The sequence below is a fragment of the Channa argus genome, chromosome 20 (assembly GCF_033026475.1).
Source record: "Channa argus isolate prfri chromosome 20, Channa argus male v1.0, whole genome shotgun sequence".
Taxonomy (NCBI): domain Eukaryota; kingdom Metazoa; phylum Chordata; class Actinopteri; order Anabantiformes; family Channidae; genus Channa; species Channa argus.
In genome coordinates, this window is record NC_090216.1 from 10,501,716 (window position 1) to 10,573,804 (window position 72,089).

Below are 72,089 nucleotides of genomic sequence, written 5' to 3' on the forward strand. Positions count from 1 at the left end.
TTCGGTTATAAAATTTATCTGACATCTGGACAATACTTCACTTGAAGATATTATTTTATTACAATGTTAGAAAATTAGTTTTTTTTCACTTTATCAAATTAAGGTTTATAACAACAGAAATTGTACTGTATATATACACTTTCCATTTGAACACAAAACTAAGGTAAGGTAAAGTAATTTCAAACAGGGATAGGTGTTAGTACAGCAGCAATAATTTGCTTCCACCAACAGAATCTAATCATCAAATTAGAACAACAGATAAAAACACAGTCTTACATCAATAAAGTTGTTGAAAAGGTGTTTCTATTGTTTGTTTTTTGGGCAGAAGCCATACGATTAAGTTATGTTGTTATATTAAGCTATATTAATTTTGTAATTTAATGAAAAATGTCCAAACACATTCACAATCAAATCATTAAATGGGGAGTTTGGGCCACAGTGCACTAATGCTCAAGTAATTGTGTCCTGCTCTTTAAAGTGTGTTTACATTAGCCCCGAGCGCACACAGTTCGTTGTGGTGATCTCTCTCTGTCTCTCTCTCTCTCTCTTTCTCTCTCACCTCCCCCCCCCACCCCCCCTTCTCTCTCTCTCTCTCTCTCTCTCTCTCTCTCTCTCTCTCTCTCTCAAACCTTCGCCTGTCTCTTCTCACGACCCGTCCGCTGTGCACCCATAATTCCCCGCGCCAGGACAAGATGGAAGAAAGCAGCGGCCGCCGGAGAACAATGTTTTGGCAATAAACCCCCAAAGAGGCAAATACGGACCAAATATAGGCACGTTTGAAGCAAACTGCGGTCATGTGTAGGTGAGTGGGAGTTTAAATGTGCTTTTATTCGTGGCCAGTGTTTTGGCTTTGCTGAGATTTACGCGTCGGAATTGTCTGGCTCGAGAGATGATCAGAGACCCAGCATCATTGTTTCTTTTGCATGGGCCGTAATGCGGGTTTTCACTCAGGGCAGCTAGCACTTAGCTAACTAGCTAGCTCGTGGCAGGTTGATTGTTATAAACACAGCTGCCTCAAAGCAAACACTTTTTTATTTTTTAAGGTTACATATATGTGCCTTAAACGACGAGTAGCGTCTCCAGCTAAATATACGGGTGAGCATTATGCGGTTGTGATTACAGCTAAAGTTAGCTATCAATAAATAGAGCGCCAGCGCTGCTCGAAGCCAGACAGATTTAATTTCACGAGCGTCATCAAAGCTTGGTAATTGGAGAATGAGCAATTCGTGCCGCTGACCTGATTTTTAAAGGAAACGTTTATTTAAACTTTATGGTTTTATTATTTTTTTCCCAACTGAATGCGATCGTTTTGGTTTGATTCACACGCTTTTCCCATTTAACTGGGCAGCATAGACGTTAATAGCGTCAAATCGTGGATCCTGTTTTAGCGTTAGCTAGCTTGGTAGCTACGCTGTGTAACAGGCTAAACGTTACGTTACTTTGGTTATAATGGATAAAATTAGACAAATACGTTCTGTAAATATTTCTTATTGTAAACCACATTACTTTGAATGTCGGTATGACTTAATTTGAAATACCAATTATGGTTTGTAGGGCGTCTTAAAAGATTGTTTTCATTGAGGACGTAAAGATGCGTCGATTGTGTCTCATTGTGACTAGCTAACGAGCTAACTAGCTGGCTAACTATTATGCATCACAAAAGCTCGTCCGCTTTCTGTTGAATTGAGTGTCAAGTAGCCAAATGGTCGGCTGGTCTAAACAATAAATTCTCATCCAGCCAGTCTTCTGTGCTCGTTTGGACTCACGTAGAGTTTAGTCGCCAAACCGAGCTTGCCATAAAGCCTTTGAAATGTCTAGCTGGATTTGACCTAAATATCATTTGTTTTAGGCAAGTGTAGTGGACCGATTAATTTCCCAATAATGCAACCAATGCCCCTAGCTTTTGCATGCCTTTTTAGCTTATTAGCCAAATATAGCAAGTGGTGGTGTTCGACATGCTTCAAAGTGGGAAAACAATAGAGATCAGAAGGTATCAAGCAACAGCACCGATTTTATTTTGGCTACACTCCAAGTCACATGTGGTGCTAAATGTAGCAAGTAGAACAGTGCGGGATGTGGATTAAATATTACAGAGGAAACCCTTTTTTACATAGAGCAAAATTTTCAAAACTTTAAAGTGTTGAAAGGTGTATTGTAATGAAGTGGAAGTATTGCCATATTATTTTCAGCTCATACATCATAGATCATGGATATAGATAATCTGTAACTGTATGTTTGGGGGAACTTTTTTTTAACCATAATTCTTGTTTTGTATTCAGGTTTTGTTAAATAACTGCTTATTTATATAGTAAAAATATGTTATATCTTATGCTTAGGCACGTCGTGGAGTAGTTTTCACATTGGAATTACATTTTCTTTTTTCATTTGGCACTTGATATTAAATTATGATAATAGTTAAGTTTGTTCTCAATATTATTTGCATAAAAATAATTGATTTTACAGTTCAGATAAAATATATTGTGTACTAAATATTTTTTAAGGTTTACACTTACTTTACTCAGTCCTTCTGCTACATAAATTGTACTATAATAAATCAAAATTTGTCATTAATGAGTGACTGAGTATAAATTCTGAGAGCACTTTAATAGAGAAAGTACTCAATGTGAACTTGCAGCTGTGAGTAAAAGGTCAAATGTGATAAAAGTACTTGGCAGTAATTTTGGTTTTTATACTTAAATCTGTAATCATTAAAACTTTTTTCATATCTTTTATCTGTCTGTTTCAGGAAATTCTCCTCCTGCATTGCTCTTTAGATTTCTTCGCCCTCCTTCTCCCCTGCACACAGCAAAACCACCACAATGAGTATTATCCAAGACAAACTAGGCAATGAATTTTTGCGCAACGGTGGCATGGACCCCAATTTTGCACCAGGTATGCTTATGTTCAGCCATCTACCTCCCGTCACCAGCTTCACACGGCTGGCCTCCCAGTCCGTTATGAGCGAGCTTCCCCAGGAGATGATTCTTAAGAAAGAACGTGACTCACCCCCAGAGCACCAGGGGGCCACTGCTACGAATACAGGGGGCTTCCTCCACAGTATGGGCATTAAGCAGGAGCGCCTAAGTGAGCTGGATTACCGTCTGCCCCTCTATGGCGGAGGTGGAGGGATTGGTGTGAACTGTGCTGGAGGGGGCGCGGGGAAGAGTGGTACTGCCAGTGACATGCCAGATATGTCTTTTGGGAATCACCACCAAAATCACCAGAACATGCTTCTACATGACCTCAGCCTCAGCAGTGTTGGCTCCCTTGGCGAACCGGTGAGAAGGGCTTTTGGTTTGAAATATTGTTTTAAATATTGATGCCATTGATACATTTGATGGTGTTGTACACAATTGTTAGCCACATTTTCTAATTAGTTTTTCACCATAGTGCCTAGGCATGAATTGTGATGCCCAGGATGTTATTTATTAACTCGTGATAGTGATGGATGCCTCTGTCTCCCATTTACAGACAGACTTCTAACTCTTGTATTTGTACTTAGATGCCTGGAAGATTGGGTAAAGAGCCAAAAGAGTCCTCAGGTAGAAGAGGACGGAGAAGCAATGGGGATGGTCAGGGAGGCAAAGCCAGAAGAAAACGCAGCGATGGTGCAAAGGTTAAGGATTTGTCTGTTTTTCTTGACAACGAAATGTATTGTTCACCTTAAGATTATCTGCATAAGAATTGTGTTGTGCCTTTTATTGCTTTTAGCTTTTAAAGTGGTTTGAACTGTTTGAACAAAGGTTAGTCGTATATTGCCACTATATTCACGGTTTTATCCCTGTAGGCAATGATGTTAGATGCAGATGGAGCTTGTTTGTCTCCCAACTCAAAACCACATATCTGTGAGCACTGTAATGCTGCTTTTCGAAGCTCCTACCACTTGCGCAGACATGTGCTCATACACACAGGTAAGAGATATTCGCTGCTTCATTTACATTTATTTATTTATTTTTTTTATTCATTCAGTATGCAAGGTAAGTATGTACTTGGACAAATGGCTAAGGGTTGTTTTTTTTTTTTTACCAAAGTTTGAGAAAGGAAATGTACAACAATACTTGCAAATAATAGGTATAACATTCTCAGTACAAAATTGTGTTCAGAGCACAAATATACCACTCTTATTCCTTTTCACCAAGACTACTTGGGATCTCATTTAAAACCAGACAGCCCCCGAAGTCTTGTATGAGTCAATGACTACTCATGTATTTCTGGGCATATTAGTCATTCTCTTTGCGGGAATTCCTCACTGGGCTCTCAGAAGTCATTTATGACTTCGGGGGGGGGGGGGGGTGTCATCTATTTTACATAGTTGTAAATGAAGAATAATACATTTTTGCCTTTATTGTAGCTTTATTGAGTGTCGTAGGTTTTGTTGCGATGTTCACACATGCCAAATGCCTTTTATTGTGATCATACTGCAAATATAGACTGGACATTAATTAATGTGGTGAGCGGATGGTTGTACTCTTGATTGCACAGGTGAGAGGCCTTTCCGGTGCAGTCAGTGTAACATGAGCTTCATTCAGAAATACCTGCTGCAGCGGCATGAGAAAATCCACAGTGGTGAGTTCCCGGAATAGCATAAAATACTGAAGCCTGAACAATATCAGTTTGTAGGAATGACACATTTACACTGTCACTGTTCTTTTTCAGGAGAAAAGCCCTTTAGCTGTGATCAGTGTAACATGCGCTTTATTCAGAAATATCATATGGAGCGGCATAAACGGACACACAGCGGAGAGAAGCCGTATCGCTGTGATACCTGCCAACAAGTAAGCTACTTATAGTCTGTTTGCTAAGCAACTCGAATGTTTACCTTCTATAAATATATTTTTCTTGTTAGCTTTGTACACACTTCAAAAGTTTTGAGTTATTCTTTGACTAATGTGCACAAGTAGCATCCATTATTAATAGCATGTTGGCAGTTGTAAAATCTAAGTTCTGCCTCTTTAAAATGAGTTGTCTGAGTTTAGTGTTATCTAGAGTAGCTTTTTAATGTCTGTAATAAATTTTCTGTTGTCGTAATGGAGAAAAGCCAAGCATACTAATTCACTTTTTATTTTTTTTTCCACCCTGTTGAAATCTTTCTCTTTTAATCTTTACACTTGTAGTTTTTCTCAAGAACAGACCGGTTACTGAAGCACAAACGGACTTGTGGAGAAGCCATAAAGAAGGGCCTAGACCCAAGCATGCTGGAGCTCAGTGAAGCAGAGCTAGGCCAGGGCAGCTATTCACTTACTCAGGGAAACTCTACCACCTCTGGACGTAAAAGAGCAAAGTCCAAAAATGGTGAAGGCGGTGAGCGCAAGAGGAAGAAGAATGCTTCTACAACAGTGGCAGGAGCCTCATCCTCCGCAGAAATGGCCCGTGACCTTGGCCTGCAGGACTTCGGCATGGAGCACCCATCAGGCTCTGGCCCCACCGTGCAGGGACGTACTCCCAAATTGGTCTTTAAAAAAGCCGGCCGCAAGGGCCTGGACAAAGACATGCTCTCTCTGGAAGACAGTGCTGACAGACACAAACTCTTGGGCCAGAAGCCTGGCTCCATGGACCACGTGGAGGGCGCTGGCCTCGACAACATGGGTCTACTTCAGGGAGCTGGGGAAAACAAGCAGGGGCCCACTACCAGCAGCAACTATGATGATGCAATGCAGTTTGTGAAAAAGCGGCGCTACCTCCATGCAGTTAACAGTGACTATGGTGCTGCTGCACTGCACATGGCATCCCAGGGCAGTAGTGTTATCCAGGGCTCCCTGGGGTCCGAGCCCACGCTGGCCATGCTGGACTCATTGCCCTTGGAACTCAAGCATGACAAGTCGGGCATTCCAGATGAGGTGCTGCAAAGCCTGTTAGACCATTACAGCCATAAGCCAGAGGGGACACATCACCATGAAGTGAATTTCGACATATCAGATCACCCACATCATGTAGACCTCCAACCTGCAGCCCCTGTTACTCCAGAGCTAGATGACGAGTCGCCCAATGGTGGTGATAAGACAGCAGTAATGAGTGAGTACTCAAAATTCCTCCTGCAGACCCTGGAGCGCACCAGCCATAGTGGACCCTTCCCCAGCCTTGGTCCAACAGGGCCTTTCACACTCTTGTCCAGCAACTCCAGTCCAACAGGGCCCCTGTTTTCTGATAAACATGTGTACACCACATCCCCACTAGACTGTGGCTACCCGCCCACTGTCTCCTCTCCACTGCCTATTGTTGCTCCTTCATCCTCCTCTTCCTCATCCTCCTCCAAGTCCCACTATGGCATGCTTGTTGGCTCCCCCTCTCAAGCAAGCTACCACCTCAGCTTGGAGTCTACCAGCCACCAGCAGCTGACTCCATCTCAGGAGCTGACCGAACAGTTGGAAAAGCAGGGCCTCACTGCTGCGGCAGAGGGCTCCAAGGGGCAGCAGTCGAAGCCTGGAGCGAGCACTGCACCCACAAATGGCTCGAGCTATCCAGACCTGTCCCCACTGAACACCTCTAAAGAACCCACATACCAGATCGAGAACTTTGCCCAGGCCTTTGGTTCCCAGTTCAAGTCAGGGCGGCGGACCCCTCTGAGCTACGGCAGTGATGCTGGGGCAGAGGTTGACCACCGAATAAGGACTCCAGTGTCAGAATTCTCAGGGTATACCAGTTTGTTAGCTGATGTCAGTGAGCCAGCCAGTACAGGATCAAAAACTCCAACAAGCCAAAGCTTCAGATAAGGGTCAAACGAGGTGAATCCAGCATGGGGCTGCTCTGTTTCTGTCCATACAGTCCCTATACCCATCAATAATTTTTTTTCTTGTAGCAAAGTTTTGTTTTTAAACACTGCCATTAAATGTTAATACAAAAATGACCAGGGAGAGTCTTCCATGGCCTCAAATGCAATTTTTTAAATATTCTCATTTTTATTATGTATTTAGTCTCTTCATTTTTGTTTAGAGTAGTGAATTTTGATATGAACGTACCGTAGATTTATATGTAATTTAAAACAATTAGAGGGTAGCTATGAACTTGCTTGATTTTCTTTTTCAGAACTGTGTTTTACCAATCATTATACCATTGTAAAGTAATAATGTTTGATAATTTCAATAATAACATTTGTGGCAGGGAAAGGCCCAGATTTCAAATGGCAAAAAAGTATATATTGTCTGTTACAAGAAACGTATTAACTCAGGAAAAAAAGCAAAATTGTGTAATAAGACTTTGTATTATGAGATGCAATTAGCACAGTTTTTACAGGTGTATTTGAGACTACAAAGCTTTGATTTTGTTTTTTTTTTGTTTTTTTTTTGTTTGTTTGTTTGTTTTTAACTTGTCAGGACAAACATTTACAATACATGATCACGTTTGGTTTCTGCTACATGTGGCTTTGTGGAGATTATGGTACTGTTGTGTCAATGCGAAAACACATTTCTGTTGAGAGCCACATGTATCATCCAGTAGGATACACTGTAGTGGAGTTGAGGCCATGGTGCGCACACAGCATGCTCTGAAATGAAGAGGAAGTTTAAGCGTTACTGACCTTTTGTCAGTATGCATTGTCTTTTGATGAAGCCTGTCTAACCATGCACTCCTTATTAGACAAAAATCCTACTCGTAGCTGTTATAGTTGTCTCTAAAAGCAATGAACACCAATCTGTGATCTTTTATCATGCTGTTAAGTGTTTTCTTTTTATGAACACGTCACCACTTTTCTACTCCACTCCTTGCTGTTCCCCTTTGTGTCAGTGGAATCAAACAAGCACTTTCTTAAAGAAATCATCATTGGACATAACCTATTCAATTTACATATGTGATACCTGATTATTATGCTAATGAATATTAATATTATTTTAAGAGGAGAAAACTGTGAATGGGGTGGGTGGGGGGGTGGGTCGGGAGAAAGGGAGGGATTGTAGAGGGAGTAAGGGTGGGCGGTGTTGTTTAATTTGGGGTTTGATAGCGGTTGACTAGGCATGACCATGGGCATTTCAATGTATTTTGTTGGGGGGGGGGGTGACGGTTTGTCAGGTGATATTGTAAAAAGATGATTTGCCATAATTTTGTTATACAATATTTTGAGAGTACGTCTTTGTATTTAAGTGTTTAGAGAGATGGGCTGACATGCTGGAACCCTTATCTTAAATCCCATAAGTATGTTGAATACATACTAAAACCTTTTTATTTATTCTCCACTAGCCACAACAAAACTCAGTAGTTAAATATTTTTTTCTTTTTTTGGGCAAGTAATCACCGGACCTACACCACTACCCCCATTTTGTCTCTTTTTTTTTTTTAAATGATTTTTTTTCCGACCCAACTGCTTTAGTAAGTTCAAAATTGCTTCAGTAATACAGTTAAACAGAAAAGTTATTCCCATTTTCCTTTCCCAAAATGTAGCCCTGCACTCACAAGAATAAACAATGGCCTTCTTTGTCTTCCTTGGCTGAAGCCCTTCTATCCTGGCAGCCAGGGTTGATATTTAATTTAGCTGATTTCCTGTGAGCTGATCCCCCCCCTCTTCCTATTCCTATGTCTGTGAGCTTTACAGCCAAGAGACTTTGAAGCTGCTCAGATCACAGGGAACAAAGACTGACTGACCAGCCACTCCACTCCAAACACACACTATGCTTTTAAATGAGAGAAAAAGAGTGGGTAAGACATGGAGAGAAAAAAGATTAAGATTGACCTAAATATACCTCATATCACTAAAGCGTAAGAAAAGCAGGGACACGCATTTCATGTATGTAGTGAAATTATTTGTAGTATAGGTTCAACATATTGTATAATCATTTAACACTGCCTGTGTTTACAATTATAGAGCAAATGAGTTGTCAAAATGCAAATGTATAATAATTTTTTCTGTAAAAACATCCAAGCCAAGCAGTGTTGCATTCTAGATGCCTCATAGAACATTTGATTTTTCTCATGTTATATCCCTTATTTTTGTTACTTGCCATAATGTGTTTTGATATGATCTCTAGAAGGATATTGTTTACAAAAATGTGCAAAAACACTAAAAATGTGTTGTCTTTCTTTTTCTTTTTTTTTCTTTTTTTTTTTTTTTTAGTTTTTCTCGAGTATGCATGACAAAGACATTTTTGTATGGCTTTTTTCTGACTGTCACCTCAATACCAAATTTTGTAGCAGAAGCCTCCCCATTCCTTTGTCTTATTTGTTCTTAGACCCCTTGTGATATGATTTCCCAGGATGTAACTGTTATTGAGATGATGACCGGATTAGAGAAGCCAATAAAAATTTTTGTTACAAAAAGCATGTGTTTTTTGTTCCTTAAAATCACTCAAAATTCCAAATAATTTTACTCTAGATTTATTTGGTGATATGGTGAAAAGGGTAGTAACACATAAATATATAAATAGTGCTGCAGAACAGGGTTCATGCTTTTTATGTGGTTTACACAACAGGAGTGTAACCAAACCTGCCAATATTGAGCATTTAATGTTCAGCATGCCTGTCACTGCCAACAAAGATGTTAATACTTTTAAAAATTAAAAGCCCATATGTAGAATGTGCATATGTAATGATTTTATTTTCTTTGTGTTTTTTAATCCAGGAAAGAGGGAAGGAGACATTGACTTCTTTGACTCCCTGAGGGGGATGGATCAGGTAAACTGGGCCATCCTCCAGTGGGACTGCTACCTGCAAATGCTTGTTAAGACCCAGGCAGAGAACAGAGAGATGAGGTGCAGGGAGTTGGAGTTTCTCCAGTCAATGGCAAGTAGCAGTCGCAGTGATTTTTCAGTTACGACACTACCTGCTCTCCCCTACTCGAGTAATCGTAATTACTTCCTTTTCCAATACCTTGATGGTGCTTATTATAGTTTTAACTGTTTTAACAAACATCAAACTACTTTGTTTATTTATTTATTTTTTTTGAACATTTTTCTCACTCTGTTTCCTTAGAAAACAGGACTACACAGGTAGAATAAACAATGGCGCACATCTACTAGATTCATATGATGTACAGTGGTTGGGGCTTTGCTGCCAGAGGGTGGAGCTGTTTTCCTCCAAGTAACTGAGGATCTTCTGACAGAGATCATCAAGAGGCTTTTTGACAGCTAAATTGATGCTCTGGCAACCTGTTAAAGGTGTAACTCCCCATTAAACACATTGGCGACTGGAATAGGCTCTAGGCCCCATGACTTTTAACAGTATAAGTGGTTTAGATAAGGCATGGATGGACACTGACAGCACAACACAAACAGTTCCCTAAAACATTTTGAATATCCTGTAGGTGGCCCTCTCAGTGGGTTTATTGATTCTCTTTCTTTTTCTTCACGGGGACTGTTGATGGCTGTGAAAACCCTGTTTCCTAGTAACTTTAGAGACACTAATGCGATACCGTTCTCATGGCCATTGCCACTTTATCTTTTCAATGGATCAGATCAGCAGCTTTAACCTTTTTGTGCTGAATAAATTGATTGTCCTTAAATATAAAGGAGGAAACTGTTTTTGTCTGTTTGTTATCAAAATCTAACTAAAGATTACTAAAGTAAAGATTTTTTTTTCTATTCATGTACGTATTACAAGCCTGTAACCATGATCTTTCTTTTGACATTAAAAATGTCTTCATTGACCTTAACACCTGAGTTGATCTGCCACTGCCACAATATTTGCCCATCTGAAACAATAGTTACGACGTACAGGTGTCGTATATTTTTGATTTATAGATGTACAAATATGCGGGGAGAAACAAATCTGATCTTTTCCCGTTTTAGACATAAGCAGTATGATGTCTGAAATGTAAGGGATTCACCCTTAAATGCTTCACATAGGGAGGATTTATACATTTATGCTGCTTGTGAGCTTATTCTTACTGTAGATTTCTTTGCATTACTTACCTCTATATGAAGGAATTCTCCGAACCATTTCCGTAATGTGTCGCCTCTTTTGACTTCAGTCTCTCATTGTCATCTATGCCACCTACATATGTACTTTTTCCTCTAAATTGTAGCAGAGTAGGAGTAAAAGTGAAATATGCAATGTTTTTGACAGTTAAGTGATTGCTTAGTTAGCACTAGTGTGACACTCACTCAGTCCACTCTGCTCAGCCCTACTTCCAGCTCCTCTATACTTATTGACCATCTGCTATACTCCGCCTCGTTCTGCAAACCCCTGCTGCAAACTGTCAATGAGTCAGAATCTTTACAAGAAGAGCTGACAGCAACTTTCACAATAAGTATTGGAACACACAAAGTTTCATACTGTAGCTTTAATGTTGATTTGCCATGAATTTGATTGGATGCATTGATAGCTAGATAACACTGTATCAGCTATTTACCCTTTGCTCTGGAATGACTGGCACTTCCCTCCCCCCACGTCTCTCATGAACATCATGTTCAAACTCTAATGACACTCTTCATTGCCAGGAACAGCAGGTTGGGTGGGGTTAAGGACGACCATAACGGTAAGTGACTTTGGACTCACTGTAAGGATGAGGACACCAAGGCAGTTATTCCTCTATTGACACGTCTCATGGCAACGGACATAAAATCAGGTTGTGAAAAATTTTGTTGAGACTGAAGCTATCTCTCTGTGGCGAAACATATACTCTATAAATGCATGATAATAATCTCAACTGCAAGTATTTGGTGCCATGGCCGGATTATTATAGAACAGGGCACAGATAGATACAAGGCCCCCTACACCTTCTATCGAGTACCTAGAGACCGAAAGAGACACATAATCGTCAGAAATGAGGCTATTAGATTGTCTGTAATCATTTTTTAGATGTAGTCTCTTTTAGGTTTTCGGAACGGAAATTTGGTAATTATTTCTCGGAATACAAAAAATACTGTGATAATAGTTTTCATTTATCATTACTTAAATTCCGTATTTTAAATATTTTATTTGGAAATGATGTCCGTTCATAACCATTTAAAGACTTTTACATTCCGATTATAAAGTATCTTGTGTTTCTTAATTATCGTAATTGATACTATGGCCTATTTTTCCTTTTGAAATCACAAACACAGTTTACAGTTTATTAAACAAACTTTTATGTGTAACAACATGGATGTTTAACATATTATTCTCCAGTACTAATTTCCAATGTTTGTAAAATGCTGGAAATCTTTTTGTCTATTATGTCAGCATACTGTAAATGGAAGCCAAACCATAATACTTTACAAATTAATATATTATTACTTTTGTAAACTTTTATCTTGCACAGCTATTTTTAACTTAAGATCATTTTAATAATTTCTACTGACGCCTATGCTGACGTTAAAGTAAATGTTTAGTCATGTTTTTATTCCCTAATGCAACCGGGATCAAAGTCAACTTGGAGATAAGATCATTTTATGACATGATGGCTCTTTTAAAAGAACGTCCTCTGACTTACAGTGTGTATAGAAAAGAATCACCCTCTTTCAAAACATTCACATTTTGCTGTTTCGCAGCCTTAAATGAAAACACAAAAAGACCTGATCACCTTTTGCTTTAATTATTCTAAGCACATAGATTGACCAATGTTTGCCCACTTTTCATTACCCCGTTTAAGCTCGGTCGAACTGGATGGTTACTGCTGTTGGACTGTAGTTTTCAGGTCTGTCCACAGATTTTCATTAAGATACAAATCTGGGCTTTGACCATGTGAACTTTTGCAACTGTGTGCTATGGGTCACTTGAAAGGTGAACCTCCTTCCCATTTTCTGGCAGAAGACAACAAGTTTTCAAATAGTTGAATTTTGGTCCCATTTGACCATAGCGTCTTTTTCCATTTGCCAAAGCTTAAATTACACTAAATGTGTCCTTTCTTTAGTGTTTTTTGTTTGTTTGTTTTGTGTAACCCTCCCTTACAAGCTAGACTTTGGGAACTTGTGATATTGTTGTCACTTGCACACAGTGACCATTCTTTGCCATAAAGTCCTGTAACTCCTTCAAAGTTGCCACCGGCCTCTCAGTAACTTCTCTAACCTGTTTCCCCCTCGCCCTGCAATCCAGTGTTAGGAATGGTTTGTTTTTTCAAATGACATCACTACAAGTCATTCCAGGTTTTCCACCTGACTGAGGTTACCAGTGCTCCTACAGGAATTGCGCTGTGTCTGTGGGTGTACTGGGGGGGTTACTATCTATTAAAAAACGTTCATGTCTCATTTAATCTTTCAAGGTCTTATCGACAGCTTTTTTTAGCCGGTTATCTGTCTGCACCAGTTATTTTCATATTGTCTGACGTCTTTAAATAGAAGGTCAGTATACATTACCTTTATCCCACCCTGTTTTATTGGCCATTTCTGAATGTTGCAAGTGTCTTTATTCCCTTTCTGATGCAACACTTTTACACTTTTTTACTGCAATAGCATCAGGCTTCACTTGGACAGAGAGTTCTTGAAGATGTTCAGAAAATTGTGGGTCAAATGGGAAGCTCAACACTTGTAGAAGTTGACTCAGGGTCAAGTGACAACTGGTGGAAGTTCCGTACATTCATAAAATGAATGGCTATGAATCCAATCTCTGTTCCCCTAATCTAATCTGTAATTTATAAAGTCAGATACTGAGCTCAACATAAGAAACTGTGCTCTTTGCTATAGTAAAGTGTTAAACATTATTATTAATGACAAAATTTACTAAAATAAGATGAAAATAAATCAATGTATTTCTTGTTGTTCAAATCGTCTAATTTGATTTAACATATTGCCATTTATGGAGATACAATACTTGAGCCAGAAACATATGAACACATATCACCCTGTGGCGATCATCTGTGTGATGTGCTTTATATCAAACCCAGGTAATAACATCAGACAGTAAAGTCTTTTGCTTGCTCATAATTTAATGATCTGGTGTATTTCTGGCTGTCAGCTAGTACAAAGAAAAAGGTCTTGACATTTGGAGTTGATATGGAGGATTTAGAGAACATGTTGTGTTTTTTTCGAGTGGTAAAGATTTTGTCTTTTCAGTATTTAAGGTATTTAGTAGTCTTATTACTAGACAAAATGAGACATTTGAAAATGTCCCCATAAGCTTTGGGGAGATTGGACATCGGGTTTTAAAGAAATGATATTTTATAGGTCAAACAATCAATAGATTAATCTGGCAAATACATTCACCAGCATAATTAAGAACAAAAATAATCAACATTTATTTCCATTCGGTCATTCTTTCTCTCTACCCATAACTAGTCCAGTTTATTTACCTTACAATATATTTGTAATTAGATTTAACAAACCATTAGTTTGTTGACATAATCTCATGTAGCACTATACAATGAAAACATGTAATTTGGAACATGTTTTTTTTCTTTCCAAAATCAATCCAAATCCTCTTATAACCTTATTTAGCCAATGAACGATGTCAGGTTAGAGTTTGAGGTTGGTTTACAAAAACATGATCATTAGGGCACTGAAAATGTTTTGTAATGGTTTCTGAATTTATTTCACACTACATTCTCAAATAAACAGTATGCTCAGCTCTCTTTTTCTTTTATTTGGTGGAAATGAAAATTGTCTTTGTATGGAACCTGTATTGTTGTCCATGTCCGATCCTGGACTGGCCTTCATATGCTATAAGCTCTGAGACACTTCAATTTGGACGTTAACATAAACAAACTCTTACAGACATACACTAGATATCCTGGAATCATTAGTGTGACTCTGAGTCTTCCCTTCTCAGAAGGAAATGTACTTTAGCACCCAGTGCCAAACTGGGAGGAGTGGCTGGAGATTAAGAACACGAGTGGAGGACATCTGAGCTCTTATTACCCAAGGTTTTAGTGCAAGAAAGCCTGTTAGACACAGCTCCGACTGATTTTCGTCTTTCTTCTGTTAAGATTTTGTCACTGGGATCTTTTTCAATGGCTCAAGAATTCAAACTCTTGTATATCCTTTGGCTTGTAGCCTGTCTTGGTAAGTAGGCTGAATTTTTTTTATTAACTATTTATTATAAAAAAGTTTTAAAAACTTCAAAAGGTTTTTGAGTGAGCATTGCCTTTCTAATAAATCAGAGGGGATATTATAGTTTGCATATATTTTACACACTTAGTTTAAATTTGACTTGTAGTGGACCTCACTAAATGAACTACCACACATTGCCTCTAAATCCCTGTCTATAGTGTAAATGTAATGTAATCACCTTGTAATTATGGTTATATCTGTCAGACCATTAAAACTAGTTAATTGCTGTTATTTTGCTACAAAAATAAATATATGATGACTCCTTAATCCTTTTTCAGGTTATTAGTTTAAAATATTGTGCCTATTTTACCAGGCACGGTTTAAGTTGTAATTGTTGCAATAATTAATACATTGTTATCTTCAGGTAAAAGTAAAGCACTGCCTATAAACCCATAAATCATACTAAAGTATCACAAAGCTGCGTATAATTCAGTCACAGCATATCTATTGATCATGGCGTGACTGGCTTTGATTTCTGTCAATGATAATGATAAGACTACAACTTTATTATAAACTAAATTATATTTTTATGTCATGTATTCTGTTTAATTAAGATCTGTCTCTCCACGAAATCTTGCCAGATTTGGGAAAACTAGTAAAATAGCTTATTTTGACTAGATTTTCTTTATTGGCTATTTAGACAGCATTTTAACAAAAGCTGTAGCTGAACATCTCGACCATTTTTTATTATTTATTAACTGCTACATTGTGCTTCTTTAACCTCTACAGGTACAATAACATCAGAGCCAACAGTTAATACAACTTCTCTCAGTACAACCACCAACGAAACACCTACGACTACAACCGAAACTACAACCACCACCGAAACACCTACGACTACAACCACAACCGAAACTACAACCACCACCGAAACACTTACGACTACAACCACAACCGAATCTACAACCACCACCGAAACACCTACGACTACAACCACAACCGAAACTACAACCACCACCGAAACACCTAAGACTACAACCACAACCGAAACTACAACCACCACCGAAACACCTACGACTACAACCGAAACTACAACCACCACCGAAACACCTACGACTATAACCACAATCGAAGCTACAACCATCACCGAAAAACCTACGACTATAACCACAATCGAAGCTACAATCACCACCAAAAAACCTACTACTACAACCACAGCCCAATCCTCTTCAAATACTACAGCAGCCAGAACTACTTTAGATACAACCACAGCACAAACTCCTTTGAAAACTACAGTGTCAAGTCCAACTGCAGCAACAACAAATCCTACAACTACAAAGCCGCTAGGTATTTCTATTAGTGTCCAAAATCTTTATCTAGTCAGTGGATTTTAGAGGCTTCTATAATGCTGTAAATCAATGCTGTGTGTGTGTTTTTGTTTTACTTTCAACTCAAAGGTCCTTGTGACACAAACCCATGTGGCCGTGGGAGCACCTGTGAGGTTCGTGCTAATCAAACCTTTGTATGCCTGTGTTTGGTGGGAGAGATCTACAATGATGAACGAAATAGTTGTGAGACTGGTAAGTAGTTGTTCGCATAATAGTCTTATGAGGTTAGTAAACTGAATTTAAACTATATACATATAATTTATGAAAATACACCTAGTATTTTTATAGTTATATGGAGAGTATGATGTGAAGGTCAATATAACTCACCAGTAAAGATGAACCTAGAACTAGGAGGTGGTTAGCAATGTTAAGGGGAATATAAGAAACACTACCTCTTTCTAAAGGTAACAGAATTTCCCTAGTTTCCCTAAAGTTCATTATTTAACATTCCGTATTTAGTTTATATATCTATAGGTAGAAAAGAAAAAACAAGACCAAGGAGCAGTGATTTCCTGAAACCTTGCAACATGTGGTTGCTGTGGTAGCCCAGAAGATTTTAGGAAAACTTTTTACCTGGTTCTTATCTTAGTCGTAAAATAACCAGCTGCTGGTTGTAGCTTCATAAATATGATGGTGGACAGAGAAGACTCTTCTTGCCAAACGCAATAAAGAAATTAAGCATATTTGCCAGATTGGTGCATATATTTATTCAAATTATTGAATGATTGATTTTGCCCCTATTTTAGCCAAAGTTTTCCCTGGACAACTGAACCTGCCTTCATTGACATATAATGACAATATGAGTAACAAGAAATCAGAAGAATTTAATGAGACCTCGAACATTATTATTAATGAGGTAAGGGAATATTATCTCCTCATATTATGTAGCTTTGTTCACATGTCTGTAAATCGTAGATTTGGAATATAATGCACACAGTATTTGTAGGTTGTTTTTTGTTTGTGGATGGCAGTGATACATGCAATTATCCATGATTGAAATATCCATCAATCCATCAATTTCATGCATGCGCTTGATATAGAAACGGTACCAAGATAAAATAATTTCATACGCAGGACTGCGTATTCCCAGTCACATTATGTTTTAACTGAATTTATTTATTTTTCTCTCCTGTCTCTCAAAATGCAGATGTCAAATATTTACAGCAAGTCTAACGGTTACACTGGGACCATTGTGCTGGAGCTCTTGTAAGTCAAGAGTGACAGTGTTATTACTATCTGTCTTTGTCTTTGAGAATAGACAGATAGAATCTGTCTATTCTCTTACTTGTTACTTACAGTAAAATGGACTTAATACATGCGGTATTTGTAATAATCATCAGTGACTGTGGTATTTATTCATATAGGCCATCTTCAAGCAGCAAAGTTGTATCTGTCTCAAAGGGGGTCAGCGCATCTATAGAGATCGCCTTCAGTGAAAAGTCTGACATCACAACAGAAGAAGTTGAAGAAAATATGAGCCGTGCCCAAAGCTGTGACAACTGTTTATTTGCCAACTCATCTTTTGCTGGTAGGTTCATTACACATGTCAGCATTACATCATATATCAAGTACACATGAGATTTATTCAGTTAATGATGATAATTACAACATAAATAAGATGGGTTTGTTTCCAGGAAGATCATAATAAAAGCGTTATGCAAAACACTGTTTACTGTAGATCAAGAACAGTTTTTGTGTAATTATTACTATAGGTACTACTAGAGGATTCTGGTTTTACATAACATTTAAGATTATATTTGTTAAACATTTCATCACATAGACAGTTAGGTAAGTTAAAGGTTTATTTGGTGTTTAAAAATAAATCTGATGACAAATAAACAACACAAAAAGTTTGAACACTGTGCGAAATGTAGATAAAAACAGAATAAAACAGAAGTCAAGTGTGTAAGAGACACATACAATATACCCACAGTGTCTGAAGGTCAAGTCCCAGCTGGCAGACCTTTGTTGCATGTCTTTCCACCCTGGGTTCCTGCCTCTCTATAGTGTCCATGGTTGAAAAAATTATATATTTTTTAAAAACTTAAATGTATTAATTTGCAAAATAGTACAAACACAACATTCTACAATGTCTTTGTACTATTTTGTAAATCATTGCATTTTGTTAATCACATTTTCACAGCGTCCCAACTTTTTTGTAAGGTCATATTTCTCCGCTGTATGACTGTATACATAGTGATCTTTACAAAGTGGACAGTATCTTTTAGTGAATGACATTTTTCATATTGGTATTCCTTACCTGTTGTTATCATATACAACATTATAATTCAATCTGTAGCTCATGTCATGTTTTTATTTTTGAGTATTTTGTGTATCAATTTTAATTTGCATTTTATTTTACTTCATTTAAAGTTACTGACATGTGTAATAAGGGTCCGTGCGATGGGGACACAACTAACTGCACGTCACAAAATGGATTATATACTTGTACCTGTGAGGAAAACTACATTAGGACGAACTTCAGCGTCCGAATGTGCATTGGTAAGGACATTGGGAGAGTCAGAATGTGTGTGTGTGTGTGTTTGTATGTATGTGTGGCTGACAGACAAACTGCTTCAATTTTTTTTCTTTTCCAGCTTGTCCCAGTGGACAGAAAGCCCAGGATTCAATCAAATGTGTAAAGTGAGTTATGTCGACCTACCTACTCACTTACTTCCTGCCTAGACTCCCACATCTTTCCCTGTCTCCTCCCCTCACAACTACCTATGATCTATATTTGTAGAAAGGAAAGTGAAATGAAATTGTAAAATGTCAGTTAGTGTAGGTAATGTGGAAAATTACCATTCTTCTTGTTTTTCAGTTGCCCATTTGGCTATTCTGGTTTTAACTGCAGTGAATGTGAGTATACTAATATAATACAAAGTATATGTTATAATAAATAACTAAAATAATAATAATAAAAATTATATAATAATACAATAATATTATTTTATTTAAAAAACAAGGATCACTTACTGATTCTAGTGACATCACTCAAGGCAATAGTCACTATATTTCATGCAGCTCCCTCTAGAGGCAACAATATCCTTCATGAGCCCTGTAAACATTTGCACAACAGTTCAATAGCATAACTTTGTTATTTACTTCCCTTTGACTGTTTTGTTTTTGTTTTTTTTTAGCATGGCAGCTGGTTCTGGTGATTGTTGGCTCTGTGCTTGGTGGACTGCTGCTTATCACACTCATCCTTCTGCCAGTAGTGGCAACAAAGTGGGTTTTTCAACTATTCATTAACACGCTTTCAATCATTTATTTATCTAACATGCACATTACTTCTAAATTTGTCTTATTGTGTTTAGTAATTTTTACAGAAGCCTGTTAAGCGAAAACCTTTGGTCTTCAAAGCACACTAAAAGTAAAATCTATTTACCAATAAATACAAATTACAATGTGTTCTTTTTAGAACCTCAAAGAAGAGCTCCAAAAATGACACAAATGCAGACACTGGGAAGCCTTACAATTCCAATCGTCCCGCCAAAGCACCACTGGTTAACAACGACTTTGCTGCTAGCCAGGCACACTCTGTTAATGGCTCTTCCTTTACCAATCCTGGGGTGCCTATTTTCCCAAGGGCCACTACCACCAGCAACAGCAGAACCAACCTGGAGATGACTCCAAGTAACAGCCAGCAAACCCTGATCTCTACAGACAGGAAATCGGTAAGCATGCATGAAGGGTAGTTAAAGACAAATGAATGTATAAAATGTAAAAACAATTTCCTAAAGGGGTTAAACTGAACCTAAAGACATAAAAATTGTAATGATATAGTAAGTTTAGCAGTTCAAAAGAAAATTGAAGGAATTTTTTCTTTTTAGCGGCTCTACGACAACCAAGATGACTTATACCTATACTCACAGTCTCGACCTCAGACCCGTGGCTATGTTCAGGTACTACCCCAGAACAACCCCTATGCCCAGAATCAACCTAGGATCAACCCATATGCACAGAGTCAAGGCCGGACCAACTCTTACTATATGCACAATGATTGAAGACAACTCAACTACTGAGGAAGGTTTCATTCTACAATGACATAAGCCCAGATCAAAAACGTTCAAACATTCAAATATTGCACATGATTAATAAAAGTTCTGTAAAAAGAAGCATGGTGTTATATGATTGACTTTCTGTCTTTTCAGCACACTAGTTGTTATGTTACTTACAAATGTCAAATTATAATGTACTGATAGTATTGTAGTAATTCCTGTAGTAATTCTATGTTTAACTCATTTATTTGTGAATAAAATGGCTTTCTTTTGTTCTAGACTTAATGAGTCCTTCCTTCAAATCAGGGCATAACCCTACATATATTAGTATAATTTATGTGACATGTTAACTACACAGAAAATGTTTTATTTTGTAGAATAGTGCATTTTAGTTATGTAGAACCTCTTTCATGACTTATGTAAAAATATTAGAATTTGGTTTGAAATGTTTTGTATCAAACTTCCCTGATAACTAATGTGAAATAATATCTCTCAACTATTGCAAAAAATAAATGAATTAAATATACTGAAATAAAACCAAAAAACTTTCCATTTTGTTTTTTACTGCAGGAACGAAAAAAATTACTGAAATGACAGATCAAACGCTGTTGTTTTTAGCTATAAGTTTATGTTTTGTTACAGTAATAAAACATTTAATTACGAAAAAGTAGATATGTTCATTTTACCACTTTAGAGCTCCAAAGTGTAAATGACCATTGTTAAGCAAAGACAGACAGTGCATTTCTGTCAATAAATGAAATTTCTGTTGTGTTTTGTTGAGTAAATGTAACTTTTAATTTTATAAATCATCTATTTTCCAGATAATGTTTTTGTCAATATTTGTAATAATTTTCCAAAAATTGGTTTGTGTTTTGTTTTTCCTGAAGGGGATGCATAATTGATAAATTAAATTGAAAAGAATAAAATTCTATAGTTAATAGGTACAACACTTATATATTTGAGTTTCTTTCTTAAAAAAATAAACTCTTTTATAACTCTTATGAAACTTTCTCCTGGCATATAGGAAAACAAATTCTAATGTGTATATGGTATGTTGTGTTTTATTTTAGTTGATTATATTGCAATCTTTTTAATTATTTGATGGGACGTTTCAAAACTGGTTGCTTGTAGAGCTGAAAATAGAAACTAATTGATTCATCCAGAAAATAATTATTATTATTATTATTAGAAAATAATAATAATTATTATTATTTTCTGGATGAATCAATTAGTTTCTATAATTATTATTATTAATAATAATTATTAATTATTATTATAATCATCATTATTAACAATTATATATATATATATATATATATATATATATATATTCATTAATTTCCCGTTTAATAAACATTAGCCCTGAAAATATGTTCTAGTCAAAATAAATATAATACCCGATGGTCGCCCAGCCAATGATCAAGATCAACTATTAAATGAAGTTGTTATTTTAGCAATTCCCCCTCAACATTCATGGTTCAAACTGTTTTATTAATCCCAGAGGGAATTTGCCTTGTTGGAGCTGCTCTTTGTTCTAAAGAAAAGAACCACATCCAAAAGAGGAACTACAATAACACAAAAAAAATTCAACAATGAAGAAAATAAGAAGGTAATATCACATCATACTGTCAAACAAATGGTACAGTCCTCATTTTGTTAGTTCTGCTACACTTAAGGACAACAAAAAAACACACTCATAGAGACATACCTAAGGTGACACAGAGTCTTATTTATCTAGGTGGAAAATGTACTTTAGCACCTATTGTCATCCAAGGAGTGGCTAATGATTAAAACTGCCAGTGAAGCTGTCACCAACCAACGTTCAGGTCACCAAAGTCTTGTAGACCTCGAGCTAAGAGGTTTTGATTCTGTCGTTACGTTTAGTCGCTGGGATAATTTCTGATGACTCAAAAACACAGACTGTTCTTAGTCTTTTGGCTGTTAGTAGCCTGTCTGGGTAAGTAGCATTTACTTTTTATAATAAAAACATTTAAAAACGTGCTAAAAGTTTTCGAATTAACCTTTCTAACAAATCAGTTATCTTCAAGTTTACTAATGTTACCTGGACTTTAGCCACAACATTAAGTACACCTGTACAATCTAATGCAATCCAATACAGCCTTGTTGCCATAATTTTACCCGGTTATGTTTTTTTTTCCACTTCAAGTTAAAACTGTCTGAAAGTTGATCATTTTACAGTGTTTATTGTTGAGGTCATAATGAGTGGTGAAGTTGTACTGGACTGCATAGTATGACGAGATGGTTCTAATCTTTTGGTCATCCTATTTAAAATCAACAAGGTGAACCAAAACTTTAGAACCACCTCCAGAAATCATCTGTGTAAATCCAAAATAAGTACGCCTCCTTGTTTCACATAGTTACTCTGTACACATCGCTGGATCGTAATTACAAAGCACGCAGGCTGTAAATGAAAGTGCTCTTTGTTTATTTAAAGGCAAAGTACAATATGTGTTATAAATTGTTGGTTCATTAAGACATATTGACATGCTTTGTAACAGTCGATTGAAGATATTAAGTTACATTTAAAATCAGAAAATAACCCGATTTCTAGGACATTACCTAATCATCTGCTACAGTAAGGTGTCTCCAAATGTTGTAATATGTCTTTACCATTATAAACAGAACTTCTTGGATCATCTAACAATTTGAATCTGTAGCTCAACACCACCTGAGAGAGGTTTTGTCCAGTTTCCACTGTAGTGTAGCTGTCGACTAAAGGCTAACACTAAAACTAAAATCTAAATTGGCCTAAATCCAATGCTAATGTACAAAGTAGTTGAGTCTGGGTCAGCAGGTTCCAGCCCCCTTTGGGTGTCTCCCTCCTTCAGTTCTTTAGCCAAAAGAAGAGATAATATTTCTGAGTCATTCTCTTTAAATGTCACTAATCCACATCACTCCCCTTTATCTGAACAAATACAACCATCCCATAAATTCAGCTGCTGAGTTTCATTTCTTGAAGGCAAAATGAGTAAGATTTGTTTTTTGCTGTCGGCACCACTTATAGTTCGTCCTTCCTTGCTGGTTTGACAAGAGCGCAAGCGAGCTAGACAGTGAGAGAGAAAAACAAAGTGGTGAATCAAAAAAATAAAATGTTATTTTCTGAATTTTCAAAGTGGTTACATTAAACATGATCACACCTCTGCACAACTCTGTAAGAAGGATTTATAGGTTAAGTTAAGTGACTGAGGTGCAGGAAACGGAAACCAGTTCACATACATTTATTACTAACACTACAGTTACAAGGCCTAAACAATAAAACTAAAACAAAGACACAACAGGGGAACAGGAAAAGAAGAATAGGCATGAAATCAGATAATATACCTGACCTAACAGATGAAATGACAATTTCTCTGAGAAACAGATAATCAAGGTGACTGACAAATACATTTTGTAATTGTTGAAAGCACCAGGGTTTAAGCAAGTGGAATTGGGTTTGGGGAATATTTGTTTCGACCTTCTTTTTTATGTTGGAGATTTTAGTCTAATAAGCAAAAGGCCTAATACATATTAAGCAGGAAGATGTGTATGACAACGGATTGCTGCTCAATGGGGTGTTACCAAACCCTGCGAGCATCACAATAATGTAATTCTAGAAAAATGACGCATCACACAGTCATTTTATGGTACTTCACCTTATCCTACCGAGTGCCTCCTCGTTGATGATTGGCTCATTGGTGGGAGGGAACACTGATTAATCCACTTCTTGCTCCAACTATTTACAATGTCAATGATAAGAAAATTGTGGTGCTTTTAAAACCAAAAACAACATAAAAGCAAGCGGGACACAAACGTGCACTGTACAATTTTTTTTTTTTTCAGTTTCCTTTCTACAGCAGCCTTCTATGTACTGATGTAGATAAATCCACAGTCCTGACAACAATGTTAGATAGAATCAAAGCAAATGAGAGTGGAGCTTGCACAAGTATAAATGCGTTGAATCTCGTAGCATGGATGTTTCAACGCTGAATTAATCTGAGTCTCCTCAAAAAGAAGCAGGATGTGTCGAGTATTAGTGCATATTAGGGTGCAGGTTCATTATATCCTAGTTGTGGTGGACTCAAAGGTCCCAATGCATTTGTGAAGAAAATTAGGTTGTGTCTGCTCTAAAATTTAATAGGAAGCTTTTGTTAGAATGCCTTTGTTCTCATTATGAAATTATTTATTGTGTCCATCCACCCCCCCAGGAAAAGCCAGAACAATTCCTGACAATGCCACCACCACTACCACCGCCACCATCACTACCACAGGAACTCCTGAGACTACCACCTCCACTACCACAGGAACTCCTGAGACTACCACCTCCACCACCACTCCTGAGACCACCACCTCCACTACCACAGGAACTCCTGAGACCACCACCTCCACTACCACAGGAACTCCTGAGACTACCACCTCCAGTACCACAGGAACTCCTGAGACCACCACGTCCACTACCACGGGAAATCCTGAGACCACCACCTCCACCACCACAGGAACTCCTGAGTCTACCACCTCCACTACCACAGGAACTCCTGAGACTACCACCTCCACTACCACAGGAACTCCTGAGACATCCACCTCCATTACCACAGGAACTCCTGAGACCACCACCTCCACTACCACAGGAACTCCTGAGACTACCACCTCCACTACCACAGGAACTCCTGAGACTACCACCTCCACTACCACAGGAACTCCTGAGACCACCACCTCCACCTCCACTACTACAGGAACTCCTGAGACTTCCACCACAACAACCATAGAAACTCTTGAGACTACCACCTCCACTACCACAGGAACTCCTGAGACTACCACCTCCACCACCACTCCTGAGACCACCACCTCCACTACCACAGGAACTCCTGAGACCACCACCTCCACTACCACAGGAACTCCTGAGACTACCACCTCCAGTACCACAGGAAGTCCTGAGACCACCACGTCCACTACCACAGGAAATTCTGAGACCACCACCTCCACCACCACAGGAACTCCTGAGTCTACCACCTCCACTACCACAGGAACTCCTGAGACTACCACCTCCACTACCACAGGAACTCCTGAGACATCCACCTCCATTACCACAGGAACTCCTGAGACCACCACCTCCACTACCACAGGAACTCCTGAGACTACCACCTCCACTACCACAGGAACTCCTGAGATTACCACCTCCACTACCACAGGAACTCCTGAGACCACCACCACCACTACCACAGGAAATCCTGAGACCACCACCTCCACCACCACAGGAACTCCTGAGACCACCACCTCCACTACCACAGGAACTCCTGAGACCACCACCTCCACTACCACAGGAACTCCTGAGACCACCACCTCCACTACCACAGGAACTCCTGAGACTACCACCTTTACTACCACAGAAACTACTGAGACTACCACCTCCACCACCACAGGAACTCCTGAGACTACCACCTCCACTACCACAGGAACTCCTGAGACCACCACCTCCACTACCACAGGAACTCCTGAGACATCCACCTCCACTACCACAGGAACTCCTGAGACATCCACCTCCACTACCACAAGAACTCCTGAGACCACCACCTCCACTACCACAGGAACTCCTGAGACCACCACCTCCACTACCACAGGAACTCCTGAGACTACCACCTCCACCTCCACTACCACAGGAACACCTGAAACTACAACCTCCACTACCACAGAAACTCCTGAGACCACCACCTCCACCACCACTCCTGAGACCACCACCTCCACTACCACAGGAACTCCTGAGACCACCACCTCCACTACCACAGGAACTCCTGAGACTACCACCTCCAGTACCACAGGAACTCCTGAGACCACCACCTCCACTACCACAGGAAATCCTGAGACCACCACCTCCACCACCACAGGAACTCCTGAGACTACCACCTCCATTACCACAGGAACTCCTGAGTCTACCACCTCCACTACGACAGGAACTCCTGACACTACCACCTCCACTACCACAGGAACTCCTGAGACTACCACCTCCATTACCACAGGAACTCCTGAGACCACCACCTCCACTACCACAGGAACTCCTGAGACTACCACCTCCACTACCACAGGAACTCCTGAGATTACCACCTCCACTACCACAGGAACTCCTGAGACCACCACCTCCACCACCACAGGAACTCCTGAGACCACCACCTCCACTACCACAGGAACTCCTGAGACCACCACCTCCACTACCACAGGAAATCCTGAGACCACCACCTCCACTACCACAGGAACTCCTGAGACTACCACCTTTACTACCACAGAAACTACTGAGACTACCACCTCCACCACCACAGGAACTCCTGAGACTACCACCTCCACTACCACAGGAACTCCTGAGACCACCACCTCCACTACCACAGGAATTCCTGAGACATCCACCTCCACTACCACAGGAACTCCTGAGACATCCACCTCCACTACCACAGGAACTACTGAGACCACCACCTCCACTACCACAGGAACTCCTGAGACCACAACCTCCACTACCACAGGAACTCCTGAGACATCCACCTCCACTACCACAGGAACTCCTGAGACCACCACCTCCACTACCACAGGAACTCCTGAGACCACCACCTCCACTACCACAGGAACTCCTGAGACTACCACCTCCACCACCACAGGAACTCCTGAGACTACAACCTCCACCACCACTCCTGAGACCACCACCTCCACTACCACAGGAACTCCTGAGACTACCACCTCCACTACCACAGGAACTCCTGAGACTACCACCTCCAGCACAACAGGAACTCCTGCGACTACCACATCCACTACCACAGGAACTACTGAGACTACCACCTCGACTACCACAGGAACTCCCGAGACTACCATCTCCACCACCACAGGAACTCCTGCGACTACCACCTCCACCACCACAGGAACTCCTGAGACCACCACCTCCACCACCACAGGAACTCCCGAGACTACCACCTTCACCACCACAGGAACTCCCGAGACTACCACCTCCACCACCACAGGAACTCCCGAGACTACCACCTCCACCACCACAGGAACTCCTGAGACCACCACCTCCACCACCACAGGAACTCCTGAGACTACCACCTCCACCACCACAGGAACTCCTGACACTGCCACCTCCACCACCACCACAGGAACTCCTGAGACTACCACCTCCACTACCACAGGAACTCCTGAGACTACCACCTCCTCTACCACAGGAACTCCTGAGACTACCACCTCCACTACTACTTCTGAGACCACAACCTGCACTACCACAGGAACTCCTGAGACCACCACCTCCATTACCACAGGAACTCCTGAGCCCACCACGTCCACTACCACAGGAACTCCTGAGACCACCACCTCCACCACCACAGGAACTCCTGAGACCACCACCTCCACTACCACAGGAACTCCTGAGACCACCACCTCCACTACCACAGGAAATCCTGAGACCACCACCTCCACTACCACAGGAACTCCTGAGACTACCACCTTTACTACCACAGAAACTACTGAGACTACCACCTCCACCACCACAGGAACTCCTGAGACTACCACCTCCACTACCACAGGAACTCCTGAGACCACCACCTCCACTACCACAGGAATTCCTGAGACATCCACCTCCACTACCACAGGAACTCCTGAGACATCCACCTCCACTACCACAGGAACTACTGAGACCACCACCTCCACTACCACAGGAACTCCTGAGACCACAACCTCCACTACCACAGGAACTCCTGAGACATCCACCTCCACTACCACAGGAACTCCTGAGACCACCACCTCCACTACCACAGGAACTCCTGAGACCACCACCTCCACTACCACAGGAACTCCTGAGACTACCACCTCCACCACCACAGGAACTCCTGAGACTACAACCTCCACCACCACTCCTGAGACCACCACCTCCACTACCACAGGAACTCCTGAGACTACCACCTCCACTACCACAGGAACTCCTGAGACTACCACCTCCAGCACAACAGGAACTCCTGCGACTACCACATCCACTACCACAGGAACTACTGAGACTACCACCTCGACTACCACAGGAACTCCCGAGACTACCATCTCCACCACCACAGGAACTCCTGCGACTACCACCTCCACCACCACAGGAACTCCTGAGACCACCACCTCCACCACCACAGGAACTCCCGAGACTACCACCTTCACCACCACAGGAACTCCCGAGACTACCACCTCCACCACCACAGGAACTCCCGAGACTACCACCTCCACCACCACAGGAACTCCTGAGACCACCACCTCCACCACCACAGGAACTCCTGAGACTACCACCTCCACCACCACAGGAACTCCTGACACTGCCACCTCCACCACCACCACAGGAACTCCTGAGACTACCACCTCCACTACCACAGGAACTCCTGAGACTACCACCTCCTCTACCACAGGAACTCCTGAGACTACCACCTCCACTACTACTTCTGAGACCACAACCTGCACTACCACAGGAACTCCTGAAACCACCACCTCCACTACCACAGGAACTCCTGAGACCACCACCTCCACTACCACAGGAAATCCTGAGACTACCACCTCCACTACCACAGGAACTCCTGAGACTACCACCACTCCTAACACAGGAACTCCTGAGACTACCACCTCCACCACCACCGGAACTCCTGAGACTACCACCTCCACCACCACAGGAACTCCTGAGACCACCACCTCCACCACCACTCCTGAGACCGCCACCTCCACTACCACAGGAACTCCTGAGACTACCACCTCCACCACCACAGGAACTCCTGAGACTACCACCTCCACTACCACAGGAACTCCTGAGACTACAACTTCCACCACCACTCCTGAGACCACCACCTCCACTACCACAGGAACTCCTGAGACTACCACCTCCACTACCACAGGAACTGCTGAGACTACCACCTCCAGCACAACAGGAACTCCTGCGACTACCACATCCACTACCACAGGAACTACTGAGACTACCACCTCGACTACCACAGGAACTCCCGAGACTACCACCTTCACCACCACAGGAACTCCCGAGACTACCACCTCCACCACCACAGGAACTCCCGAGACTACCGCCTCCACCACCACAGGAACTCCTGAGACCACCACCTCCACCACCACAGGAACTCCTGAGACTACAACCTCCACCACCACAGGAACTCCTGAGACTACCACCTCCACTACCACAGGAACTCCTGACACTGCCACCTCCACCACCACCACAGGAACTCCTGAGACTACCACCTCCACTACCACAGGAACTCCTGAGACTACCACCTCCACTACCACAGGAACTCCTGAGATTACCACCTCCACTACTACTTCTGAGACCACAACCTCCACTACCACAGGAACTCCTGAAACCACCACCTCCACTACCACAGGAACTCCTGAGACCACCACTTCCACTACCACAGGAAATCCTGAGACTACCACCTACACTACCACAGGAACTCCTGAGACTACCACCACTCCTAACACAGGAACTCCTGAGACTACCACCTCCACCACCAGAGGAACTCCTAAGACCACCACCTCCACCACCACTCCTGAGACCGCCACCTCCACTACCACAGGAACACCTGAGACCACCACCTCCACTACCACAGGAACTCCTGAGACCACCACCTCCACTACCACAGGAACTCCTGAGACCACCACCTCCACTACCACAGGAAGTCCTGAGACCACAACCTCCACTACCACAGGAACTCCTGAGACCACCACCTCCACTACCACAGGAACTCCTGAGACCACCACCTCCACTACCACAGGAAATCCTGAGACTACCATCTCCACTACCACAGGAACTCCTGAGACCACCACCTCCACCACCACAGGAACTCCTGAGACCACCACCTCCACCACCACAGGAACTCCTGAGACTACCACCTCCACCACCACAGGAACCCCTGAGACTACCACCTCCACCACCACAGGAACCCCTGAGACTACCACCTCCACCACCACAGGAACTCCTGAGACTACCACCTCCACCACCACAGGAACTCCTGAGACTACAACCTCCACCACCACAGGAACTCCTGAGACTACCACCTCCACAACCACAGGAACTCCTGAGACTACCACCTCCACTACCACAGGAACTCCTGACACTGCCACAACCTCCACTACCACAGGAACTCCTGAGGCTACCACCTCCACTACCACAGGAACTCCTGACACTGCCACCTCCACTACCACAGGAAATCCTGAGACCACCATCTCCACTATCACAGGAACTCCTGAGACTACCACCTCCACTACCACAGGAACTCCTGAGACTACCACCTCCACTACCACAGGAACTCCTGAGACTACAACCTCCACCACCACAGGAACTCCTGAGACTACCACCTCCACAACCACTCCTGAGACCACCACCTCCATTACCACAGGAACTCCTGAGCCCACCACGTCCACTACCACAGGAACTCCTGAGACCACAACCTCCACTACCACAGGAACTCCTGAGACCACCACCTCCACTACCACAGGAACTCCTGAGACCACCACCTCCACTACCACAGGAAATCCTGAGACTACCATCTCCACTACCACAGGAACTCCTGAGACCACCACCTCCACCACCACAGGAACTCCTGAGACCACCACCTCCACCACCACAGGAACTCCTGAGACTACCACCTCCACTACCACAGGAACTCCTGACACTGCCACAACCTCCACTACCACAGGAACTCCTGAGGCTACCACCTCCACTACCACAGGAACTCCTGACACTGCCACCTCCACTACCACAGGAAATCCTGAGACCACCATCTCCACTATCACAGGAACTCCTGAGACTACCACCTCCACTACCACAGAAAATCCTGAGACTACCACCACTCCTAACACAGGAACTCCTGAGACTACCACCTCCACTACCACAGGAACTCCTGACACTACCACCTCCACTACCACAGGAACTCCTGAGACTACAACCTCCACCACCACAGGAACTCCTGAGACTACCACCTCCACTACCACAGGAACTCCTGAGACTACAACCTCCACCACCACAGGAACTCCTGAGACTACCACCTCCACCACCACTCCTGAGACCACAACCTCCACTACCACAGGAACTCCTGAGACCACCACCTCCACTACCACAGGAACTCCTGAGACCACTACCACAGGAAGTCCTGAGACCACCACCTCCACTACCACAGGAACTCCTGAGACCACCACCTCCACTACCACTGGAAATCCTGAGACTACCACCACTCCTAACACAGGAACTCCTGAGACATCCACCTCCACTACCACAGGAACTCCTGAGACTACAACCTCCACCACAACAGGAACTGTTGAGACTACCACCTCCACCACCGCTCCTGAGACCACAACCTCCCCTACCACAGGAACTTCTGAGACCACCACCTCCACTACCACAGGAACTCCTGCGATTACCACCTCCACCACCACAGGAACTCCTCAGACTACCACCTCCACCACCACAGGAACTCCTGAGACCACCACCTCCACCACCACTCCTGAGACTACCACCTCCACCACCACAGGAACTCCTGAGACCACCACCTCCACCACCACTCCTAAGACCACCACCTCCACTACCACAGGAACCCCTGAGACCACCACCTCCACTACCACAGGAACTCCTAAGACCACCACCTCCACCACCACAGGAACTCCTAAGACTACCATCTCCACCAACACAGGAACTCCTGAGACTACCACCTCCACCACCACAGGAACTCCTGAGACTACAACCCCCACTACCACAGAAACTCCTGAGATTTCCACCCCCACTACCACTACCACAGCAGCTCCAGGTACAAAAACAATTCCCACCACTACCAAGCCTTTGGGAATCTACAATGTTCAAAATCTGTTTTAGAGATTCAATTAATGCTGAGTGGTTTTTTTTGTGTATGTATGTGTGTGTTTGTTGTTTTGTTTATATGGTTGTGTGTGCGTTTTATTTAACATATAGGTCCTTGTGACACAAAACCATGTGGCCGTGGAAGCAGCTGTGAAGTTCGTGCTAATCAAACCTATGTATGCTTGTGTTTAGCTGGAGAGGTCTACAATTATGATACCAAAAATTGTGAGAATGGTAAGTAATTCTCTGAGTTTTTTACTCCCCCAAGAAGTGAATAGAATGAAAATGATTCTGCCTTATTCTAAGCTTTTACCTTTGATTTTCAGGAAAGACTACAGTACATAGAAATATTAATACTTAAGCAAGAGACAGCATAGGTGATAAGCTGTAATAAGCTCGGTTTAGTTAAAAACTGGCAGTACAAGGTCAGACAAAATTTTTGTCACTTGTGGAAGACCAGTGAAACTTCAATCCTTTCTCATGATATTTACACCTATAGTCTTGCATAAAGTTAGAATGACAGTTTGGTTTTGTCTGATGGTAATACAATCTCTTAACATTTAACTGATTTAGAGGAGAGAAAGCTCATCAAATGCAACGATAGAACTAAGCATATTTGCAAGATTGTGTGAATAATCATTTAGAGGATGGAAGAGTATTTTATGCACGATATTCTTAAAATAACATTTTGCTATTTTAGCCAAGGTTTTCCCTGGACATTTGCAGCTGGCTCAAATATCATATGTGGATAGTATGAGTGACAAGACATCAAAAGTATTTATTGAGACCTCACAAAAAATAATTGATGAGGTAAGTGAACCTTATCTCCTCATATTATATGGCGCTGTTGACATTTCTGTAAATTGTAGGCTTGAAATATAACACACACTTAATGTTTAGATGTTTTTATTTATTTATTGGCTTTTTTTGATTGTAGTGATACATACAGTACAGTTATCTATGATTTGAATACAGTTACATTTTAAGTCAATCTTCAAACGTCAATTTGATGTATGTATTGGTAAATGTACCTTGGTGTCTATCGAAGCAAAATAGAATCAACAGAAGCGTTGTGCATTTGTAGTCAGCCTCACATACTCTTTATGTTCTAACTTAAGTATGTGTGTTTTCTTTTCAAAATGCAGGTGTCAAATATTTTCGGCAACTCTGAGGGTTACAGTGGGACTATTGTGCTGGAACTTCGGTAAGCTGATCGTGACAATGTTATTACTATCTTTCTTTCCATCTATCCTCTTGTTACAGTCAACTTACAAAAAATGTCCTTAACAGATGCAGTATGCTGTAAGCAATAATCAGTGACTGTAATTTTTATTGATACAGACCAATTCCAAGCAGCAGAGTTGGATCAGACTCAAAGGGGGTCAGTGCATCTATAGAGATCACCTTCAATGTAAATTCTGACATCACAGCAGAAGAAGTTGTAAAAAATATAACCACCGCCAAAGAATGTGACAAGTGTTTATTTGCCAACTCAACTTTTGCCGGTAGGTTCATTACACATGCCAACATAACATCATATATCAAGTACACATGAGCTTTATTCAGTTTGATGATGATAATTACAGCATAAACAAGACAAATAGTTTCCAAAATACTTTTTACTGCAACTTTTTTGTTACAAAGCATACAGTGATTTGCAGACAACTAGCATTTTAACAAAGGAAAGCCTACTTAGTTACTACTAGAGGATTCTGTTTTGGAGGTTTTATTTGTACATCATTTATAACTTTGTGTGAATCCTCTCATCAGAAAGGATGTTGGGTAAGGTAAGCAAGATTCGTTCAGATTTTGAAATACTGCCAACGTGTTTTTGATGCTTAAATCTGATTACACATACACATATAAAAAGTTGGAACGTTGCGTGAAACATAAATAAAAACAGAATGCAATGATAGTCTTGTTAAGCCAGATACCCAGTACCTGCAGTGTTCCAGTTGCAGCTGGCAAACCTTTGTTGCTTGTCATAGCCCTGTCTTTCTACCCTGTGTTCCTGCCTTACTATAGTGTCCACTGTTGAAAAGAATGGAAAATAAGATTATAATAATACTAAATGCGCTGATTGGCTAATGATTCTAGTTTAAAATACAACAAACAGCATATTGAGGTAAACTGCGATTCTTTGGTTTATTTTTCTGGAAAGTTCACCCCTCTGTCAAAGAGTGATGATGACTTTGTAGATGTCATCACCTACATTACACAATTTCATTAAATGATAGAGAATCTGAAGAAATCTCTGTAGAGACAAAAAAATAAAAATAAATGCCAGTGATTTTCAAGCCCTGAAACAGCACAGCCATGATATTCCGTTGTAAATCAGTGCATGGGTGACAAAACCTCTAAAACTATGCAAATGCTCTCTCAGAGCCTGAGCTTATTTAATATGGATTAAGGCAAATTAGAAAAATGTACTATGGTAGGACAAGTAAAATTTTTATTTATTTGATGAAATCTGGCTTAAGTGGAGAGGAACCGTGTAATTTCTTGTCAGTGCACAACACATGATGGAATAAGGGTGTGTTATTGTACATGGCATTGTTAATTTAGACATCTGTGAAGGATCATTAGTGCTGAGTAATATGTGGAGACTTGGGAACAACAGGTGCTGCCAAGCAGGTCAAGGTCTTCGTTCTCTTGGCAAGAAATGTAAAACCTCATTTTAGGCTACAAAGCGGTAAACATGCCCTCGTCTCCCAATCTGTCTTTTTAAAAACATGTTCCAGGCATGTTCAATAGGAGCAACTATTTACTTAATTTGTCCTGGTACCAATTTTCTGTTAAATATTGCATTTAAGATTATTTGCAAATCACTGCATCTATACTTACATTTCACACAACATCCCAACTCTATGGCAATGGGGCTGTATCTTTAAATGTTGTCAGAATGCATACATGGAGATCTTAGTACAGTGCCCACTATCTTTCACTGAATGATAATTAGCTTTTTACATACATTTTTACATAAAACCATTTATTCAAAATTTTTCTATTTTCTTCATTTAAAGAGACAGACCTGTGTAGTGTGAATCCCTGTGACGTGAAAACTACAATTTGCTCATCAATAAATGGATTGTATAATTGTACCTGTAAGGAAAGCTACATTAAGACGGACTACACCAGCAGAGTATGCATTGGTAAGTGCTTTGGGAGAGTGAGAACCTGTGTGTGTCTATTTGTGTTAGATTGGATTTTAGTCACTCGACCTTTTTTCCTATTGCAGCTTGTCCCAGTGGGCAGCAAGCACAGGATTCTCTAAACTGTGTTAAGTAAGTCTATCTACGTACACCCAAGGCTGTGTAGCTTTTACGCACTTTACATTACAGAATCACATCATCTCATGATAACGGGACAGTTATCTTGTAATCTAGGAATTACAACTTTGTTTTCATGATAATTTCTCACGAAGACATTCATTTTCTCGAGATGACATATGTCAGCAAAATCCTTAGATCTAATATCTAAAAAAAATCATTTCAAAGTTTGCGCAAAAAATTATGGTTTTGCTATGGTTCGGTGAAAATAGGCTGTTTAATGTTCTGTTTGTTCTGTAATGTTCTGACTTTGTTAGCGTTTTACTATATTGGTTAAATTTATTAGACTGCATCTTGTCTTTCAGTTGCCCATTTGGTTACTCTGGTTTGAACTGCAATGAATGTAAGTATACAATATGCGTCTGAATATGCAACAATATAAATTAATGTAACAATATTGTTTTTAAAAACAAGTATGCGAAATGACCCCTTTAAAACTCAGTTAGTGTGCTCCCTGAATGCAGTCACACTGTTCTCTGCATACCAGGCAGAGATCTCGGAAGACATAGGTCACCAGCTGGACTCAAGGACTCTTAACTTGGCTCTCTGGAATGAAACCTGCATGAATGACTTTAGGGTACAGAGATAAGCAACTGGTCAACAGTCCAAGAATCAGGGAGAGTTGGATAACCCAAGTCCCATTGCCTCAACAAAAGCACTCCTTTGCTGCAGTACTTGAATAGAAACCGTCCATCCCACCTCAAACAGAAGAAAGCTAATAAGGAGAGTTACAGCCCCTTGTTTCAGTGGTCAGAAATAAAGTGTGCAATTCTGCACAGTCCAATAACAAAATGGAGACGAAACAATTTCATACTCAGTCTTTCCCAGCAGAGCGAGCATGCGCTTTTTGGAGGGAAGACCACTTCTTATGATTCCCCGGGTGAATAGACTACAGTTCACTGTAAAACCACTTAAAAGAAAATATTAAATTCCTTTCAAACAAATGATCAGATTAGTTCAAAGGCAGGAAGACAGGGAAGAAAGGCTGCACATCCGTGTGGCACATTATAGAGTTTTGTTTTTAAATAAAAAACACAATATAAAACAAAAATATAAAAAGGATCAAACAAAAATGTTGGCTTCCAGGCCACTGCTCCTACTGAAAGTAACGGTCTAAAATTTCTCTCCATCAAGACTGCACTGCTCCTAACACTTACCACCAGCACAGGTGGTCCAGTGTGGAGCTGTTGGTTTCCCACCCTCCAGCATTTCCCTCAGAGGAAGAATGGCAACTTAATCTTTTATGTGCTGTGTGGATCTTCCATGTTTATGTGGACAGGAAAGCAGTTTTTATAAAGACGTAAGAGAAAGCCATTAACCCATCTGAGATTACCCACCTGGACTATGGAGGATATTCCACTGGTGTACAGGTACAAGGGCGCTCAACTACCTCAATGGTTGACAGTGTCACTTCAGGTTATTTGCAACAATGATTTGGGATACAACATGCACATTTGTGCAGTTTTACAGGTTGGATGTTCAATGCAACAATCACTTGATCTGGTAGGGAGGGGGTTAACTGTAGTAATATAGGGATGGGTGGAGACCTGAGCTTGGCTTGACCTGTCTGTCACTGATGTCTTTGGAGCTTCTAACCTTGGGTGAGATGAGGCTGAGGTGATTCCCATCATACAGAACCTCAATCTGTTATCAAAGAACCAGGGATTATGCTAAGTAACACTAAGTTGTTTTTTTTAGTAGAAATTGAAAGTTCTTATTAAAGTTGATCTGTAGCTTTGTCATTTATGTACTTTTCATTTTTTCTTCTTTTGTCAGCATGGCAGCTGGCGTTGGTAATCGCCGGCTCATTGCTCAGTGGACTGCTGCTTATCTCACTCATCATTCTGCCGATAGTGTCAATAAAGTGAGTTTTTCATTTTTTCATTTCCTCATTTTCAATGATTTATTACTGCCTCAAAAATGTATTTGTTTTCTCCAGCTTTACATATTAATGTTTTTATAAACTTTTTAATTTGACAGTTTTGTCAGAAACACATCAAATTAGAGTTAATGTTTTTTTACTAATGAATAAAAACTACAAAGTAGTAAACAGTAATATTTAAGATTTATCTTTTCAGATCCAAGAAGACCTTCATTAATGACAATGCAGAAATTGGGAACCCTTACACCAATTTTACTGCCAGGGCACAACTGGGTATTGGAACATTAGCTAACAGCCAGGCACAATCGATTAATGGATCATCCTTAACCAGTCCTAGGGTGCATAAAATCCCACGAGCCAGAACCACCAGCTGGACCAACCAGGATATGTCTGGAATTTACAGCCAGCAAAACCTGATCTATGCAAACAGGAACTCGGTAAACATGTATGCAACTTAGTAAGCGATTTTACAATGTACACATAACATGCAGACTTTATGTTTTTTTTGTTTTTTGTAGAGGGTTTTTGACAACCGAGATGATATTCAGTCTCGATCTGAGACCGGTGACTATGGTCGAGCACGAATCCAGAGTCAACCTCAGATCAAGCCCTATGCAGAGAATCAGTCTCCGATCAACACATATGGACAGAGGAGAGGCCAGATCAACCCTTTCTTCAGGCACAATGAAAACAACTGATCTAATAAGGAAAATGTTATTCTACAATGCTATTTATTCAGATACCATTAATTTAAGAGTTAACAGATCTGAATCATATTAACCATCTGTTCTTTCACTCAACTATCAGTCAATAATATTACAATGTCAAATTGAATTGTATCGGTGGCACTGAACCAGACATTGATACTCTGAAACAAGGAGCTGTTTGATATGCTGAAAAAAATGATGTGCTGCTTGTCTGTGAATTTACAAGAAATCATTTTAGCTTTACCATGACTCACAGTTTAAGATTATGGTAACTCTTGTAAGTGAGGCCAGTTTATTTTGTTTTATTAAAACCTAATAGGTTCTTTCTCCAAATCAGGACATCTCTATATACTGTATTTTAGTATAATCTGTTTCAAATATTTATTACATAAAATATTTTAATATTCTGTTTTGTACAAGACATTGTATTTATTTATGTTTATCCTCTTTCATAACTGATAAATAAAATAACTGTTAAATATTTTAGTATTTATTCTATCCATTTTCCAGCCCTGAGATGGACTGGCGATCTGTCGAGGATGTACCCCACCCCTTACTCTATGACAGCTGGGATAGTTAATGAATTAATTATATCCATTTATCCTGTATAATTAATAAGATTTTTATACTTAGTTTCTACACATTATTCTGTATTTTCACAGTTTGACATTTTGTGACACAAATAATTTAATATACCTTGCTCCCATCCTGCAGTTGCGTTGAATTTCTGAATGTGTGATTCCCCCAGCATCATTGCAGTTGTCATCAACACAACTTTGCTTTTTTATTTTTTTTAAGTGTAACGGTTTCACAGAATTTCCCTGACCATAATTATCAGAACATTTAAATTTGAATATGTTTAATTAACGTGACACAGTCCGTTACTATCTGTTCATTATTAATGTCATAGTGGGTGATGGAGTGCATTATTTAAGATGTGGTTCAAATATTTTGGCCCCTCATTCATTTTGAATAAGGTGGCCTGTTAAAACAGTTTTTGGTAGTACCACTTGAGGGCGTCAAAGTATAAATAACTAAAAAACTTTAACCTCATTTATGGAAAGATAGTGTGTCTCTTTAAAGCAGAGGTGGCTGTAGCTCAGTTGGTAAGGCGGTCATCCACAGGTCCCGGCTATATGTCCAAGTGTCTTTGGGCTGTCGGGGGTTCAATGTCTCTGGGCCCCATCAGCCCATTCTCATCCCCAGCTGTGAAGTCCCGGTCCCAGTCCCGCTGTGGTGACCGTGAACTCACGGAATCAGCTGAAAACACAAAAACAAATAAATTTTAAGTGTGACTGAGTTAAATAAAGCACTCTGTTGTGCTCTATGGAGTTAAATGTGTGGGTATTTTGCTTGTTCAGTTAATGTTTTATCTTAAATTTACATACGATTTATCTTACTACATAACTTTCTCTTTTACATGTCCTCTATCTCCCAGATACTAGTCTTTGTAATATCCATATTTTCCTCCAAATTCCATCCATAATCCATAATTTCCTAAAAATTAGCTCGTATTATTTATTTTTTTTATTTTTGGTAAATGATAAAACTTGTCATAAAAGGCATATATAAATACATCATTCACATGGAAAATTTTGTAAGGTAAGAACATTGGGTTAAACAAGTGACAAAAGAGAAAGGATCAAGGGTGTGTTCAACCAAATTTCTAATCTGCTGTGTGCCTGGCTAAGGGTTAAAAATACAAGCCAGCTATATTGGGGTTAATACACTTTTAAGAAAAAAAGAAGCAATATATATATTGTAGCGTCCCATGGGTTATGGGAGCTAACTGTGGGAGGCAGCGAATATAATATGTTACTATGTTACTCTGTTATTTGTATATATGTGTTATGTCTTCTGCTTACCTCAACTCCCTCATTCAGGTCTACAATCCTTCCCGTCCTCTGCGGTCTGCTACCGAACCACATCTGGTGGTCTCAGCACAGCAGAAACACTTTTCTGATAGGACTTCACTTTGATGTTTTCTCCTTGACTTAGATTTTTGCTTGCCTTGTACCTCACTTGTAAGTCGCTTTGGATAAAAGCCTAAAACCTACTAAATGACTAAATGTAAATGTAAGTGTTAATTTACATTTACATTACATGTAACTTCTTGGGATCATTGATGTTGAGTGAGAACATTGTCCACCGCAGTCTCCGGTGACATACTGACCATTGTAATCACCTGTGGCTCTTGATGTACTCAATTGTCCTGCATCCTCCGCTGCAAAGCCCATCAACATCCACAGGTATGAACAGTCTGAGATGTTTATAGAAACTGACGTTAGCAACAGACAAAATGCTGTTCTTATGCCCTCAATTTTTTCACCCAGAGAATTTTATTTAGTTCAATTAATGTTATAATCTTAACTACACTGCTCTTTGCCCAATAGAGACTATGTTTGTTCCACGGCCACCTGCAACTGATACAGAACCAAAACCCAAAACAATTAAATTTGGATTATTAAATATCAGATCTCTCTCGTTTAAATCTCTGTTAGTAAATGACTTAATAAATGACCATCAAATTGATTTATTTTGTTTTACTGAAACATGGTTGCAGCAGGAAGAATATGTCAGTCTCAATAAGTCAGTCACCCCAATTCATATTAATTATCATATTCCCAGAAGCACAGGCCGAGGTGGAGGAGTAGCAGCAATCTTCCACTCTAGCTTAACAATAAACCCTAGACCTAAACATAGTTATAAATCATTTCAGAGCCTTACTCTTAACCTTTCACATCCTAACTGGAAAATTCAAAAAACACTTCTATTTGTTATTGTGTACCATCCTCCAGCCCCTTATTCAGAGTTTCTGATTGAATTTTCGGATTTTTTTTTATCCAATTTAGTGATTAGTACAGATAAAGTCATTATAATGGGTGACTTTAACATTCATGTAGATGCTGACAGTAACTGCCTCAGCACTTTGTTTAATTCATTATAGGATTCAATTGGTTTTAACCAAAATCTAAATAAACCCACTCTCTGTTTTTGTCACACCTTACATGTCCTTACATACTGCATTGAAACTGATAATTTCATAGTATTTCCTAATCATTCTCTTTTGTTTGACCATTTTCTAATAACATTTGAGTTCACAATATATGACTATACAGCAGTTAGGAAAAAATTCCACTACAACATATGTTATCTGAAAATGCTCTGAACAAATTTATGGAAATTATTTCTTCATCATTTTCACCACTATGCATCAATGCAATGGTGAGTTATTCTACCCCTCTACAAATTAATTCTTTAGTTGATGATTCTGCTGCCTCACTGCGTATGATACTAGATACTGTTGCCCCTCTAAAAAAGAAAGCAGTGAATCAGAGGAGCAGACCTCCATGGTAGAATTCACAAATTCGCAGCTTAAATCAGGTGTTACGAAAGTTAGAAAGGAAGTGGCGTTCCAACCCCCTATCCCTCTGAGACTGCCCCATAGACCTTGCTGAGCTAATTTCAGCTATTGCTTCTTTAAAATTAACATGTCTTTTAGACCCTGTCCCAACCAAATGAACCTCCACTGCTATGTAGATGATACCCAGCTACATTTGTCTGTGAAACCCGAAGTTACTAACCAATTAGTGAAACTTCAAACACACCTAAAAGACATAAAGGCCTGGATTTCCTATAACCTCCTACTTCTAAATTCAGACTACACTGAAATTGTTCTATTTGGGCCTAACAATACAAGAAATAGGCTGTCTAACAATATAGTTACTTTAGGTAGCATAACTTTGGCCTCCAGTAGTGCTGTGAGGAACCTTGGAGTTATCTTTGATCAGGAGTTGTCCTTTACCTCACGTATAATACAAATCTCTAGAACGGCCTTCTTCCACCTATGGAATATTGCCAAACTTAGGATCATCCTGTCTCAAAGTGATGCAGAAAAATAGTCCATCCATACTTAATTTTAGGTTGGACTACTGTAATTCCCTAATTTTGGGGTGTCCTAATAACTCTCTAAAAAGCCTTTAATTAATCTAAAATTCTGCAGCAAGCGTGCTGAGTGGAATTGGCAAGAGAGATCATATTTCTCCTTCATTAGCTTCTCTACTTTAGCTTCCTATAAAATCTAGAATAGAATTCAAAACCCTCCTCCTTACATACAAAGCTCTTAATGGTCGCGCTCCATCATTTTTAAAATACCTTATAGTACCGTATTGTAAGATTAGACCACTTTGTTCCCAGAATACAGACCTACTTGTGGTTCCCAGAGTTTCCAGAAGTAAAATTGGAGGCAGAGCCTTTAGCTATCAAGCCCCATTCCTGTGGAACCAGCTCCCAGTTCATATTTTGGGGGCAGACACCCTTTCTATTTTTAAGACTAGGCTTAAAACCTTCCTTTTTGATAAGGATTCAGATATTCAAGAATTCAAAGTGTTTATTGTCATGTGCACAGACAGAAAGCATGTTTCCCTGCACAATGAAATTCTTACTTTGCCGTCCACAATAAATGCCGTATAGTAAAGTAAAATAAAAATAGAAATAAAAAATAAGAGCATTAAAAAGTAGAGGTAGTGCAGTTCTGAAAATAATGAATGTGCAAAAGCAAAGTGTAAATCAATGTAAACAGTTAAGTCCATGTAAACAGTTATGTCCATGATCGTAAACTCCTGTCGGCTGTTTAAGAGTCTGATGGCAGAGGGGAAGAAAGAGTTCTTCAGGCTTGAAGTCTTGCATTTCACATTTCTCTACCGTCCTGAGGATAGAAGTGTGAACAGTCCATGCTGGGGGTGGGAGGGGTCTTTGAGGATGGAAGCAGCTCTCCTGTGGACTCTGTGGTGGGAGATGCTCTGCAGAGAGGGAAGTGGAGTTCTGGTGATCTTCTGTGCAGTCTTCACCACTCTCTCACAACTCTCCGGCCTTCTGCCGTCGCCGCCGGCCACCTGCCCGGCTCCCTGCTGGGTCTCCTGTCTGGTCCTGGAGGGCTTCAGCCCAAGCCCACCTCCGGTCCCCCGCCACCAACCCTTTGGACCTGTATGTTTCCAGTGTGCAGCTACTGCTCCTACCAACCTGGCCGATGTTTTGTTGTTGCCCTTTTCTTTTCTCTCTCCACTTTCCACTAACTCCAACCAATCAAGGTAGATGGCCGCCCAACCTGAGCCTAGTTCTGCTGGAGGTTTCTCCCTTTAAAGGGAGTTTTTCCTCTCCACTGTTGCCTAGTGCTTGCTCAAGGGGGATTTGTTTGCTTGCATATACATACTTGTATATTCTGGACTTTGTTATGTAAAGTGCCTTGATATGACTTTGTTGTGAATTGGCACTATTTAAATAAAGTTGAATGGAATTAAATTTTATGTATTTCTTTAGTTGATTACATTGCAATTGTTGAGTTTCTATTAGAATATTTTAAATAATCTAATACATTGGAAGTTTGAAATATTTATTAAACTGGATATGACCTCTGCTTGTAGAACTGAAATTGTATTTAATAATCAGAACAGAAAATCATAAATGTAATCTTTTTTTTTTATCAGAAATGCCAAATATAAGATGTTATTTTAGCAATGAAGGATGCCTTGTGTTATTTGAAGATGTTTTCTGAAATAATGTGTCAGTTGTACAGTCAGCTCTTCTCTAATTTTATTTTCCTTGAAATGAAAAATGTCTATCTGCCATTATATTGCTTTTAGGTCTGAGGCACACTTAATCGCCACTACCCTAAAGAAACACATATAGACACACACTAAATACCATGGCATCATAGACAGTAATGTTCTTTATCAGGAGAGGAAATGTACTTTAGCACCCAGTGCTGGGAGGAGTGGCTGATGATAAAAATGCTGGTGGAGACCTGAGATGTCATCACCCAAAGACACTAAAGCCTTGTAGACTCAGAGCTCTGAGTGTTTCTTTTATTTATTCTTTGTTTTTGTGATGTTTTTTCATTGGGATGGCTCTAGAATTCAAGCTTCTTTATGTCCTTTGGCTGATTGCAGCCTGTTTTGGTAAGTCACTTTTAATTTTTTATAATTGTAAAAAGTTTTGAAATTTTATTGAGCAAGCCTCGCCCTTCTAACGAACCAGAAAACTATCTGAAAATTGATTTATGTCACCTGGATATGACTGTTCTTTCTTCTCGAAAACATTTGCTACTGGTCCAAATAGCTTTATCTGTCTCAGAAGTGTTGGTTAGGGGACTCAATTATATCCTTTTTTCAGCGGGATGAGAGCTGTTAGGAGTCAGGAGTTACTCTCTGCCCTATTCCCATCCCCTCTGTTGTCTCCCTGTGGAGCCTATTCAGGACCACTGTGACAACAAAACTGGCTCCCCAGCCAAATTTCTTCACAGTGAAGAAGCTAGTTGGGTGAGCAAAGCAGTCCAGTTGACATGTTTCAACTTCAACATAAATTCACCTGGATGACAGAGCACCTTTACCAACAACTCAAAGAAGTTTGGAAGCGTTGGTGTTTAATGAAATTTCATAATAACAAGTAGCTGAATTGCTGGGCAGAAGTACGGTTAGGTTGAGCAGGGTCGCTTTATTACTAGTGCTAGTTTAAGTTGCATATTGTAGGTTTAACAGTTACTCTCAATTTATATAGCTTTTGGGATAACTGTTGATCTAAATTACAGGGAGCATTTATGTAATAATGGCATACAATTACTGTTACTTTACAAATACATCTTCAAACAATAAGCTAAGTTTGGGGAATGAGGGGATTCAAGCCTGGGAACTTGAAAATGAATTACACTGTAGCTATTTTTTGACTAACGGTATCTATTCTAAAATTAGTTTCTACCTTTATGATACCTTTATGATACCTGTCTCCTGCCTGTCTACCTGACTGTCAAAAAGTTAGAAGTTAAACTGTATTGGCGTGGGTACAGAATAAACAAATTAAAAAGTTCCTGTTTCAAAATTACCATGTAGGCTGCTGATTGAAAGTGTATATGATCCTGAATTTGATTGCTGCGCATCAGCTGCAATAACAAAAAATCCATCCTTCTAAGTTGTATAGAGAAGTGGCCATGTTTATTTGTACTTTAGAATATAACTGTTGTTAAACAATCACACGATAACATTTTATTTCTCTGATTCTTGCGAACACTGCTTCTTCTTTATTCACTGTTTAGCTCGCTTGATACCCACTGCTCTGTCTCACTTCCCCAACCAGTGAGGAACTTTGAATCGTGCATTTACAGGCAGCCTTTGACAAATCCTACTTATACTGGTTTAAGGTGCCTAATTCGACATCTACTTATTATTGGCTTTCTCTTGGTTCATAAAATGGGAGTGGGGTTGATTTAGGGTGGGCAGTGAAATTTAAAAATGCCTCTGAAATAGGATTCGTTTGTTGTGTAAAGATCTGTTGAAAAGAATTGGATCATCCATGAAAGTCACATAGAGAAATATTGTTGCTCAGGAAGTTATTTCTCTGGTGATGATTTGAGATGGTTGGCCCAGAGATGGACTGGGGACTGGTCCAGGGTGTGCTCTGCCTCTCACCCTATGACAGCTGGTATAGGCTCCAGCACCCCCGTAAGCCTAAAACCTGTTTATATATTATAAAATATTAAAAATATGTTTTGTAATAAATGTATGTAGTGCAACAGGCACCAGTTTGAAAAGGAGACAGTGGCACTGATACAAAATCTCAACTTGGCATAACCTTGTCACATTGCCCAAGACCAACTGTTGGTTGTTAAATCTGAAGAGAATAGCTGGGTGGCTTTTAAATTAGTCAGTGGTAATAAAGTGCTTACATTTTTCCCTAATGTAAACTCAAGTAAGAACACAATAACAATGTAAACACAAAACTTTTATAGTTTTTATCACCCATTAAGGAAATCCATTCTGATATATAATAAATGGGTGAATGGACATTAAATGAAAGGTTTTGCAATGTTGTCTTCAATTCAAGCTCTTTCACTGCTGCTGCTGGGATTTTTAAATAAATGTGCATTAATTTCACACATTAATCCTTTTCTGGATTAGCTTAGACGTTTATTTACATGTTGCTATGGTAAATTGTTTTATCTGAGATCAAGTGATAATAGTTTTTTATATTTGTCATACATACGTTTAAGACAGATTAAAAAAATCTGAGATGATTAAGAATATTATGATAAGTTTCCTTGTAACTGAGAATGCTGCGTTTCCCATCAGAGGGCGTGATCACCTCAGAGTTCAAAAGGACTTGAGGTTAGCCGCCATTTCTTGTGTTCTTGGTTCTGAAAGTTTAAGAAAGCTGTTCGATTACAAAAACAATATATAAATAATATAGCTATTAAATACAAATGACAACAGACTGCACTTTGTCAACTGATTTGGGGAGAAAAACACATTAGCTCTAAGATCAAGCACAAGATGATACATTCACTTCTTTAAACTTTAAACTCAACATTTTTATGCCAAACATTAGTTGAATTGTGAGGTATAATTAAAAAAAAAACATTGATCCATTAGTCCTGAAAGTGACCATTCTTTTTCCTGTTCTTGAGAAGCATTTTTAATATAAAGTATATTTTATTCGCTTTTTTTTCTAAATTACAGCTCAACATTTTTACTCTAATGGATTTACAAGGAACAAGAAAGCTATAGATAAAAACAGTTTGACCCATAGTTCCTGAATTAAACTGATACAGTTCTCATTTAAGTGAGTCAGACAATATGTACACAAAGAATCATGCATTTTACTTTACCATTTTAAGAACTGTTACATATAATGTCTAATATTTGTACTCAGAAACTGCACCTACAAAGAGCTTCGAAGCTAAAAAACATGTTGACCCATAGTTCCTGTATAAGAGTGATGCATTTCTCTTCTCGAGGATCAGACTATACATATCATCTTAAAACATTTTTTTAAATGAAAGCAAGAAACTTTAAAGCTAGATAAAAACACATTCAGTGAAAATGTGTTTAACCCCGATCCTCACATCTGAGTGATCAGAAAATTCAGTTAGTCAGTTACCATGGTAAATGTCTTTTCTGATACCTTCTTTTCCAAATGCAAAAAATACCTAAATATAATAAATTAACATTCAGCTTTTTGTTACCCATTAAGAAAACCCATTTTGCTAAATAATGGATGAATAAATGGACATTGAATAAAAAAAAAAAAAAAACATTGACTCCAGCTTTTTCACTGCTGTTGCTGTGATTTTTAAACAAGTGTGAAGTAACTTAACAACTCAATTTCGCCTAAATAAAAATGGTGCCTAAGCTCTTTATTTACAGGTTGCCATGGTGAATCATTGTATCAACTGATAATAACTTTTTATAGTTGTCACGCACATGCTTAGCTCAGAGTGAACAAACTCACAGTTGTTTGAACTGATTATGATCAACTTTCTGCCAACTGAAAACACTGAGCAACCCATCACAGGTTGCAATCTACTCAAAGTTCAGAGCTAAGTTCAGAGTTTGTTAAACCTTTGTTGAACAGTTTCAGTGACACATCACAACTAAACAAATCAGACAACATTTATTGCTCCGGGGACATCCCAACATCAGTCTAATTTGTTCAAATTGAACAGAATTTGCAGCCTCGTGCTGAAAAGAGAAGGTAGATTTGCACATATTCTTTAGAATTACTTTATTTGATGAATGTATGGAAAGTAAAAAGGCATATGCGAGGTGACTACAAGAGTCATTATCACTGAACCTCAGAAACTGATTTATCATGGCAATTATAAATAATAGTGGAGTCACCATGTTGGTAAAAGCATACATGTCTAGTCAAGATTATTTTCCAAGGTTAATTGACCAAAACTACATTTTTCATTCATGCATTCTATGATTAGCAGACTTAAATGATAAAGTGCTTCATTTAAACTATATATACAAAATGCTTATGGAAACAGCCATTAAAATCAATCATATTACAAATGTTTATTCATAGAGCTGTAATTGTAATATGAGTCTTATCCACCTAATAATATAAAAGTAAGGGTACAGGGGAAAACATATCAGAAAAGTAAAAGTGGGTGTAAAAATGTATATATTTTTTAAATCTTGCTCAACAGCAATTAATGACGGTTTTAATGTGTAGGTCAAGTAAATTTAAACTGACATATTGTTAAAATAATGCAATTACATTTAAATCATATTTACAGTTCTTTTTCATAAAGTATTTGCACCAGTCTCTTAAAATATTCCCATAATCTCCACTATGGTATATAATAATGCCTTTTTGAAGGATGATGATCTGTCAGTGTCATCAATTACAACATGATAAAATTGTCTTTATACACATGTGTCATGTTTCAAGTTTAACAATTTTTTCTTCAATAATTTAAATTTTTCAGTGCAACCTGATAGCTTTCAAATCTGTCCTTCCAAAATAGACCCTGTAGAAAATAGGGGATGAAGGTAAACCGGGTTTTTAGAGAAAACCTGACAGCAAACTGGTTAAGTTAGCAAACTGAGTAAGTTAACACACTAATTGACTCACAGTAGGTTATTTATGTTTTTTGGAACTGAGTTTCCTTCAACCCAGGGTGAACAAATTCTGAGTTTTAACCAAAACCGCTTTTGAAAATACGACCCTGATCACAGAAAAGCAATATAATTGCTTTTTTAAATATGTGTCAGTGAATAGGTGAAACCTACAATGTCTGATGTCTTCATTTGGTTTCATGTAAAATGAAAGATTAAATATTAAAAGAGTACTATATTAAAGGAGTACATGAAGAACTAATTAAAAACCATTTGAAATGTGGTATGCGATGAAAAAAGCATGTTTAAAGAAACAGGCATTAGGCAAGTTAAAGCTGTAATCAAACTGACAAACAAAACCGTGCAGCTAATCACAAGCCAGGACAGTCTAGAACGTGTTCTTCTTCTTTTATGGTAATGAACTAGCCATGTGCAGGTGGTTTGAGGTCAGGTAATAGCAAAATGTTGCCTGTTTCAAGCAGGTGGACTCTTTATGCTGCATAACAATGTGTATTATATATGAGCATGTGTCTGCATTGTTGTTGATTTGTTTAGTTAGATCTGTTAAATCTTTAGTACATATTTAGATGTACATGTACCCCCAATCCTTTATATGGAATTCACTAGATGAATTACTTCTACCTTAATACGGAACCAACTTTCCAATTTGAGACCATACATTTCCCCTAATGTGCTGTTCGTACCACACTATAATGTAATCAAATACATTACCGATTAATTGTGATAACTGTCATACCAACGTAACTAATGAATTGCACATTTCTTATTCTGTTAAAATGTAATATATCATAACCCCTTTGCCTTATTTAGGTTATGAGTATAAAAAATGGCAGGCCATGCACAGTTTACCAGCAACCATTAGGGAGTAATTTTTGTTGATTGGATTAATACTTGGTTATCTTTAGGTAAAGCAAAAGCATGGCCTGCATACTGCAGAAGTGTAAAGTCAAATATTTCAATCAAGGTAAATCATTTGATCATGGGTGGCTTGCACTGACTATTACTAATGAGATCGCTAAGTTAGCACTACAATTTAAACATCCAACAGGGCAAGTTGTCAGAAAACTGTGGCTTAATATTTAATAAGTAGTGAGGTTTTATTTGTTAACTGACACAATATGCTTCCTTAACCTCAGCAGAAACAACAACAGAGACAACAACAACTGATCGTCCAACATCAATGGAAGCTTCTCCAACTACTGCAACAGTAACTCAGACTATTGAAATATTAGGTTTGACTACTAAAACAGCAGTTCCAACTGTTAAATCATATTCAAGTACAGCAGCGGTTAAAATTAAAAATACAAATATAACAACATTTCCGACTAATACAATGGCTGTTTTGAATACTACAAAATCTACTTCAGTTCATACTACAAAATTGCCAATTCCCAAAACAACAACAGTGATTCCTAGTAGTACATCACTTCAGACTTCAACTACGTCAAATCAAACTAAAACAACACCAGAACCAAGTACTACAGTGTCAGGTCAATTTAGAACAACACAGATACCAACAACATCAAAACCTTCTACATCAGGTCAGACTTCTTTAACAACTGCTGCCACTACTACAGGGTCAGATCAGACTAGTACAACACCAGTTATCACTTCCACTCCAGATATTAGTACTACTATAGAACTTCCCACAACAACAACACCAGAACCAACTACTACAGCATCACATCACACTAGTACAACAGCCATTCTCACTTCCACATCAGGTCATAGTACTACTACAACAATTCCCACAACAACAACAAAAACAGAATCAACTATTACAGCGTCAGATAAGACTAGTACAACACCAGTTTTCACTTCTACTCCAGGTATTAGTACTACTACAGCACTTCTCACAACAACAACAGCAGAATCAACTACTACAGTATCAGATCAGAGTAGTACAACTCCAGTTATCACTTCCACTCCAGATATTAGTACTACTACAGCACTTACCACAACAACAACAACAGCAGAATCAACTACTACAGCGTCAGATCAAACTAGTACAACCCCACTTGTAACTTCCACTCCAGGTATTAGTACTACTACAGCACTTCCCACAACAACAACAACAGCAGAATCAACTACTACAACGTCAGATCAGACTAGTACAACACCAGTTTTTACTTCCACTACAAGTATTAGTACTACTACAGCACTTCCCACAACAACAACAACAGCAGAATCAACTACTACAGCGTCAGATCAGACTAGTACAATACCAGTTTTAACTTCCACTTCAGGTATTAGTACTACTACAGTACTTCCCACAACGACAACAGCAGAACGAACTACGACAGCGTCAGATCAGACTAGTACAACCCCACTTGTAATTTCCAGTCCAGATACTAGTACGCCTAGAGCACTGCCCTCAACAACAACAACAGCAGAACCAACTACGACAGCATCAGATCAGACCAGTACAACACCACTTTTAACTTCAACTACAGATATTAGTACTACTACAGCACTTACCACAACAACAACAACAGCAAAATCAACTACTACAACGTCAGATCAGACTAGTACAACCCCACTTGTAACTTCCACTCCAGGTATTAGTACTACTACAGCACGTCCCACAACGACAACAGCAGAACCAACTACGACAGCATCAGATCAGACTAATACAACACCCATTCTTACTTCCACGCAAGGTCATAGTACTACTACAGCAATTCCCACAACAACAACAGAATCAACTTCTACAGCGTCAGATCAGACTAGTACAACAGCCATTCTCACTTCCACTACAGTTATTAGTACTACTACAGCACTTCCCACAAAAACAACAACAGAATCAACAACTACAGTGTCAGAGCAGACTAGTACAACATCACTTTTAACTTCCACTACAGTTATTAGTACTACTACAGCACTTCCCACAACGACAACAGCAGAATCAACTACTACAGTGTCAGATGACACTAGTACAACACCAGTTATTACTTCCACTCCAGGTATTAGTACTACTACAGAACTTCCCACAACAACAACAACAGCAGAATCAACTGCTACAACGTCAGATCAGACTAGTACAACAACAGTTTTAACTTCCACTCCAGGTATTAGTAATACTACAGCACTTCCCACAACAACAACAGAAACAACTACTACAGTGTCAGATCACACTAGTACAACAACAGTTTTAACTTCCACTCCAGGTATTAGTACTACTACAGCACTTGCCACAACAACAACAGAATCAACTACTACAGTGTCAGATCAGATTAGTACAACAGCCATTCTTACTTCCACTCCAGGTATTAGTACTACTACAGCACTTCCCACAACAACAACAACAGAATCAACAACTACAGTGTCAGATCAGACTAGTACAACCCCACTTGTAACTTCCACTACAGGTATTAGTACTACTACAGGACTTCCCACAACAACAACAACAGCAAAATCAACTACTACAGCGTCAGATCAGACTAGTACAACAGCAGTTTTAAATTCCACTACAGGTATTAGTACTACTACAGTACTTCCCACAACAACAACAAAAGCAGAATCAACTACTACAGGGTCAGATCACACTAGTACAACACCAGTTATTACTTCCACTCCAAGTATTAGTACTACTACAGAACTACCCACAACAACAACAGCAGAATCAACTGCTACAGTGTCAGATCAGACTAGTACAACACCAGTTTTAACTTCCACTACAGATATTAGTGCTACTACAGCACTTTTGACAACAACAGAATCAACTACTACAGTGTCAGATCAGACTAGTACAACAGCCATTCTCACTTCCACTCCAGGTTTTAGTACTACTACAGCACTTCCCACAACAACAACAGAATCAACTACTATAGTGTTAGATCAGACTAGTACAACAGCCATTCTCACTTCCACTCCAGGTTTTAGTACTACTACAGCACTTCCCACAACAACAACAGAATCAACTACTATAGTGTTAGATCAGACTAGTACAACAGCCATTCTCACTTCCACTCCAGGTATTAGTACTACTACAGTACTTCCCACAACAACAACAACAGAATCAACAACTACAGTGTCAGATCAGACTAGTACAACCCCACTTGTAACTTCCACTACAGGTATTAGTACTACTACAGCACTTCAGACAACAACAACAGAATCAACTACTACAGTGTCAGATCAGACTAGTACAACAGCCATTCTCACTTCCACTCCAGGTATTAGTACTACTACAGCACTTCCCACAACAACAACAGAATCAACTACTACAGTGTCAGATCAGACTAGTACAACAGCCATTCTCACTTCCACTCCAGGTATTAGTACTACTACAGCACTTCCCACAACAACAACAGAATCAATTACTACAGTGTCAGATCAGACTAGTACAACAGCCATTCTCACTTCCACTACAGGTATTAGTACTACTACAGCACATCCCACAACAACAACAGAATCAACTACTACAGTGTCAGATCAGACTAGTACAAAAGCAGTTTTAACTTCCACTATAGGTATTAGTACTACTACAGTACTTCCCACAACAACAACAACAGCAGAATCAACTACTACAGTGTCAGATCACACTAGTACAACAGCCATTCTTACTTCCACTCCAGGTATTAGTACTACTACAGCACTTCCCACAACAAAAACAACAGAATCAACAACTACAGTGTCAGATCAGACTAGTACAACAGCAGTTTTAACTTCTACTATAGGTATTATTACTACTACAGTACTTCCCACAACAACAACAACAGCAGAATCAACTACTACAGTGTCAGATCACACTAGTACAACAGCCATTCTTACTTCCACTCCAGGTATTAGTACTACTACAGCACTTCCCACAACAAAAACAGCAGAATCAACTGCTACAGTGTCAGATCAGACTAGTACAACACCCATTCTCACTTCCACTACAGGTATTAGTACTACTACAGCACTTCCCACAACAACAACAGAATCAACTACTACAGTGTCAGATCAGACTAGTACAACACCCATTCTCACTTCCACTACAGGTATTAGTACTACTACAGCACTTCCCACAACAACAACAGAATCAACTATTACAGTGTCAGATCAGACTAGTACAACAGCCATTTTCACTTCCACTCCAGGTATTAGTGCTACTACAGCACTTCCCACAACAACAACAGAATCAATTACTACAGTGTCAGATCAGACTAGTACAACAGCCATTCTCACTTCCACTACAGGTATTAGTACTACTACAGCACATCCCACAACAACAACAGAATCAACAACTACAGTGTCAGATCAGACTAGTACAACAACAGTTTTAACTTCCATTCCAGGTATTAGTACTACTACAGCACTTCCCACAACAACAACAGAATCAACTACTACAGTGTCAGATCAGACTAGTACAACAGCCATTCTTACTTCCACTCCAGGTATTAGTACTACTACAGCACTTCCCAAAACAACAACAACAGAATCAACAACTACAGTGTCAGATCAGACTAGTACAACCCCACTTGTAACTTCCACTACAGGTAATAGTACTACTACAACACTTCCCACAACAACAACAACAGCAGAATCAACTACTACAGCGTCAGATCAGACTAGTACAACAGCAGTTTTAACTTCCACTACAGGTATTAGTACTACTACAGTACTTCCCACAACAACAACAACAGCAGAATCAACTACTACAGTGTCAGATCACACTAGTACAACACCAGTTATTACTTCCACTCCAGGTATTAGTACTACTACAGAACTACCCACAACAACAACAGCAGAATCAACTACTACAGTGTCAGATCAGACTAGTACAACAGCCATTCTTACTTCCACTCCAGGTATTAGTACTACTACAGCACTTCCCACAACAACAACAGAATCAATTACTACAGTGTCAGATACGACTATTACAACAGCCATTCTCACTTCCACTACAGGTATTAGTACTACTACAGCACATCCCACAACAACAACAGAATCAACAACTACAGTGTCAGATCAGACTAGTACAACAGCCATTCTCACTTCCACTACAGGTTTTAGCACGACTACAGCACATCCGACAATGACAACAACAGAATCAACTACTACAGTGTCAGATCAGACTAGTACAACAGCCATTCTCACTTCCACTCCAGGTATTAGTACTACTACAGCACTTCCCACAACAACAACAGAATCAACTACTACAGTGTCAGATCAGACTAGTACAACAGCCATTCTCACTTCCACTCCAGGTATTAGTACTACTACAGCACATCCCACAACAACAACAGAATCAACAACTACAGTGTCAGATCAGACTAGTACAACAACAGTTTTAACTTCCACTCCAGGTATTAGTACTACTACACCACTTCCCACAACATCAACAGAATCAACTACTACAGTGTCAGATCAGACTAGTACAACAGCCATTCTTACTTCCACTCCAGGTATTAGTACTACTACAGCACTTCCCACAACAACAACAACAGCAGAATCAACTACTACAGCGTCAGATCAGACTAGTACAACAGCAGTTTTAACTTCCACTACAGGTATTAGTACTACTACAGTACTTCCCACAACACCAACAACAGCAGAATCAACTACTACAGTGTCAGATCACACTAGTACAACACCAGTTATTACTTCCACTCCAGGTATTAGTACTACTACAGAACTACCCACAACAACAACAGCAGAATCAACTACTACAGTGTCAGATCAGACTAGTACAAAACCAGTTATTACTTCCACTCCAGGTATTAGTACTACTACAGCACTTTCGACAACAACAGAATCAACTACTACAGTGTCAGATCAGACTAGTACAACCCCACTTGTAACTTCCACTCCAGGTATTAGTACTACTACCTCACTTTCCACAACAACAACAACAGAATCAACAACTACAGTGTCAGATCAGACTAGTACAACAGCCATTCTCACTTCCACTCCAGGTTTTAGTACTACTACAGCACTTCCCATAACAACAACAGAATCAACTACTATAGTGTCCGATCAGACTAGTACAACAGCCATTCTCACTTCCACTACAGGTATTAGTACTACTACAGCACTTCCCACAACAACAACAACAGAATCAACAACTACAGTGTCAGATCAGACTAGTACAACCCCACTTGTAACTTCCACTACAGGTATTAGTACTACTACAGCACTTCCCACAACAACAACAGAATCAACTACTACAGTGTCAGATCACACTAGTACAACAGCCATTCTCACTTCCACTACAGGTATTAGTACTACTACAGCACATCCCACAACAACAACAGAATCAACAACTACAGTGTCAGATCAGACTAGTACAACAACAGTTTTAACTTCCACTCCAGGCATTAGTACTACTACAACACTTCTCACAACAACAACAGAATCAACTACTACAGTCTCAGATCAGACTAGTACAACAGCCATTCTTACTTCCACTCCAGGTATTAGTACTACTACAGCATTTCCCACAACAACAACAACAGAATCAACAACTGCAGTGTCAGATCAGACTAGTACAACATCACTTTTAACTTCCACTACAGGTTTTAGTACTACTACAGTACTTCCCACAACAACAACAACAGCAGAATCAACTACTACAGTGTCAGATCACACTAGTACAACACCAGTTATTACTTCCACTCCAGGTATTAGTACTACTACAGAACTACCCACAACAACAGCAGAATCAACTGCTACAGTGTCAGATCAGACTAGTACAACCCCACTTGTAACTTCCACTACATGTATAAGTACTACTACAGCACTTTCGACAACAACAACAACAGCAGAATCAACTACTACAGCGTCAGATCAGACTAGTACAACACCAGTTTTAACTTCCACTACCGGTATTAGTACTACTACATCACTTTCCACAACAACAACAACAGCAGAATCAACTACTACAGTGTCAGATCAGACTAGTACAACAGCCATTCTCACTTCAACTCCAGGTATTAGTACTACTACAGAACTACACACAACAACAACAGCAGAATCAACTACTACAGTGTCAGATCAGACTAGTACAACAGCCATTCTTACTTCCACTCCAGGTATTAGTACTACTACAGCACTTCCCACAACAACAACAACAGAATCAACAACTACAGTGTCAGATCAGACTAGTACAACCCCACTTGTAACTTCCACTACAGGTATTAGTACTACTACAGCACTTCCCACAACAACAACAACAGCAGAATCAACTACTACAGCGTCAGATCAGACTAGTACAACACCAGTTTTAACTTCCACTACAGGTATTAGTACTACTACAGTACTTCCCACAACAACAACAGCAGAATCAACTACTACAGTGTCAGATCACACTAGTACAAAACCAGTTATTATTTCCACTCCAGGTATTAGCACGACTACAGCACATCCGACAATGACAACAACAGAATCAACTACTACAGCGTCAGATCAGACTAGTACAACACCAGTTTTAACTTCCACTACAGGTATTAGTGCTACTACAGCACTTTCGACAACAACAGAATCAACTACTACAGTGTCAGATCAGACTAGTACAACCCCACTTGTAACTTCCACTCCAGGTATTAGTACTACTACAGCACTTTCCACAACAACAACAGAATCAACTACTACAGTGTCAGATCAGACTAGTACAACAGCCATTCTCACTTCCACTCCAGGTTTTAGTACTACTACAGCACTTCCCACAACAACAACAGAATCAACTACTATAGTGTCAGATCAGACTAGTACAACAGCCATTCTTCCTTCCACTCCAGGTATTAGTATTACTACAGCACTTCCCACAACAACAACAACAGAATCAACAACTACAGTGTCAGATCAGACTAGTACAACCCCACTTGTAACTTCCACTACAGGTATTAGTACTACTACAGCACTTCCCACAACAACAACAACAGAATCAACTACTACAGTGTCAGATCAGACTAGTACAACCCCACTTGTAACTCCCACTACAGGTATTAGTACTACTACAGCACTTCCCACAACAACAACAGAAGAATCAACTACTACAGTGTCAGATCAGACTAGTACAACACCAGTTTTAACTTCCACTACAGTTATTAGTACTGCTACAGCACTTCCCACAACAACAACAGAATCAACTACTACAGTGTCAGATCAGACTAGTACAACAGCCATTCTTACTTCCACTCCAGGTATTAGTACTACTACAGCACTTCCCACAACAACAACAGAAGAATCAACTACTACAGCGTCAGATCAGACTAGTACAACACCAGTTTTAACTTCCACTCCAGGTATTAGTACTACTACAGCACTTCTCACAACAACAACAGAATCAACTACTACAGTCTCAGATCAGACTAGTACAACATCACTTTTAACTTCCACTACAGGTTTTAGTACTACTACAGCATTTCCCACAACAACAACAACAACAGCAGAATCAACTACTACAGCGTCAGATCAGACTAGTACAACAGCAATTTTAACTTCCACTACAGGTATTAGTACTACTACAGTACTTCCCACAACAGCAACAACAGCAGAATCAACTACTACAGTGTTAGATCACACTAGTACAACACCAGTTATTACTTCCACTCCAGGTATTAGTACTACTACAGAACTACCCACAACAACAACAGCAGAATCAACTGCTACAGTGTCAGATCAGACTAGTACAACCCCACTTGTAACTTCCACTACAGGTATAAGTACTACTACAGCACTTCCGACAACAACAATAACAGCAGAATCAACTACTACAGCGTCAGATCAGACTAGTACAACAGCCATTCTCACTTCCACTCCAGGTATTAGTACTACTACAGCACTTCCCACAACAACAACAGAATCAACTACTACAGTGTCAGATCAGACTAGTACAACAGCCATTCTCACTTACACTACAGGTATTAGTACTACTACAGCACATCCCACAACAACAACAAAATCAACAACTACAGGGTCAGATCAGACTAGTACAACAACAGTTTTAACTTCCACTCCAGGTATTAGTACTACTACAGCACTTCCCACAACAACAACAGAATCAACTACTACAGTGTCAGATCACACTAGTACAACAGCCATTCTTACTTCCACTCCAGGTATTAGTCCTACTACAGCACTTCCCAAAACAACAACAACAGAATCAACAACTACAGTGTCAGATCAGACTAGTACAACCCCACTTGTAACTTCCACTACAGGTATTAGTACTACTACAGCACTTCCCACAACAACAACAACAGCAGAATCAACTACTACAGCGTCAGATCAGACTAGTACAACAGCAGTTTTAACTTCCACTACAGGTATTAGTATTACTACAGTACTTCCCACAACAACAACAACAGCAGAATCAACTACTACAGTGTCAGATCACACTAGTACAACACCAGTTATTACTTCCACTCCAGGTATTAGTACTACTACCAAACTTCCCACAACAACAACAGCAGAATCAACTACTACAGTGTCAGATCAGACTAGTACAACAGCCATTCTTACTTCCACTCCAGGAATTAGTACTACTACAGCACTTCCCACAACAACAACAACAGAATCAACTACTACAGTGTTAGATCAGACTAGTACAACCCCACTTGTAACTCCCACTACAGGTATTAGTACTACTACAGCACTTCCCACAACAACAACAGCAGAATCAACAACTACAGTGTCAGATCAGACTAGTACAACACCAGTTTTAACTTCCACTACAGGTATTAGTACTACTACAGCACTTCCCACAACAACAACAGCAGAATCAACAACTACAGTGTCAGATCACACTAGTACAACACCAGTTTTAACTTCCACTCCAGGTATTAGTACTACTACACCACTTCCCACAACATCAACAGAATCAACTACTACAGTGTCAGATCAGACTAGTACAACAGCCATTCTTACTACCACTCCAGGTATTAGTACTACTACAGCACTTCCCACAACAACAACAACAGCAGAATCAACTACTACAGCGTCAGATCAGACTAGTACAACAGCAGTTTTAACTTCCACTACAGGTATTAGTACTACTACAGTACTTCCCACAACACCAACAACAGCAGAATCAACTACTACAGTGTCAGATCACACTAGTACAACACCAGTTATTACTTCCACTCCAGGTATTAGTACTACTACAGAACTACCCACAACAACAACAGCAGAATCAACTACTACAGTGTCAGATCAGACTAGTACAAAACCAGTTATTACTTCCACTCCAGGTATTAGTACTACTACAGCACTTTCGACAACAACAGAATCAACTACTACAGTGTCAGATCAGACTAGTACAACCCCACTTGTAACTTCCACTCCAGGTATTAGTACTACTACCTCACTTTCCACAACAACAACAACAGAATCAACAACTACAGTGTCACATCAGACTAGTACAACAGCCATTCTCACTTCCACTCCAGGTTTTAGTACTACTACAGCACTTCCCATAACAACAACAGAATCAACTACTATAGTGTCCGATCAGACTAGTACAACAGCCATTCTCACTTCCACTCCCGGTATTAGTACTACTACAGCACTTCCCACAACAACAACAACAGAATCAACAACTACAGTGTCAGATCAGACTAGTACAACCCCACTTGTAACTTCCACTACAGGTATTAGTACTACTACAGCACTTCCCACAACAACAACAGAATCAACTACTACAGTGTCAGATCACACTAGTACAACAGCCATTCTCACTTCCACTACAGGTATTAGTACTACTACAGCACATCCCACAACAACAACAGAATCAACAACTACAGTGTCAGATCAGACTAGTACAACAACAGTTTTAACTTCCACTCCAGGCATTAGTACTACTACAACACTTCTCACAACAACAACAGAATCAACTACTACAGTCTCAGATCAGACTAGTACAACAGCCATTCTTACTTCCACTCCAGGTATTAGTACTACTACAGCATTTCCCACAACAACAACAACAGAATCAACAACTGCAGTGTCAGATCAGACTAGTACAACATCACTTTTAACTTCCACTACAGGTTTTAGTACTACTACAGTACTTCCCACAACAACAACAACAGCAGAATCAACTACTACAGTGTCAGATCACACTAGTACAACACCAGTTATTACTTCCACTCCAGGTATTAGTACTACTACAGAACTACCCACAACAACAGCAGAATCAACTGCTACAGTGTCAGATCAGACTAGTACAACCCCACTTGTAACTTCCACTACATGTATAAGTACTACTACAGCACTTTCGACAACAACAACAACAGCAGAATCAACTACTACAGCGTCAGATCAGACTAGTACAACACCAGTTTTAACTTCCACTACCGGTATTAGTACTACTACATCACTTTCCACAACAACAACAACAGCAGAATCAACTACTACAGTGTCAGATCAGACTAGTACAACAGCCATTCTCACTTCAACTCCAGGTATTAGTACTACTACAGAACTACACACAACAACAACAGCAGAATCAACTACTACAGTGTCAGATCAGACTAGTACAACAGCCATTCTTACTTCCACTCCAGGTATTAGTACTACTACAGCACTTCCCACAACAACAACAACAGAATCAACAACTACAGTGTCAGATCAGACTAGTACAACCCCACTTGTAACTTCCACTACAGGTATTAGTACTACTACAGCTCTTCCCACAACAACAACAACAGCAGAATCAACTACTACAGCGTCAGATCAGACTAGTACAACACCAGTTTTAACTTCCACTACAGGTATTAGTACTACTACAGTACTTCCCACAACAACAACAGCAGAATCAACTACTACAGTGTCAGATCACACTAGTACAAAACCAGTTATTATTTCCACTCCAGGTATTAGCACGACTACAGCACATCCGACAATGACAACAACAGAATCAACTACTACAGCGTCAGATCAGACTAGTACAACACCAGTTTTAACTTCCACTACAGGTATTAGTGCTACTACAGCACTTTCGACAACAACAGAATCAACTACTACAGTGTCAGATCAGACTAGTACAACCCCACTTGTAACTTCCACTCCAGGTATTAGTACTACTACAGCACTTTCCACAACAACAACAGAATCAACTACTACAGTGTCAGATCAGACTAGTACAACAGCCATTCTCACTTCCACTCCAGGTTTTAGTACTACTACAGCACTTCCCACAACAACAACAGAATCAACTACTATAGTGTCAGATCAGACTAGTACAACAGCCATTCTTCCTTCCACTCCAGGTATTAGTATTACTACAGCACTTCCCACAACAACAACAACAGAATCAACAACTACAGTGTCAGATCAGACTAGTACAACCCCACTTGTAACTTCCACTACAGGTATTAGTACTACTACAGCACTTCCCACAACAACAACAACAGAATCAACTACTACAGTGTCAGATCAGACTAGTACAACCCCACTTGTAACTCCCACTACAGGTATTAGTACTACTACAGCACTTCCCACAACAACAACAGAAGAATCAACTACTACAGTGTCAGATCAGACTAGTACAACACCAGTTTTAACTTCCACTACAGTTATTAGTACTGCTACAGCACTTCCCACAACAACAACAGAATCAACTACTACAGTGTCAGATCAGACTACTACAACAGCCATTCTTACTTCCACTCCAGGTATTAGTACTACTACAGCACTTCCCACAACAACAACAGAAGAATCAACTACTACAGCGTCAGATCAGACTAGTACAACACCAGTTTTAACTTCCACTCCAGGTATTAGTACTACTACAGCACTTCTCACAACAACAACAGAATCAACTACTACAGTCTCAGATCAGACTAGTACAACATCACTTTTAACTTCCACTACAGGTTTTAGTACTACTACAGCATTTCCCACAACAACAACAACAACAGCAGAATCAACTACTACAGCGTCAGATCAGACTAGTACAACAGCAATTTTAACTTCCACTACAGGTATTAGTACTACTACAGTACTTCCCACAACAGCAACAACAGCAGAATCAACTACTACAGTGTTAGATCACACTAGTACAACACCAGTTATTACTTCCACTCCAGGTATTAGTACTACTACAGAACTACCCACAACAACAACAGCAGAATCAACTGCTACAGTGTCAGATCAGACTAGTACAACCCCACTTGTAACTTCCACTACAGGTATAAGTACTACTACAGCACTTCCGACAACAACAATAACAGCAGAATCAACTACTACAGCGTCAGATCAGACTAGTACAACAGCCATTCTCACTTCCACTCCAGGTATTAGTACTACTACAGCACTTCCCACAACAACAACAGAATCAACTACTACAGTGTCAGATCAGACTAGTACAACAGCCATTCTCACTTACACTACAGGTATTAGTACTACTACAGCACATCCCACAACAACAACAAAATCAACAACTACAGGGTCAGATCAGACTAGTACAACAACAGTTTTAACTTCCACTCCAGGTATTAGTACTACTACAGCACTTCCCACAACAACAACAGAATCAACTACTACAGTGTCAGATCACACTAGTACAACAGCCATTCTTACTTCCACTCCAGGTATTAGTCCTACTACAGCACTTCCCAAAACAACAACAACAGAATCAACAACTACAGTGTCAGATCAGACTAGTACAACCCCACTTGTAACTTCCACTACAGGTATTAGTACTACTACAGCACTTCCCACAACAACAACAACAGCAGAATCAACTACTACAGCGTCAGATCAGACTAGTACAACAGCAGTTTTAACTTCCACTACAGGTATTAGTATTACTACAGTACTTCCCACAACAACAACAACAGCAGAATCAACTACTACAGTGTCAGATCACACTAGTACAACACCAGTTATTACTTCCACTCCAGGTATTAGTACTACTACCAAACTTCCCACAACAACAACAGCAGAATCAACTACTACAGTGTCAGATCAGACTAGTACAACAGCCATTCTTACTTCCACTCCAGGAATTAGTACTACTACAGCACTTCCCACAACAACAACAACAGAATCAACTACTACAGTGTTAGATCAGACTAGTACAACCCCACTTGTAACTCCCACTACAGGTATTAGTACTACTACAGCACTTCCCACAACAACAACAGCAGAATCAACAACTACAGTGTCAGATCAGACTAGTACAACACCAGTTTTAACTTCCACTACAGGTATTAGTACTACTACAGCACTTCCCACAACAACAACAGCAGAATCAACAACTACAGTGTCAGATCACACTAGTACAACACCAGTTATTACTTCCACTCCAGGTATTAGTACTACTACAGCACTTTCCACAACAACAACAGAATCAACTACTACAGTGTCAGATCAGACTAGTACAACAGCCATTCTCACTTCCACTACAGATATTAGTACTACTACAGCACATCCCACAACAACAACAACAGAATCAAATACTACAGTGTCAGATCAGACTAGTACAACCCCACTTATAACTCCCACTACAGGTATTAGTACTACTACAGCACTTCCCGATACAACAACAGCAGAATCAACAACTACAGCCTCAGATCAGACTAGTACAACACCAGTTTTAACTTCCACTCCAGGTATTAGTACTACTACAGCACTTCCCACAACGACAACAACAGAACCAACTACGACAGCGTCAGATCAGACTAGTACAACAGCAGTTTTACCTTCCACTACAGGTATTAGTACTACTACAGCACTTCCCACAACAACAACAAAAGCAGAATCAACTACTACAGCCTCAGATCAGACTAGTACAACACCAGTTTTAACTTCCACTCCAGGTATTAGTACTACTACAGCACTTCCCAAAACAACAACAACAGAATCAACTACTACAGTGTCAGATCAGAGTAGTACAACCCCAATTGTAACTCCCACTACAGGTATTAGTACTACTACAGCACTTCCCACAACAACAACAGAAGACTCAACTACTACAGTGTCAGATCAGACTAGTACAACACCAGTTTTAACTTCCACTCCAGGTATTAGTACTACTACAGCACTTCCCACAACAACAACAGAAGAATCAACTACCACAGCGTCAGATCAGACTAGTACAACACCAGTTTTAACTTCCACTCCAGGTATTAGTACTACTACAGCACTTCCCACAACAACAACAAAAGTGGAATCAACTACTACAGTGTCAGATCAGACTAGTACAACCCCAGTTGTAACTCCCACTACAGGTATTAGCACTACTACAGCACTTCCCACAACAACAACAGCAGAATCAACAACTACAGTGTCAGATCAAACTAGTACAACACCAGTTTTAACTTCCACTCCAGGTATTAGTACTACTACAGCACTTCCCACAACGACAACACCAGAGCCAACTACGACAGCGTCAGATCACACTAGTACAACAGCAGTTTTAACTTCCACTCCAGGAATTAGTACTACTACAGCACTTCCCACAACAACAACAACAGAATCAACTACTACAGCCTCAGATCAGACTAGTACAACACCAGTTTTAACTTCCACTCCAGGTATTAGTACTACTACAGCACTTCCCACAATGACAACACCAGAGCCAACTACGACAGCATCAGATCAGACTAGTACAACACCCATTCTCACTTCCACTACAGGTATTAGTACTACTACAGCACATCCCACAACAACAACAACAGAATCAACTACTACAGTGTCAGATCAGACTAGTACAACACCAGTTTTAACTTCCACTACAGTTATTAGTACTACTACAGCACTTCCCACAACAACAACAGAAGAATCAACTACTACAGTGTCAGATCAGACTAGTACAACACCAGTTTTAACTTCCACCACAGTTATTAGTACTGCTACAGCATATCCCACAACAACAACAGAATCAACAACTACAGTGTCAGATCAGACTAGTACAACAGCCATTCTTACTTCCACTCCAGGTATTAGTACTACTACAGCACTTCCCACAACAACAACAGAAGAATCAAGTACTACAGCGTCAGATCAGACTAGTACAACACCAGTTTTAACTTCCACTCCAGGTATTAGTACTACTACAGCACTTCCCACAACAACAACAACAGAATCAACTACTACAGTGTCAGATCAGACTAGTACAACCCCACTTGTAACTCCCACTACAGGTATTAGTACTACTACAGCACTTCCCACAACGACAACAGCAGAACCAACTACGACAGCATCAGATCAGACTAGTACAACAGCAGTGTTAACTTCCACTACAGGTATTAGTACTACTACAGCACTTCCCACAACAACAACAAAAGCAGAATCAACTACTACAGCATCAGATCAGACTAGTACAACACCCATTCTCACTTCCACTACTGGTATTAGTACTACTACAGCACATCCCACAACAACAACAACAGAATCAACTACTACAGTGTCAGATCAGACTAGTACAACCCCACTTGTAACTCCCACTACAAGTATTAGTACTACTACAGCACTTCCCACAACAACAACAGAAGAATCAACTACTACAGTGTCAGATCAGACTAGTACAACACCAGTTTTAACTTCCACTACAGTTATTAGTACTACTACAGCACTTCCCACAACAACAACAGAATCAACTACTACAGCGTCAGATCAGACTAGTACAACACCAGTTTTAACTTCCACTCCAGGTATTAGTACTACTACAGCACTTCCCACAACAACAACAAAAGTGGAATCAACTACTACAGTGTCAGATCAGACTAGTACAACCCCACTTGTAACTCCCACTACAGATATTAGCACTACTACAGCACTTCCCACAACAACAACAGCAGAATCAACAACTACAGTGTCAGATCAAACTAGTACAACACCAGTTTTAACTTCCACTACAGGTATTAGTACTACTACAGCACCTCCAACAACGACAACAGCAGAACCAACTACGACAGCGTCAGACCAGACTAGTACAACAGCAGTTTTACCTTCCACTACAGGTATTAGTACTACTACAGCACTTCCCACAACAACAACAAAAGCAGAATCAACTACTACAGCCTCAGATCAGACTAGTACAACACCAGTTTTAACTTCCACTACAGGTATTAGTACTACTACAGCACTTCCCGATACAACAACAGCAGAATCAACAACTACAGCCTCAGATCAGACTAGTACAACACCAGTTTTAACTTCCACTCCAGGTATTAGTACTACTACAGCACTTCCCACAACGACAACAGCAGAACCAACTACGACAGCGTCAGATCAGAGTAGTACAACAGCAGTTTTACCTTCCACTACAGTTATTAGTACTACTAAAGGACTTCCCACAACAACAACAAAAGCAGAATCAACTACTACAGCCTCAGATCAGACTAGTACAACACCAGTTTTAACTCCCACTACAGGTATTAGTACTACTACAGCACTTCCCACAACGACAACAACAGAATCAACTACTACAGTGTCAGATCAGACTAGTACAACAGCCATTCTTACTTCCACTCCAGGTATTAGTCCTACTACAGCACTTCCCAAAACAACAACAACAGAATCAACAACTACAGTGTCAGATCAGACTAGTACAACCCCACTTGTAACTTCCACTACAGGTATTAGTACTACTACAGCATTTCCCACAACAACAACAACAGCAGAATCAACTACTACAGCGTCAGATCAGACTAGTACAACAGCAGTTTTAACTTCCACTACAGGTATTAGTATTACTACAGTACTTCCCACAACAACAACAACAGCAGAATCAACTACTACAGTGTCAGATCACACTAGTACAACACCAGTTATTACTTCCACTCCAGGTATTAGTACTACTACCGAACTTCCCACAACAACAACAGCAGAATCAACTACTACAGTGTCAGATCAGACTAGTACAACACCAGTTATTACTTTCACTCCAGGTATTAGTACTACTACAGAACTACCCACAACAACAACAACAGAATCAACTAGTACAGCGTCAGATCAGACTAGTACAACACCAGTTTTAACTTCCACTCCAGGTATTAGTACTACTACAGCACTTTCCACAACAACAACAGAATCAACTACTACAGTGTCAGATCAGACTAGTACAACAGCCATTCTCACTTCCACTACAGATATTAGTACTACTACAGCACATCCCACAACAACAACAACAGAATCAAATACTACAGTGTCAGATCAGACTAGTACAACCCCACTTATAACTCCCACTACAGGTATTAGTACTACTACAGCACTTCCCGATACAACAACAGCAGAATCAACAACTACAGCTTCAGATCAGACTAGTACAACACCAGTTTTAACTTCCACTCCAGGTATTAGTACTACTACAGCACTTCCCACAACAACAACAAAAGTGGAATCAACTACTACAGTGTCAGATCAGACTAGTACAACCCCACTTGTAACTCCCACTACAGGTATTAGCACTACTACAGCACTTCCCACAACAACAACAGCAGAATCAACAACTACAGTGTCAGATCAAACTAGTACAACACCAGTTTTAACTTCCACTACAGGTATTAGTACTACTAAAGCACCTCCCACAACGACAACAGCAGAACCAACTACGACAGCGTCAGACCAGACTAGTACAACAGCAGTTTTACTTTCCACTACAGGTATTAGTACTACTACAGCACTTCCCACAACAACAACAGAAGACTCAACTACTACAGTGTCAGATCAGACTAGTACAACACCAGTTTTAACTTCCACTCCAGGTATTAGTACTACTACAGCACTTCCCACAACAACAACAGAAGAATCAACTACTACAGCGTCAGATCAGACTAGTACAACACCAGTTTTAACTTCCACTCCAGGTATTAGTACTACTACAGCACTTCCCACAACAACAACAAAAGTGGAATCAACTACTACAGTGTCAGATCAGACTAGTACAACCCCACTTGTAACTCCCACTACAGGAATTAGCACTACTACAGCACTTCCCACAACAACAACAGCAGAATCAACAACTACAGTGTCAGATCAAACTAGTACAACACCAGTTTTAACTTCCACTACAGGTATTAGTACTACTAAAGCACCTCCCACAACGACAACAGCAGAACCAACTACGACAGCGTCAGACCAGACTAGTACAACAGCAGTTTTACCTTCCACTACAGGTATTAGTACTACTACAGCACTTCCCACAACAACAACAAAAGCAGAATCAACTACTACAGCCTCAGATCAGACTAGTACAACACCAGTTTTAACTTCCACTCCAGGTATTAGTACTACTACAGCACTTCCCACAACGACAACACCAGAGCCAACTACGACAGCGTCAGATCAGACTAGTACAACAGCAGTTTTAACTTCCACTCCAGGAATTAGTACTACTACAGCACTTCCCACAACAACAGAATCAACTACTACAGCCTCAGATCAGACTAGTACAACACCAGTTTTAACTTCCACTCCAGGTATTAGTACTACTACAGCACTTCCCACAATGACAACACCAGAGCCAACTACGACAGCATCAGATCAGACTAGTACAACACCCATTCTCACTTCCACTACAGGTATTAGTACTACTACAGCACATCCCACAACAACAACAACAGAATCAACTACTACAGTGTCAGATCAGACTAGTACAACACCAGTTTTAACTTCCACTACAGTTATTAGTACTACTACAGCACTTCCCACAACAACAACAGAAGAATCAACTACTACAGTGTCAGATCAGACTAGTACAACACCAGTTTCAACTTCCACCACAGTTATTAGTACTGCTACAGCATATCCCACAACAACAACAGAATCAACTACTACAGTGTCAGATCAGACTAGTACAACAGCCATTCTTACTTCCACTCCAGGTATTAGTACTACTACAGCACTTCCCACAACAACAACAGAAGAATCAACTACTACAGCGTCAGATCAGACTAGTACAACACCAGTTTTAACTTCCACTCCAGGTATTAGTACTACTACAGCACTTCCCACAACAACAACAACAGAATCAACTACTACAGTGTCAGATCAGACTAGTACAACCCCACTTGTAACTCCCACTACAGGTATTAGTACTACTACAGCACTTCCCACAACGACAACAGCAGAACCAACTACGACAGCATCAGATCAGACTAGTACAACAGCAGTGTTAACTTCCACTACAGGTATTAGTACTACTACAGCACTTCCCACAACAACAACAAAAGCAGAATCAACTACTACAGCATCAGATCAGACTAGTACAACACCCATTCTCACTTCCACTACTGGTATTAGTACTACTACAGCACATCCCACAACAACAACAACAGAATCAACTACTACAGTGTCAGATCAGACTAGTACAACCCCACTTGTAACTCCCACTACAAGTATTAGTACTACTACAGCACTTCCCACAACAACAACAGAAGAATCAACTACTACAGTGTCAGATCAGACTAGTACAACACCAGTTTTAACTTCCACTACAGTTATTAGTACTACTACAGCACTTCCCACAACAACAACAGAATCAACTACTACAGCGTCAGATCAGACTAGTACAACACCAGTTTTAACTTCCACTCCAGGTATTAGTACTACTACAGCACTTCCCACAACAACAACAAAAGTGGAATCAACTACTACAGTGTCAGATCAGACTAGTACAACCCCACTTGTAACTCCCACTACAGGTATTAGCACTACTACAGCACTTCCCACAACAACAACAGCAGAATCAACAACTACAGTGTCAGATCAAACTAGTACAACACCAGTTTTAACTTCCACTACAGGTATTAGTACTACTACAGCACCTCCCACAACGACAACAGCAGAACCAACTACGACAGCGTCAGACCAGACTAGTACAACAGCAGTTTTACCTTCCACTACAGGTATTAGTACTACTACAGCACTTCCCACAACAACAACAAAAGCAGAATCAACTACTACAGCCTCAGATCAGACTAGTACAACACCAGTTTTAACTTCCACTCCAGGTATTAGTACTACTACAGCACTTCCCGATACAACAACAGCAGAATCAACAACTACAGCCTCAGATCAGACTAGTACAACACCAGTTTTAACTTCCACTCCAGGTATTAGTACTACTACAGCACTTCCCACAACGACAACAACAGAACCAACTACGACAGCGTCAGATCAGAGTAGTACAACAGCAGTTTTACCTTCCACTACAGTTATTAGTACTACTACAGCACTTCCCACAACAACAACAAAAGCAGAATCAACTACTACAGCCTCAGATCAGACTAGTACAACACCAGTTTTAACTTCCACTCCAGGTATTAGTACTACTACAGCACTTCCCACAACGACAACAACAGAACCAACTACGACAGCGTCAGATCAGACTAGTACAACAGCAGTTTTACCTTCCACTACAGGTATTAGTACTACTACAGCACTTCCCACAACAACAACAAAAGCAGAATCAACTACTACAGCCTCAGATCAGACTAGTACAACACCAGTTTTAACTTCCACTCCAGGTATTAGTACTACTACAGCACTTCCCACAACAACAACAACAGAATCAACTACTACAGTGTCAGATCAGAGTAGTACAACCCCAATTGTAACTCCCACTACAGGTATTAGTACTACTACAGCACTTCCCACAACAACAACAGAAGACTCAACTACTACAGTGTCAGATCAGACTAGTACAACACCAGTTTTAACTTCCACTCCAGGTATTAGTACTACTACAGCACTTCCCAGAACAACAACAGAACCAACTACGACAGCGTCAGATCAGACTAGTACAACAGCAGTTTTACCTTCCACTACAGGTATTAGTACTACTACAGCACTTCCCACAACAACAACAAAAGCAGAAACATCTACTACAGCCTCAGATCAGACTAGTACAACACCAGTTTTAACTTCCACTCCAGGTATTAGTACTACTACAGCACTTCCCACAACAACAACAGAAGAATCAACTACTACAGCGTCAGATCAGACTAGTACAAAACCAGTTTTAACTTCCACTCCAGGTATTAGTACTACTACAGCACTTCCCACAACAACAACAACAGAATCAACTACTACAGTGTCAGATCAGAGTAGTACAACCCCAATTGTAACTCCCACTACAGGTATTAGTACTACTACAGCACTTCCCACAACAACAACAGAAGACTCAACTACTACAGTGTCAGATCAGACTAGTACAACACCAGTTTTAACTTCCACTCCAGGTATTAGTACTACTACAGCACTTCCCACAACAACAACAACAGAATCAACTACTACAGTGTCAGATCAGAGTAGTACAACCCCAATTGTAACTCCCACTACAGGTATTAGTACTACTACAGCACTTCCCACAACAACAACAGAAGACTCAACTACTACAGTGTCAGATCAGACTAGTACAACACCAGTTTTAACTTCCACTCCAGGTATTAGTACTACTACAGCACTTCCCACAACAACAACAGAAGAATCAACTACTACAGCGTCAGATCAGACTAGTACAACACCAGTTTTAACTTCCACTCCAGGTATTAGTACTACTACAGCACTTCCCACAACAACAACAAAAGTGGAATCAACTACTACAGTGTCAGATCAGACTAGTACAACCCCACTTGTAACTCCCACTACAGGTATTAGCACTACTACAGCACTTCCCACAACAACAACAGCAGAATCAACAACTACAGTGTCAGATCAAACTAGTACAACACCAGTTTTAACTTCCACTACAGGTATTAGTACTACTAAAGCACCTCCCACAACAACAACAGCAGAACCAACTACGACAGCGTCAGACCA

General features: G+C 40.0%; 4 protein-coding genes and 1 long non-coding RNA gene across 6 annotated transcripts; 4 read left to right on the forward strand and 1 right to left on the reverse strand.

Annotated features, from left to right (window-relative positions):
- The first annotated feature begins 648 nt into the window (after positions 1-648).
- Positions 649-7,844, forward strand: LOC137105658 (zinc finger protein 281-like). 2 transcript variants are annotated; one of them, XM_067488155.1, is made up of 7 exons: positions 649-802; positions 2,747-3,278; positions 3,503-3,616; positions 3,788-3,911; positions 4,483-4,566; positions 4,657-4,775; positions 5,115-7,844. In XM_067488155.1, the coding sequence occupies exons 2-7, from the start codon at positions 2,820-2,822 to the stop codon at positions 6,708-6,710; spliced, it is 2,496 nt and encodes an 831-aa protein (XP_067344256.1). In that variant the 5' UTR covers positions 649-802; positions 2,747-2,819; the 3' UTR covers positions 6,711-7,844. The 2 variants fall into 2 exon arrangements, with proteins under 2 accessions (XP_067344256.1, XP_067344255.1); XM_067488154.1 differs by having other exon boundaries at positions 3,788-3,910; positions 4,473-4,566.
- Positions 7,259-11,219, reverse strand: LOC137105660 (uncharacterized). Its single transcript, XR_010911844.1, has 3 exons — positions 11,025-11,219; positions 10,833-10,934; positions 7,259-7,480 (listed from the first exon to the last, which is right to left on the reverse strand). It is a non-coding gene; the product is annotated as an uncharacterized lncRNA (long non-coding RNA).
- Positions 11,220-14,678: 3,459 nt separating this feature from the next.
- Positions 14,679-20,764, forward strand: muc13b (mucin 13b, cell surface associated). Its single transcript, XM_067489245.1, has 12 exons — positions 14,679-14,837; positions 15,615-16,172; positions 16,283-16,405; positions 16,960-17,069; positions 17,361-17,419; positions 17,578-17,741; positions 18,587-18,715; positions 18,811-18,856; positions 19,035-19,072; positions 19,354-19,441; positions 19,635-19,890; positions 20,047-20,764. Exons 1-12 carry the CDS (start codon positions 14,786-14,788, stop codon positions 20,218-20,220), a joined length of 1,797 nt encoding a protein of 598 aa, XP_067345346.1. The 5' UTR covers positions 14,679-14,785; the 3' UTR covers positions 20,221-20,764.
- Positions 20,765-22,014: 1,250 nt separating this feature from the next.
- On the forward strand, positions 22,015-39,020 carry LOC137105826 (mucin-2-like). Its single transcript, XM_067488463.1, has 12 exons — positions 22,015-22,171; positions 24,420-32,009; positions 32,171-32,293; positions 32,760-32,869; positions 33,205-33,263; positions 33,401-33,564; positions 35,083-35,211; positions 35,298-35,343; positions 35,694-35,731; positions 37,165-37,252; positions 37,467-37,707; positions 37,789-39,020. Exons 1-12 carry the CDS (start codon positions 22,117-22,119, stop codon positions 37,966-37,968), a joined length of 8,823 nt encoding a protein of 2,940 aa, XP_067344564.1. The 5' UTR covers positions 22,015-22,116; the 3' UTR covers positions 37,969-39,020.
- A 4,784-nt stretch (positions 39,021-43,804) lies between these two features.
- LOC137106086 (mucin-2-like) lies at positions 43,805-54,293 on the forward strand. Its single transcript, XM_067489099.1, has 3 exons — positions 43,805-43,934; positions 49,529-53,936; positions 54,287-54,293. Exons 1-3 carry the CDS (start codon positions 43,880-43,882, stop codon positions 54,291-54,293), a joined length of 4,470 nt encoding a protein of 1,489 aa, XP_067345200.1. The 5' UTR covers positions 43,805-43,879.
- Positions 54,294-72,089: the final 17,796 nt, after the last annotated feature.

Bases quoted from the DNA above. Each gene is read 5' to 3' on its own strand.
- LOC137105658 (XM_067488154.1), top strand. From the start codon at position 2,820: ATGAGTATTATCCAAGACAAACTAGGCAATGAATTTTTGCGCAACGGT. The intron at 3,279-3,502 runs GTGAGAAGGGCT...ATTTGTACTTAG, and splicing joins TTGGCTCCCTTGGCGAACCG to ATGCCTGGAAGATTGGGTAA. The intron at 3,911-4,472 runs GGTAAGAGATAT...GGTTGTACTCTT, and splicing joins GACATGTGCTCATACACACA to GATTGCACAGGTGAGAGGCC.
- muc13b (XM_067489245.1), top strand. From the start codon at position 14,786: ATGGCTCAAGAATTCAAACTCTTGTATATCCTTTGGCTTGTAGCCTGT. The intron at 14,838-15,614 runs GTAAGTAGGCTG...TAACCTCTACAG, and splicing joins TTGGCTTGTAGCCTGTCTTG to GTACAATAACATCAGAGCCA. The intron at 17,742-18,586 runs GTAGGTTCATTA...CTTCATTTAAAG, and splicing joins TGCCAACTCATCTTTTGCTG to TTACTGACATGTGTAATAAG.
- LOC137105826 (XM_067488463.1), top strand. From the start codon at position 22,117: ATGACTCAAAAACACAGACTGTTCTTAGTCTTTTGGCTGTTAGTAGCC. The intron at 32,010-32,170 runs GTACAAAAACAA...TTTAACATATAG, and splicing joins CACTACCACAGCAGCTCCAG to GTCCTTGTGACACAAAACCA. The intron at 32,294-32,759 runs GTAAGTAATTCT...TTGCTATTTTAG, and splicing joins TACCAAAAATTGTGAGAATG to CCAAGGTTTTCCCTGGACAT.
- LOC137106086 (XM_067489099.1), top strand. From the start codon at position 43,880: ATGGCTCTAGAATTCAAGCTTCTTTATGTCCTTTGGCTGATTGCAGCC. The intron at 43,935-49,528 runs GTAAGTCACTTT...CCTTAACCTCAG, and splicing joins GCTGATTGCAGCCTGTTTTG to CAGAAACAACAACAGAGACA.